Genomic DNA, 72,089 nt, shown 5'->3' with positions numbered 1-72,089 from the left:
AAACAGAGTTTAGATAAATATATCTCTGCTGTGCAATCATTAAAAATCGTTTAATGATATGGACAGTGATCACAATAGATTAAGGGTGAAAAATAAGGTTATCAACATTCTGTACATTATGATCCCATTTGCTTTTAAGTATTTATTCATTTTTTTACTTACGGGAAAAAGGGAACATTCATCCTATAAGGTTAAATATGCTATAATTTCTGGATGATTCCAAGTAATCTTTATCTTCTTTATATTTTTTCCATAATATACAAAATGTTCTCAATCACTATACATTACATTTCAAATAAGGGGAAAAAATGATTTTTCATTACTTTCAAGTTTAAACAAACCAATTACCCCAATCCCTAAAGAACTAGTTGTGTTCATAATGGTTAAGTCAGTCCTTTGAGGGGCTGGGACTTCTTGTTATAAATAAAAGAAGTGAAATGCCTCTGCCTCCCTTGTAGCTGAAGTCAGTGAACTTCTAACCAGGCTCCTTGTCTTTCAAGGCATTTGGCTACTCAGACATCTCTGTGTGGGGGACAATCTGTCCCACCCAGAACCTCATTCTTCATCTTCTTCCAAAGCCAGGCTGGCAGGAAGAAGACACACACCTGTGTCCAGGGGTTCTATACAAGCACTGACGTCCACTTCCAACCTTCTTTTAAAGGGAGGGGGCACCACCCCCACCTACCCACCATGATTGAAAGGTAGCATGAAGAACCTTAGGGCCGAGGGATGAGGTGGTGGAAGTTCTAGAAAAGCACTTAGTTCTCCTGCTTCCCTGACCCTGCACACTTCCACCTTCTCTAAGGAAACAGGGGCACATTTGAGTGAAAAAATGGCCTAGTGACTCTTTTCTGTGATAGTGAATCCAGGTCTCCCTCCCTACATTCTTTCTCAGCTTACCCACTAAGTCAGTTCTCCAGAACTTAAATCTCAACACACACAGATGTATTCACCTTCATCAACAAATTCTCAGCGGGCACCTTCTCTGACCCTGGCAAAGTTGTAGGGATAAAGGAATGACTGCAATTTCCTGCCCTGAGGAATTAGAATCAAAGGAAAGTTGTGTAACAACATGGGATTGTGAGCTTGTCATAGGTGAAAAAATATATGTGGACTGCTAGGTTTTTATTTCAAACCATGCTGTGCTATAAATAAATAGAATGGGCAGAATAATCTTCATCAGTTTTATTATGCAAAATTTAAAAAACCTTTTTATTGTATTCTCCCCAAATCTCATTTTTTGTAAAAGAGTGGGATTTAATGATGTAGCTATTTAAAAATACAAATCCACCATCACTTTTTTCTTTCATAAAAATAATGATATCATTTTCTTCAGTACCTTCTAACACTAGGGAATGTAAGATCAATTGATTTTCCCCAAAATCTTTTGTGTAGTTTTTATGCAAGGGGAAAACTTAATGCTAACAGAAACAAATTTGACCATGCTTTTTAAATTATAGGATAATTGCTAATTCTGTGGTCATTCACTCCCATACCATCAACTGCAACACAGGAAACTATGAGAAATATAACCACTGGTAAAATTAAACCTGCTATTATAGCACCAATTTCTAGGATATGTTGATTTTTCCTATTTTGCAACATGTACACAGACATATAAAATTTTCTCATTTTGTTCTCACATGTTGACCTTGTAAATCCAAAGGGTGTCATGTCATGATGATTTTTATGAATTTAAGACATCTTTCTTGAAACTGTTTCTTTTTTACTTATTTCATTTTATCTTGTTTTTTTATTTTTTTAGTTCTAAGGAGGGCACAGCTCACAGTGGCCTATGTGGGGATTGAACTGGCAACCTTGGTATTATCAGCACTACGTTCTAACCAACTGAGCTAAATGGCCACCTGAATTTAAGACATTTTTTTATCTTGATAATAGCCTTCTTTTTTAGTTGATTTTTGATGTGAGGGTGATAATATACTCAGTGTATTAACACATCCCCTTGAAAACACTAATCAAAAGAGAGGGAGAGAGAGAGAGAAAAAAACAAAAGAAAGAAACAGACATAAAGCAAATCCATTCTTTATCTTAATTCACCATCATTTAGCCAATAATTATCTTTGTCACCTCGCATTTGGATCAGTCTCTGTATTTGCAATGAATTCCCATCAGATTTTATATCTTTACTAATATCCACTGTCTACTTCCAGAAGTTTTTCTAGGTGCTATTTATTTCTGTCATCCATTACCCTCAGCCCTTCTCAGTTCTTAGGGCCGTGTAATCAAGGTTTCACTCTACCTTAACTTAAAACCATCCAAATGGTTCCCAAATTTTCCTCATTGGTTAAAACCTTCTCTAACCAGAATCCTCTTTCCATCCCCATTAGCTGCATAATTAATCTTTAATCTTTTTCCTTTTCTATATCCATAGTAAATTTTTAGTTTAATCAATTTCATCCAGTTTTCCATATGTGTTACATGTCCTCTGGATCAGTATTGTCAGTCTAAAATTATCAATTCCATTAGCAGGGGTCCTAGTTAATTTGAATTACACAGCTGCATGTCTGATTTGACATAACCCCATCCAGAGATTGGAAGTATAGGGGAAGGCAAACATAGTAATAATAATTACTGAGCACTTAGTGCTTTACATGTACTATCTAAACATAGTTCCTGGCAGATGGTAATGGTTAATGTTAATAATGATGATGATAGTGGTAATAATAGTAATGATGATAATGGTGATGGTGGTGGTGTTGGTGTTGATGATAGTGGCAATGGTGATGGTGATGATGGTGATGGTAATGGTGGTGATGGTATAGTGATTGTGGTAATGGCGATGGTGGTGATGATGCTGATGGTGGCGATGCTGATGGTGGTGATGGTGATGGTGGTGGTGGTGATGGTGATGGTGGTGATGGTGGTGATGGTGGTGGCAGTTGTGCTGATCAGTATGACAACTGTGATGGAGGAACATTTTTTCAATTTATTGCCATCACATTTTCTAACCAACAGTGGAGCTGATTAACTGAAATTTATCCTTTTTCCAGCTTCCATGTCGCCCTTTTAGTGAAGGCACTAATTAATTCAAAGTGCATTTCTTTATGGGTGGGCAAGAAAAGGGAAAAAGAAGGAGAACTGGAAGATTAAATTATGGCATCTGACAAGTATTTCTTTTATTTGTAAAATTTTTAGTGCAGTATTGCAGGGCTTATTTATTGATTTAAATCTTACAAATGGAAGGGAAAATACAGAGACAATATATTTTGTTCGTTAAAATGTGGGTGATCTATTTCTCCAGAGAAAAATCTAAGTAGAGCAATTAGATGAGACATTTAGCTAACAGCAAAAATTTCTCAGTAGCAGAACAAAGAAAATAATTTTTTTCTAGACCACACTTCTTTTATACTACTTTTGAGCAAAAATTTTAGTGTCAGTAGGAGTTTTCAAACAGTTTTGCAGATAGCGTGGAAATCGTGGTCTTTACAGTTTTCTTGACCCCCTTCACATTCACCAGCCATCTCAAATAGGTAGACACTTACTTGAAACACTTCTGAATGTTATGGTAAAATATGCAGTGAAATATAATTTGCATGGCCTTCGCCACTTTCTACAGGTGTTGTACATATAACAAGCTTCAAAGGATGAGAGATTCTAACAGTTACAAACACAGAATTCCCACACCCAAAAGATCTCCATAAATGCCAAATAAAAACATACAGAAAGGTGTGTTTGCTCGCGCTCATTTTCTTTTAAGTGCATTGGCTATTTTCTGTTAGCTCTCAGCTGGTTTATTTATTTAGTGTTTACTTCTAGTACGCTATTGCCTTAAAGAGAGACTGCAATCTGCCTGCCCGTGCATGGGAAAAACATTATTTTTATTTGCTAGTCCATCTCTATATCTCTTTAATGCCACATATTATTCTATCACATAATTGCATATATTTTAACTAATTGCATATATTTGGCCATTAAGGTTATTTTCCATCTTTCTGTTACACATAACACCATGATGAACACACTTGTGCATATATACTTGCCCATTTGTGCAACTATATTCTTTTTTAATTATTTATTTTTCTTAGTTATAGTTGACATTCAATATTATTTCATATTAATTTCAGGTGTAGGGCAGCATGGTTAGACATTTATATAATTCATACAGCGATTCCCCCCTTGAGTCTAGTACCCACTTGGCATTACACAAAGTTTTTGCAACATTATTGACTGCATTCCCTATGCTGTACTTTACATCCCCGTGACTCTTCTGTAACTACCAATTTGTAAGAGATTAATTCTTTCAAGCAGAGGTTCTCAAGGAGCATTGCTCCACTGAAATCCTGATGTTGTGTGTCCACGTGAATGTGTGCATATCACCATCCCACCCCCTCCCCGGGAAGAGGAGCCATCACTCTCTCTACATGTGTGATGGAGTCCACAACCACGGAAGAACTGTTAAAACCCATTGCTCAGCAGTACCCTCCTCGTGCTTTGCTTCCACTCAGCAACTTTCAAACACCTAGAAAGATACTTTAAAAGGGCAACACCTCTGTTTAATAGCAACATAAGGTACCATAAGTATAAAAATTATATGGATGGTAAACAGTGTAATAAAGGGGTCACTGGTACAATCATCAGAAATTGACGGGGGGGGACAAACAAATTAAAATATATTACACTACTTAAATTTTTTTCAGTTGCTATTTTAAAAACTTCAGGGTGTATGTGGACTATTGTGTGATATCCTTCTGACAAAATTCTCTGCAGTTGACATGCAGGACAGAAATTTGAGTGCTGTAGAAAAATCACCACATGTGCTGATAACGTCTTTTTTGCAATTGTCATGGTCTGTGCATTTTGAAAGGCATAGTTTCTTTTCCCGCACTTAGTTCTTTTGTGCCTCGCTCATTTTTTCCAATGATTCTCATCCTTTGGTCGTTATAATTCTAAATTTCCTCAAAGGTGGGACACCATAGATGATAACTGAGTTCATCGCCTCTGGTAACCAGTATACTGAAAATGCTGAACTAGCAGTTCTGCAATGAAATGAAGTGCTGGAGGTGGAGATTGTGGCTTGTTTGTTTACCTAAGATGATGCCAGTCACTCACCTACAGGGACATAATTAATGTCTTGGATTCTTGCCCTACAAAAGTAAAAGATCTCACTGAGCTTATGTTACTTATGTGATGTAACTTTTTAAGGTATCTTTTAAAGGCACATCGTAATTTTTAAGGTGCATCGTAATTACCAATGTGCCTCTATAAAATGATAGAAAAAGGTTGGTTTTGAGAAAGAAGAAGGTAAGGAGGAGGGGGAAGGGGAGAAGATGAAGAGGGAAGAAGCGAGTGGCCAAAGGAAGAACTGCCTTGTAACACTGCCCTCAAAGAACACATAGATCAACATACACTAACATCTTGGAACTGCATTTCTATCTCTGTCTGTGGAGAGGAGAAGCTGAAAACGAGGGAAAGAAATCAGGGAAGAGGATATAAGAACTTTCTGCTGAGTTCTCGAAAGAGTCATCTTGGGAAAAGGACATAAGAAAACAACAGATGGTGTTCCCCAATGTGCTGGACTAAGTACAAAGACAACGCACAGGGCAAGCATTTCTCTAAGCAGTGCTTCTAGAAGAAACATCCCTCCCTCCAAATCCTGAAATTATATTCAAAATGTTGTGTGCATGTGTGTAGGTGCATTCCCCATCCCTGGGGCAGAGGAGATACAACTTTCTCCACATGCTCAAGGGAGTCCATGACCTCAAAACATTTGTTGAAACATGTTGCTCAGAGTCAGGGTTTCCCAGACCTTCTCTTTCCAGAAGTGTCCAAGTTGCCCTGTATCTCCTAAGCCCCGATTATAACAGAAGGGGCAGAGCCAACACTTAGGGTGTTGGAACAGCTTTCCCCTTCATGTAAAACCTAAGTAGCTGAAACTCACAACTCCAGCCTCCATAGTCCACGTCCTCACCTGGTGAACAAGCCCAGAATTCAGACGAACTGCCCCAGTTCTATGCGGTAGTACTATGTCATTTTCCAACATCCTCTCTCTTTTGCTATATTATTTGCTCTTCACAACACCTCTGGAGAAAAACAGGACACCTTACCATTAGTTCCCATTTACAGAACAGGAAACTGAGGGTCTGAGAGCTACAGTGACTTGCTCTCAAGTTCACAAGTGGTGGTGGCTGGCCAGGCTGAGAATGTAGGCCTCCAACCTCTGCTGCAGCACACTGCCCCCAGTTTCTATTATATGTGGGAATTCAACGAAGGGCAAGACATGTCTGCCCACAAGGAAGCTGAAATCTAAATACAGTTTGTTTGTTTTTTTTCTCCCAGTGGCAAAAAGCCCAACTCTGCACACATCCCTGTACCATGCTCTGCCCTTTCTCAGCCTTAGAATCAAAATCATTTAAAGGGAGGCAGTGTTCTTCCCAGACAACAAAGAGAGTAGCCAGCATTACTGTGCTGCCACAGAACTCCACGCAGATCAGAAAAACAAACAACAATGATTCTCTCACACTTTTAAAGACGTATTTTGTTTGAACAAACAGGGCCAGAACCTTGCCAATAAGGGAAACAATCTTCCTTCAGTAAACATGTATTATACAAATTAATATTTTTAGAAATATGTTTATTTACTAGTATCAATGATAGAAAGTGTTATTAGGTCTCATTTTTCACCCATCATTGTATGCACACTGGTTTCTACATAACTCTACAATGCACACCCAGTGTGGGCATCATGTACTCCTTTGATTCATGGCTTTGATTTTGACATATGATTTCTTTTTGCCAATAAAATGAGGCTAAAATCATATTGTGTCAAGGCTTCATGAAGCCTGATGTATTTCCACTAGCTTCTTGTACTTCTGCAATCACCTGGAGAAGATCATGCCAGACTAGTCCACTGGGACCAGGAAGAGGAGGCTGGATATTTAGGACAGAGCTGCACCAACAAAAGTATCCCAGCTGAACCTGGCCTACCTTAGCCAGTCACCTTCTCTGCTGTCTCTAAGACCGAACTATCAGTTGTGCTTCTTATAAAATGAAGTTCCTTTCATGACAAACCATGTATTTTTTTCTTGTGCCAATGCAGGAGATAAGGCAATTTTACTTAAACTTTCTTGTTGAATTTGAATAAAGGAGTTTCAAGACTCCTAGGTTCTCTTTCATGAGATCTCTTTATAGTGGGAATGACCAGATATACCTAGGCAGGGTACAGCTCTAATTTTTAACTGGACTGTTAACCAGTATCTCATCTTCCATACCCACCCATTGTTCTTGCTTATATGAAAGTTTGTAACTAAGAAGACAGAACCATAAAGAGAATAAATTACTTAGTTGATAAAAAGCCTGTGATGAAAATCTAGACTCCATCACAATGCCTTGAAAATTCTAAGGAAAAATTATTTGTAACCTAGAGTTCCATACCCAGCTAAACTATCATTCAAGTAAATGGGTAGACAAAGACAGTTTCAGATATATAAGAACTACCTGAGAAAATGCTTCAGCAAAATAATAGAGTAAATAAAGAAATACGAAGCCATAAAGTCCAAGAAACAGTGGATCCAGTCCAGGAGGGCAGTGAAGGATGTCAGCTATGCAGCAGACCTTGAAAGCTACCAGAAAGCATTGGACCATGAAATGGAAATCTTAGGGAGAAAGTCTCCAGGATAAATTAAAACTCATTATGGTGGAGTTTATGAGAAAAGTAAAAATATGAATAGAAAAACTTTTAATGAAGCAACTATAGATACTAGAAAAAAAAATCTGTACAAAAAACTTAATCATAATACAAAACTTGGTTCTACAGTGGGTTTTATTTTCATAATCATCATATAATAAACCTCAATTGATAGTTTAACTAAAAACAGCAATTAACAGTATTTGAAGGATCAGAGGAAATGAGGAAGCATAGAGGAATTGTCAAATACTCATCTACTATAACAGGAAAGAAATTAATAATGTTTAAAATGGATAAATTAAGAAATAGTAGTATAAGCATATTATTTATAAATATGACCACAAGTACCATTGGAAGTTAAGTTACTTCTTGGGTGGGGAGGAATGTTGTTTTTATTTTATAAGCTTTTCAGAATTGTTTGATTTTTTTTAACCAAATACAATGTTATTCTGATCAAAATAGGGCAAGAGGCATTATTCCAGAAGCATAAGGAGTGAGAGAGAGTCATGCAAGGTGAGGCTGGCGAGGTTAGGAGCCAGACAATTTGAGTCTTTTAGACCCAGTTAAGGATCTTGATCTTCAATGGAAAGTCACTGAAGACATTTTCAGCTATGTGTATGTGTCATGAAACAATTTTGAAAAGCACTTTGGCTGCAAAATATAAACTGGTGTGGAGGGATACAAGATTGTATGAGCGGAAACTAGTTAGATGGCTATTGTTAAAACTAAGATGAGATTTAGAGGTAGCTTAGAAAGAAACAGAAGAATTGATAAATTTGAGTGAAATTTAGAAAGTAAGATGGACAGTTTATAGCAATAGATAGTATATGAAAAGCTGGATATAATGAAAGACAACTGGATCCATACAATGGGTAGAAAGTTATGTACAGTTCACTTTAGGGAACTTTAGCATCGTCACGCAAATGTAACTTCAAATCACATTCAATGGGATGGTAATATTAGTTACCAGGCCCTCTTACCTTAAGGATTTGGTGAAAACACATAGTTATGACAAATGGGTTTGCTCCAACCAAGTTTCCATGACAGAATTAAGCGCTACAGAAAATTATCTGAGAGACTGCTTTTTTTCAATTCTCCTAAGGGTACATAGCTAGTACCATTGTAGATGCATAGAATATTCAAGATTAAATCTCTCACAAAACCCCACTTGAGGTGGCTGATAAGAATAGTTTCTGATCTGATTCAATCCATATTTTTTCTTTTTTTAATGCACAATTCTATTGTTCTCTTTCCATAGCACCATGTTTCATTTGCTGTTAGCCCATATCAGTATGACCTATCTACTATATACATCCACTATACATATTTGTATACTTGCAATTACTCAAAATTCCTTAAGTACAGCTTTTTAATCAATTGTATTGCTAGGATGGTGAGATCATCATCTCACCAAATAGTATCAACCAAATATTTCCCCATCTCACCAAATAGTTCCCCAATTAGTATCAGTTCTCCTTACAGTCCGATGATAGGATTATGCTTCCCTGACTTCTTGAAGTTAGGTGTGGCCACGTAACTTCCTTTGGTCATTAAAATATGAGTAAAAAAAGTGATGAGTGTCATTTTCAAGCAGAGTCTTTAGGAGCTAGAGAATTCTTCACCATGGTCTCTTTTCCTGCCTCAACAAACACAAACTCACATGTTGAAGTAGAACCAGGGTCCCAGAGTAACTGCAAGGAGCAGAAGGCTCTTACCATCTCACACTGAACATGTACCATGGGTGCATAAATACTTTTGTTGTGTTAAGCCGCTGAGATTTTTGTATTGCTTGTTACTGCAGCATAACTTAACCCATCCTGCCTGATACAGATGCTTCTTCCAAAATGCTCTGTACAATTCCTACCCCTAATTGCTTATATTCTAGGAGTGATTTATCTCTGTAGGTTTTAGTGGTCCTACTTTTTGCCTCCATCTAATCTGAACATTTTATGTCTCCTGGGTGAGCTGATTCTGTCTTCTACCCTCCATGGTATGAGGAGTCCTATCTCTTTTCCAGAACTGTACCAAAAGCAGGGCAGTGGGAATGATTTATCCCACATACAGAAAATAAGGGAATGAAATGTGTGTAGAAATTTTTAAAATAATAAAACGAACTAAAAAACAGTGTGATTTTATTATTACCATGCAGCTGCAGTGCAAGGCATTTTTAAAGTTAAGTGCCTATTGCAGAGCATGCTCGAGAACTTCACCAGTGATAAATATCCAAACCAGCTGGGATCCATCCACAAGTTCATTCATTCATTTACTCAGGATATCCCAAGTGCAAGACATGGAGCTATACACAGCAGACGAAGTCGTCAATAGCACCAGCACTTCCTGCACTCACGGAGTTTACATTCGGGATGTATGGGAGGGGTGAAGCATCCAACTGAGTGTGCAAATTGTCATGAAAGTAACTGTCTCCTTAAGAAAGTGACATCTGAGTGAGGCCTGAATAAAGAAGAGGTAGTGATGTGAATTTCTTGGAGAACCTTCCAAGTACAGCGAATGTCAAAGCAAAAGCCTTGAAGCAAGACCAAGTCTACTGTGCCATGAGCATTGTAAATGAGGTAGGTGAATGGAGAGAGAGAAGGTGAAGAGAGAGGTCGGCAGCAGGCATTTGCAGGCCGTGGTGAAGAGTCTAGATTTTAATCTGGTTGCAAAGGCAAAAGCTTTAAGCAAACAAGTATTATACTATGACTTTAGAGAGACCACTCAGGTTGCTATGTGGAGTATAGAGTCAAGAAGGGGAGCAAGAAACCAGGTAGGGGAATGTTGCATGAGTCCAGATGAGGTATGATCATGCCTTGGATACGGGTCTTAGCAGCAGATATGATGAAAAGGGTCAAATTCAAGAAATGTTTTGGAGCTAGAGAAGACAAGACTTACTGATGGATTGGACACTGATGATGAGTGAAAGAGAGGACACATAAAAGACTCCTGGTTAAATTTTGGATTAAACAATTGAGTAGGTGAGAGGCATCAGTTCCTAAGAAATTTTCTTCTTAGCTTATGCTCTGCTAAACGAGAAGAAAAAAAAGCAAATTAATACCTCTTCCCAATTTCCTCCTGTACTGGCAAAAGGAAAATACAGAGAGAGAGAGAGAGAGAGAGAGAGAGAGAGAGAGAGAGAGAGAGAGAGAGAGAAACATGATGGAAATACAGTTTTCAGTTAATTAACATTATCATATTATTCAGCCTACCTGACATCATAGATCAATCGTCTGGGAATTACCATACTGGTACAGTATCTAGGATGGAACTTGGACAAGTAATTTGATTGGCCCACAGTGATATAACAATTCTATTTCAGAGTAGAGCTCAGGGTCTGGGTGTAGGTGCCCAGAGCCTGAGGTCTGGCTGCCCACTAGTCCCTAAGCCCTTGGTGGGAGCCATACTGTGCAGAGACCACACTATGAGCTGATAAAACACTCACATAGTGGGTCCTTGGGTCAGAGGATTGTGTAACGCAGTCCACAATGGCAGTGGAGGTAAGATTAGAAACCAGAAACTATATGTCAGTGTGGTCTGACCCCTTTCTGGGTTCACATTAAAATCCCATCTGCTTTCCAGAAAGTCGTGTTGTAAACCATGGTTCCTGTTCATGAGCTCTCTGGGGCAGATCTTCTAGGATACAGTTCTTTCTTGTACAAGAAATGATTTTAAAAGTAAACAACACAAGATACTACTATTAAAAGAAAGTCTGTGGCTCTAACATCCTTCTCAGAAACATTCTATTGTTGCACAAAAGGGGCCTCATTAGAAAGAGCTTTATTCACAGATCTACAGAGAAGGTGGAGATAATGGTGGTCTGGCCATGCCTAGCAGACGAAACTAACAGTGTCATTGCCCAAAGGCAGAAATGAATTCCAAATCAGATTTCTGCTATGAAATAGATTTTTGCCTATTGCCAGCTCATAAAAGAATCCTCACGTGTCTATCACTGTGTAATGATTTCAGGTTCTCAAAGGGCATGGTGTTTATTGAGCACAATCTGCAATTCAACAAATTGCAATGTCAATTTTTCCTTTTTTGTGCATGTTTCAAGAACTATGCCAGGAGCTAAAGGATGATGGGGTCATAAGTTGGTCCCCCTAGCTTTAGCACACTGCCCATGGGTATGTTGAAGGCGTCTCTGCCACTTGGCTCGTGTCATGATATCTCTGATTCAGTCATTGTAATAGGATAAAGGAAAATCTCAGATTGTGGAGTCACACCAATGCAATGTAAGATAGAGCCACAAAATCATGGCAATTCACAGCAGTCGTCGCATGTGGAGTATGCACACATGGACGCTATAGCATAGTGGTTAAGGGCTTGGACTCTGAAGAGAGACTGCACAAGTTCAAGTCCCACTTCTCTCTCTCACTGGCCATATATTGTGTTTCCCTAAAAATAAGACCTCGCCGGACTATCAGTTCTACTGTGTCTTTTGGAGCAAAAATTAACATAAAACTCAGTCTTATTTTAATATACGACCGGGTCTTATGTAATATAACATAATGTAATGTAATATACTATAATATGATATGATATGATATATGATACAATACGATATGATATAATATAATACAATGTAATATAATACTGGGTCTTATATAATATGATAATATAATATAAAGAACATAATATAATATAATATAACAAAGTATAATACTGGGTTAATATAATATAATATAATAATACCGGGTCTTACATTAATTTTTGCTCCAAAAGACACATTAGAGCTGAGGATCTGGTGAGGTCTTATTTTTAGGGAAACACGGTATGCGAAATCCTTGCAAGTCTGTTAAATGGGCCAACAACAGACTATGTTTCATAGGAATGTTGGAATGATTAAGTGAATATGCATAAGTGGCATAAAAGTACCAGACAAATAGTAGGTACTATATAAACATTTGCTATTATAATTACAATACTGCACTCCTTTGTCTGACATCACTCTTAGCAGGTGCTGCCTTCATGACTTCATGTGCCATCAGAATCAGCTTAAGAGAGAAGGATATGAGAAACTGATATGCACTGAGCCTTTGCTACATCCCAGGCACTGTTCTAGAGAACGACTCTACCAATTGTGTGACCTTCGGCAAGTTACCTCAGCCCGCTGAGCCCTCATTTTCTTATCTGTAAAACAGATACGCCGTCTAATGTTCGTGGTGCCTGCAAGGACCTAGCAAGTTTGGAAAAGTATGTTCAAGTTGCTGGCACAGTGCGGGTTCTCAAAAGTAATTTCACTCCTATAATTACTTGTTCGCTTTTCCCTCCCAAGAAACTGGTAGCCTCCCTTGAAAGACCTCAAGGCCAACAATCATTTTACTACTTAAACATGATTTATTATCATTCTTTCATTGAGAAAAAAGTAACACTTTAAATCATTACAGGTATAGTGAAATAAAAAAAAATTAATGATGTAAAGATCTAAAAAGAGTGTTAAGTTTCCCATAGGCATATGTTTTTATACTTAGTCTATATTCACTGTTCAGTCTGATATATCTGATGATTTCCTTTGATTTCCTGTAATTATTTTTAAGGAAAGACTCAGAGTTCATTGAGACAGAGAAAGGTGAGATGATAATCAACAGTTCAGAGGTGGCAGGGAGTGATGGCCTCCTCAGTAATCTGTAGGGTTCATCGTGACTATTCGTGATGAAATGAATCTATAGCTTCCTCAGGCAAATATGTTGTGTAGGGATATGGACCCTATGGTTCTGAAGGTGGGGTGAAGCAACAGGGCAGCCCCGCAAGAAACTAGGCTATCGGGTTTGATTGTGTCTGGTATAATAACTTGCCCTCTGTTTTGGTTCCAAGGCAATGAGAAGGATGTACAATTATACAATATATAAAATTAAGGACCCCAAGCCTACCAACACTACTGGTTGCAGCCCAGCACTGGACCAGGGACTGGCCATGGCATACAAGGATAGCTGGTGTCTCTGATGATTGTATACATTCACGTTGGATTGGACAACGAAGGTGCCAGAGCCCAAGCTGACTAACATGAGGTGGAACAGCATCAGTACCGCAGGTGCCCGACGGGACAAATGGTCTTTGGAGGCCAGGAGGTTGGAGCTAGCCGGGACGAGGCACACACCTGGACATCACCTAGTACTCCTTCCTAGAAGACATCACGTTTAAATGTGATACACCCTTCTGATGACCTGCCCAGGTTGTTGGAACTCCCTGCCCCAGTGGGACTGCTGAAAACTAAAGTCAGAGCCAAGCCAACCAGCAATTCATTCCTCCAACAAATATTTACTGAGTACCCTCCATATGAATACAGTATGTCAAATTTCCATGACCTGATGACACAGAAGTTCTGGCAAGGGAGACAGATAATAAAAGAATACATTATTTAGTACAGTGGAAGATTAAAAGTGCTAAGGGAAACAAAAAGCAATGCAGGGTAACGGAGGCTGAGAATATAGAGGGAGGGCTACAGTTTTAAATACAGTGGTCAGGGTAGGCCTCATTGAGAAGATGATTTCTGAGGAAAGATTTAAGGAGTGAGGGAGTAATCCATGGGGTTACCTGAGTCAAGAGTGCGCCAGGTGGCCAGAACTGCCAGCAGAAAGGCCCTAATGGGGACCACGTCTAAAGAGACCCATATGGGAGGGAGCGAGCCAGAGGAGACGCCATCACACAGGTAACAAGGGGCTGACCAGACTATGGAAGCCTGCAAAAACTTTAATATTTATTCAGTAAAATGTGGAGCCATGCAGGATTATGAGCAGAGGAGTGATATGATTTGATGAATGTTTTCAGAAGTTCAGGAGGCTGTTGTACTAATCCAAGTTCAGCACAGACCAAAACAGTAGCAATAGAGGTGCTGGGAAGTGGTCAAATGCCGGAAAATTTCAGACTCAGGATTTCCTCGTGGATTAACTGTGGGATGTGACAGAGAAGACTTGGGAATGGCTCCAATGTTTTTGTCCTGGAAAACTGGAAGGTTGAAGTTGCTATCAACTGACATTTGCAAGGAAGATCAGTTCAATTTTTGGACATGATGGAATTGAAGTGTCTGTGAGATATACTAGAGGAAGTACAGACACGTGTGTGTGATGAGCCTGGAGGTCAGGAGGTTAGAGCTACACGGAGGTACAACAGCTGTGGGGCAGCATGAGCTCTTTAAGGGAGAGGGTGCTGACAAAGAAGAGAGGCAAGGATGGGGCACTTCACCATTTAAAGGTAGCTAAGAGGAGATTGATCCATGAGGCATTTTCTTACAAAGCAGGAGGGAGAAATTTCTCAGCTGGCAGGCGGGAGGGTGTTTGCCAGACTGTCTTTACAATCTGAAATGTGTGATTTGGGGTAATGTGATGTGATCCCTGTGTGTAGCTCATGGTGGTTTGATGGAGGCTCTGGGGTTGGGGAAAGCAGCCTGGAGTGTGTGTGTGTGTGTGTGTGTGTGTGTGTGTGTGTGTGTGTGTGTGTGTGTGTTAGCATGTTTGCATTCTGTGGCTGGATGGACCCACATGCCCCAAGAGACAGAAGCTCATGACCAGGGAAGCCCTCTGGGTAGGGCTGCTGGGGGCGTCTTCTTCTACCTAATCACAACTGGACAGTGGGGAAAGTTCAGTTTTTCACAGTTGAGAGCCTTTTTAAGAATAACTTCCTAATCACATGCTAATATGAATCCTCAGGTTTGAACGGTCTACAAAGGCCTTTTCTTCTGAATTCATTATATCCAACTCTTTTCTTCAGGGAAGAGGGTTTTCTAAGATTCTTATTGACTATTACTGTTTTATCATCTTTTGAAAACACTCCTTCCTCTTTGTTAATTTATGTCCTTTTTATCATTTCTGCTCTAAATGATGTATTTACTTACTTCCCATTACTTGGCTATAAAATCGAGACTCACATCTCATCGCACTGAGAGGAATTCATTCACCATACTGACTCAGACCCAGCATCAGACAGAGCCCAAAGATTCTCCATGAGATGTACCGTGAATAGAGATATTCAAAATTACTTAGTCCCACAGACACAGAGGATATTTTTCTATAACTTGAGATATCTTTCAGGGTTTTCCTGGGGATGAACTATGCAAAACAATATAACAATGTGTATTTAAAATCATCATATAGCAACTATGATGTAATAGACCAGACCCCAGAGCTTGACAAACACTAACTCATTTTATTCTCTCAGCAACCTGCAAGGTAGGGACTATCACCATCATCATCCCTATTTTATAGATGAAGGAAACGAGTTGCGGAGAGGTCAGTTTCCTTGCAATAACACACAGAGTAAGTGGCGGAGTCAGGATTCCAACCCACACAAGCGGGCTCCAGAGCCGCTGTGCTTAATCACTGTCCTTTGCTATGTTCTCTGCCTCTCCTCCTAGTTTTCCAGCAGGCGAGCTGCTTTTATTTTCTTTGGTAACATCATAATTTCATATCTGGCACTTTTAAAGGACTACCCTTTAAATTTACGAAACAGCATCTGAAAAATGGGTGACCAAACCCACTTTGATGATGAGGTGGTGGTGAGCCCGGGAGGCCGCTGACCGTAAAACAATCAAATGAAGGGCCACACGGATGGAATCCCGCAGCAGGGCTTCCCTGGGTAAAGCCAGGGATATCCTTGTCACTATTGGTATTTTAAGTACATGCAATGTCAAAGTGTTTTCACACACTAACGAACACACCTAATAAAGATTAAAAGTGTTTAACCTATTTCTGCTCAATTTGATTTTAATGAAAGACTCATTGTAAAGCTGCGTTTGGATGTATTAAAGATCAGTGTTGATCAGAGGGTTCCATCCCTAGTATTTTCTACTGTCTGAACTGAGCTTGCTCCCTTTAACGCTCTGTCTAGTGTTTCTGCAGCTACCTGGAGCAGGTCCTGTAGAGGGCACAACATCTCTCTTGGCTGAGCTTAAGTGCCTGGTCTCTCTGCAGGAGTCCCACGCACATAAAAATTGGAGAAGTTTGCTTGTTGGTGGCGGATGCTGACTCAGCAGCGGGGGGAGGGGAGGGGGCGGGGCCTGAGCGCCTACATTTCTGACTTGCTCCCAGGAGCCGCTGCTGCTGCTGCTACTGCTGCTGCTGGTTGGCCCAGCTCAATTTGAGTTGCAAGAGCCAAGAGCGGTGAACTCAACCTTGGCTGCTCCCCTGAAAACCTTTGAAAAATGCTATTGGCTAGGCTGTCTTCGGATTTCTGGGAATCGGATTTCATGGGTCTTGGGTGTGGCCTGGACAGTAGGAGTTTTCAAAGCTCCTCCGATGACTCCACTGTCCAGCTGTGATTAAGACTCACTAGTTTAGAGCGGTCGTCCTCAAAATTGGGGTGCTGGACTAGCAGTGCCTGCACTGCTGGGGAACGGGACAGAAATGCAAATTCTTAGGCCCCACTTCAGATCTGCCTCAGAACCTGAGAGGTAGGCCCAGGGGGTGTGTGGCGAAAAGCCCCCCTGTGACAATGATGACCACCAACACCTGAGGATTTAGAGGCTCATGGAATATACTTCCCGTTTCTCTACGTTCCCCACATCTTCTCTCTCTTCCTCTCCTCTCTGCCCCTCTGTTTCTTTCCCCCCAACCCCTCCCCAGTGTGTGTTCGCACAGTTTGGAACAGCAGGTCTGTGCCAACATACGCTGATACAAAGCTGAGAGTCTAAGGAAGAGGGGACAGAAAGCAATGCAATCGGTGCCAAGGGTAGTAATATTTGGGTCATCTCGGTAACTGACAGCTGGTCACGCTCAGTCAATTTAAGCATTGTGTATCCCAAGCCAGAGTAAACCTGACCCAAGAAAATTTTCTAAATCCTTTGTCTACACATATTCATATTTCTAATTAAAATGAACAGCGTCCTACTGTATAATAACTGGAAAGAAACCCAACAGGAATTGTTATAGTAGATGCTTCTGCCAGTCACCAGCCAGTGCTGTCTGTGAGTCCCAGAGAAGTCTATTCAATCGGAATGCCCCCAGCCCAGGCCGAAACAGTGCCACTGCCACTAAACCACTGGTGAGCTTCTGGGGGGGACGGGGTGATAATCTCAAAGACTGGGCACATGAGTCTTCACCTACGTCTTTTTAAGCTCTTGATCTCAGAAGCTATCAGTCCCGGGACACGAATCTCGCTGCCCTTCCCATCTGAGGAAGAAACAAACGTCCATGAGGGGCAGCTCAAGGGGGCAGAGCAGCTGCTCCCAGGAGTTTCCGCCATGAGGAGGGTGAGCACAGCTACAGACACAAGGGCGGTCTGATGGGAACAGCTGGTCCCCTGGCAAACCCTTCACTCCGAGGACGAGGCTCCTGGCCCTGGGCCCCGGGGAGGGAGGAACTTGCCTATGTGTGTTCTGCCTATGGGCTTTAATACTAGCCAATGTTTTAAAAAATATTGTGGCAAAATACACTCAACGTAAAATTGTCCATCTTAACCATTTTTAAGGGTCCAGTTCAGTAGTGTTAAGAGAATTCATATTTTTGTGCAGCCAATCTCCAGAACTTTTTCATCTTGCAAAACTGAAACTCTGTACCCACCCATTAAACAACAACTCTCCCAGCCCCTGGCCACCACCATTCTGCTTTCTGTCTCTATGAACTTGTCTACTCGAGGGACCTGACAGAAATGGAATCACACAGTATTTGTTTTATGGTGACTGTCTTATTTTACTTAGCATGGCATTAAGGTTCATCAGCTTTAAGTATGTCAGAATTGCCTTCCTTTTTAAGGTGGAATGATATCCCCTTGTATGTGTACACCACATTTTATCTGTTCATCTATCAGTGGATACTCAGGTTGCTTCCTTCTTGGCTATTGTGAATACTGTCTGAATACGGGTGTGCAAATATCCTTTCCAGACCTTGCTTTCAATTCTTTTGGATAAATACCAGAAGTGGAATTGCTCAATCATATGGTGGCTTTATATTTAATTTTTTGAGGAACCACATACTGGTCTCTATAAACGTTTTAACATTTTACATTCTTACCAACAGTGCATAAGGATTTCAATTTCTCTATATCCTTTCCAACAGTTGTTATTTGGCGGTGGGGGTGAGGGTTGATAATAACTATCCTAATGGGTATGAAGTAATATTTCATTGCTTTCATTTTCATTTCCCTAATGACTACTGATGTCCAGCCTCTTTGCATGTGCTTATTGGCCATCTTCTCTGGAATGTTTATTCAGGTGTTTTGCCCATGGTTTTAATTGGGTGTTTTATTGTTGTTGAGCTGTAGGTGTTCTTTATATATTCTGGATATTAACCCCATATCAGATATATGATTTTCAAATATTTTCTCCCATTCTGTAGGGTTTTTTTTTTTTTTACCTGTTTATTGTATCCTTTGATACTCAGAACTTTTAATTTTTGATGTAGTCCAATTTATCTATTTTTGCTTTTATTACCTGTATGTTTGGTGTTACATCAAGAAATCATTGCCAAAGCCAATGAAGCTTTCCCCCTGTGTTTTCATCTAAGAATTGTATAGTTTTAGGACTAACATTTAGGTCTTTGTTTCATTTTGAGTTAATTTTTATAGATGATATAATGTAGGGTTCCAACTTCATTCTTTTGCATGTGACTAGTTAGATTTTCGAACACCATTTGTTGAAAAGACTCTCCTTTCCTGCTTTGAACAGTCTTGACACACTTACTAGAAATCCTTTGACCACATATGCAAAGGTTTATTTCTGGACTTTCTGTCTATTGCGTTGGTCTACGTGTCTGTCTTTATGCCAATGCCATACTGTTTTGTTTACTGTAGCTTTATAATGAGTTTTGAAGTCAAGAAGTGTGACGCCTCCACCTTTGTTCTTCTTTTTCAAGATTATTTTGGCTATTTCAGGTAATGTTAGGCAAACGTTTAAACTGAAATTCAGATTACTGACATCTTAAAACCTTCAAATGACTTCCCATGCTATGTAAAATCCAAACTCCCTACCATGATGCTCCCCAGGATGGTCCTTTATCTCCAAGTGCTTTTTACTCACACATCCGTCCATTCATTTATTCTACACATATTTATTGTGGTCCTACTATGTGTTGAGCTCTGTAATAGGCACTGTGGAACCAGCAGTTAACAATCATGCTAACTTCTCCCCCTTGTTTTCAGCTGAGAGACCTTCCTCCCCTCCCTATCTAAGTTGTCCTTCTCCTCACCCCTCATTCTCCATCCCTATACTCTGCTTTTACTGCTTTCATAGACTTCCCTGAATTCTTCATTGTGTTTACCTGTATATTATATGTCTTCCCTACCAGACTTTAAGCTCCAAAAATTCAGAGACCTAGAAGACACTGGAGGGGCACTCAATACACTCAATGAAAGAATAAGCTAAGTTTATTTGACAGTTTTCTGAAAAGATAGTAAACCTGAGTAGCAAAGGTTCTCTTATAGAAAACAAAGTGGATAGTCAGCTTTCTGAGCACTGGGCATTGCTGTCTATTGGGACATCACCAAATCACCATTTGAAGGTTACTTTAAACTTGTACTAAACACAGAATAAAATATGCTAACCATAATTTCACTGTTTAAACTGAACAGGACTTATGGGGTCCATGAACTTTCTTTCTTTTTTTTTTTCTTTCTCATCTTTTGATCAGAACATTTCCAAAGGAAATACGGAGCTAAGAAGTGTACCTCCTTGTGTGACCTGAGAGCAAGAATCCGGTGTCTTAGAAAAGGAGAAAAACTATTGACTAATTCAAGGCTGTTGACTTAAAATACAGTTATTAGATTTCATTACTCTTCTGGACAAAAATGCTTTAAAATGTGAGTCAATCAGGTTAAACCAAAAAGTAGAGGGGATGTTTCCCAAATAAACCCATTTTTGATGGTCATTCAATTAGATGTAGCCACTTATGTTCCAATTCCCCAAATTACAAATGTGCCTCTGCCACATTTATGTTACAAGTAAACTGAAATTCATGAGGCCTTTTTACCACTTTCTTTCCTTGGGTTTGCAATCCAAAAGTATTTGCTCATACGTGGTAGATGAGTGTAACATGGACACATATTTGCAAGTTTTCCTCACAGTCAACTAACCACAAGGTAAATGGATTTGTTCATGCTATAAACCCAAAATGCCATATTCTAACTTTACACCATTAAACCTGCCAAAATTACATTTTATATCCTTCCTGAAAGTACAATCCTAAATTACTACTTCTTAAACAACGTAAGAATGTCAGACTTTGCTGTCCTATGTAAGACAAGTCATGTGAATTCTATTACTTCATCATACTTTGTTTTCATTCAGACAATTTCAATCTCCTGCAACACATTCAAGCTAAACTGTTTATTTAGTACATTCTCCTGGCCTATCACTCAGGAAAGAATCAGATACTCTAGTGATTATTTTGTGAAGGCTCATTTATTGCTTTTGGATACAGGCCACCAATGAAGTGACAATAACCACACTGACGAAAAAAATTAAAAAAGCTAAACCAGCAATACAGTCTTATGACAACAGATCACATCTTGATTTGAAAAAGCAGAGGTGGTATTCTGGCTTTCTCGACTTTGTATACACATATCATTTCCCTTGACATTCTGCCACTATCTACCACCAATAAATCTTCATCGAACAAAGATAGTCTAAATTTTCCCCCAAGGATCTTCAGGCACGACTAACTGAATATAGCTATCAATACATGAGAAATTTCATTTCAAAAATAAATATTTCCATTAGGCTTCCTTCGGGGATATATGAGATCAGGATATGTTATAGAATTTTGCTTCACCGATATAATTTTTTAATTTGCACCGTAATTATTTCTCCTCAAAACATATTAGAGTCCTTGATAGAATGTTTCTTACAAGATTGCTTAGACTTACTGAAAATGAAAAGCAACCTCCAAATGTCCAACACCAAGGGATTGGTTGAACACAACATGACATACACACCAGGATGGAATATGATGCAGCCATTAAAATGATGCTATAAAAATATATTTATGGAGAGTGACATCATAGGAATGGCGGCAGCGGGGAGCACTTTTGAGTTCTCCTCCAGATCTTATCACAAATGGGACATCTATAACCCATCAAAGGACTCTCTGCTCATCACGCAGAACAGCTAAGAGACTCGTGCAAGGATTACTTGATGGTGGGCAAATTGGGCGAGAAGGGGAAGAGGGAAGGGAACAGAGTGGAGACGTGGCCTGTATCTGCGGCTGTGGGGATGCAGCCCGCATCTGCGGTGGTGGAAACATGGCCTGCATCTGCAGTGATGGAAGTGCCAGCGGCATCCTCAGCTGCAGAGATGCAGGGGATCCCAGGACAGAACAGAGAACACAAAAGCCAGGAGGTGGGGTCTTTCCCTGCGTCCCACAGCGGATCTCTCCCACCGAGGGGGCAGCCAGTTGGGCCCTAGGTCAGACAAAGGACACAAACTCCATACCTGGGCCCCTCCCCCGCTCTTTCAATCCTATCCCCACCCTTCCAGAGATTTAAACTGGCCCCTGAACCGAGGAGTAGTGTCAGATTGCAGAGGAGCCTTAGTGCTCAGGCTCTGAACAGACCGGCGTGCAGCTCTGACGCAAGGAAGAGGCTGGGAAGAGTGTGATTTTTGCTGGGCTAGGAGAGAAGAGACTCCTCCACCCCAAGCCACCAGCTTTTCTAGCCTGCGGGAGGAGTGTGACACGGCTGGGCTGGGGCAGGGCAATTACAACTGCAGAGACACTCCCAGGGATCAGCAGTAGGCGGCAGACACAGCTCTGGGCTTTCAGCAGCTCAGAAATCTCCCGCCCACTACACACACACATACACACACACACACACACACACACACACACACACACACACACAGAAGAAGTGCCCTAAGACTCAGGAGAACTGGGCACAGGGCTAGTGGTGGTGCTACTCTCAGTGCGCATATGTGCAGGCAAGGGCAGAAACTGCACTGACTTTGTAGAAACTATCACCCAGACCCCTCAGCCCCACTCATCTAAATCTGCAGTCCCAACGTCACTCTGGGCACCAGGTGACCGGGTCTGCCTGCACAATATACAAAGGAGTCTTTGGTACAGCAGAGGACAACCTGGAGATTACTTGGCGGGCTTAAGCCAAGACTGGCGCTGCTTTTGTTTTTTGTTTTTGTTTTTTGTTTTGTTTTGTCTTTATATCTTTGATATCTTTGCTTGTGTTGAGTGTGGGTTGTCGGTTGTTTTTACATGTGACTGTATTTGATTTTTTCTTTGTTGTTGTTGTGCTTGGTGATTTGCTTTGTTCTGAAATTGTCCTACCAGGGCCCAGCTTAAGAGGCACAAGATTCAACACACCCAGAGGCCAACAGCAGACCAAACCAGAGTACTACCGGGTTTGACCTACAAGTGACACACCCAGAGGGAATTCTCTACAGGCACAAGAGACCATAGAGGCCAAACCACATTTAAGTGGTCAACCCTCACGCAACAGAACACCCTGCGGTGGGCAGAGCCAAGTCTCACAACTAGTCAGACTAGGAGTTAACCCCACCTACTCACAAGCGAAAAGCAATTAAAGATCTTCTTTAACAGGACAATGTACACAACACAAGAGTCACCTTTGGAGCACACGCAGAGGAGAAGAACGAAGTAGTGCAAGTCAAATATAAATGACACATACTACATAAGATAACCCAGCAAGAACTGAGATCTCTAGGGGATCTACCTAATACATCGAAGCAAACACAGAGAGTCAGCCAGAATGGGGAAACAAAGAAACATGTCCCAAATAAAAGAACAGAAGAAACCTCCAGAAATAGAACCAAATGAAACAGAGGAAACCAACCTATCAGAGACAGAGTTCAGAACACTGATGATAAGAATGTTTAAGGAGCTTAGAGACGACATAAAGAAGGATACAGGAATCGTAATGAACAGCCAGTTAAAACTAAAGAACACAATTACTGAAATAAAGAACTCACTAGAAGGAATTAACAGCAGGTTAGATGAAGCAGAGGATCGAATCAGTGACTTAGAAGACAAGTTAGCAGAGATCACCCAAACAGAAGAACAGAAAGAAAAAAGAATAAAAAACAATGAAGATGGTTTAAGAGACCTGTGGGATAACATCAAGTGCAACAACATGCGCATCATAGGAATACCAGAAGGTGAAGAGAGGAAGCAAGGGATTGAGAACATATTTGAAGTAATAATGTCCAAAAACTTCCCTAACCTGATGAAGGAAACCAACATACAAGCCCAGGTAGTGCAAAGAGTTCCAACCAGGATAAACCCAAACAGGTCCACACCAAGACACATTATCGTTAAAATGGCAAAGGTTAAAGACAAAGAGAGAATCCTAAAAGCAGCAAGAGAAAGACAGAGGGTTACATACAAGGGAACTCCCATAAGACTATCAAATGACTTTTCTACAGAAACATTGAAGGCCAGGAGGAAGTGGCAGGAGATACTCAAAGTGATGGAAAACAAAGGCCTACAACCTAGATTGCTTTATCCAGCAAGGCTATCATTTAAAGTTGATGGTGAGATAAAGAGCTTCCCAGAAAAGAATAAGCTAAAGGAATTTATTACCACCAAGCCAGCATTGCAAGAAATACTAAAAGGACTTCTGTAAATAGAAGAAAGATGAAAACAATCTAACCACAAATTTAAAAATGGCAATAATGTATCTATCAATAATCACTTTAAATGTAAACGGATTAAATGCTCCAATCAAAAGACATAGGGTGGCTGAGTGGATAAGCAAGACCCTTGTATATGCTGTATACAAAAGACTCACCTCAGATCAAAAGACACACACAGGCTGAAAGTGAAGGGTTGGAGTAAGATATTTCATACAAATGGAAATGAGAAAAAAGCTGGAGTTGCAATACTTATTTCTGACAAAATAGACTTTAAAATGAAGAGCGTATTGAAAGACAAAGATGGGCACTATATAATAATAAAGGGATCGATCTGACAAGAGGACATAACCCTAGTAAACATCTATGCACCCAACATAGGAGCACCTAAATACATAAAACAGATATTGACTGACATAAAGACAGAGATCAACAGTAACACAAGCACAGTAGGGGATTTCAACACACCTCTGACAACAAAGGACAGGTCTTCCAGACAGAAAATCAATATGGAAACAACGGCCTTAAATGACACATTGGACCACTTGGATTTAATCGATATTTTCAGAGCATTTCACCCTAATGCTACAGAATACATGTTCTTCTCAAGCACATATGGAACATTTTCCAAGATAGACCATGTATTAGGCCACAAAGCAAGTCTTGATAAATTTAAGAAAACTGAAATCATACCAATTGTCTTCTCTGACCACAGTGCTATGAAATTAGAAATGAACTACAGGAAAAAAAAAAAAAAAACTGGAAGACACACCAATTCATGGAGGCTGAATAACATGTTACTGAATAATGAATGGGTCAACCAGGAGATCAAGGAAGAAATCAAAAGATATCTCGAGACAAATGAAAATGAAAACGTGAAGACCCAAAATCTATGGGATGCCGCGAAAGCAGTCCTAAGAGGGAAATTCATAGCATTGCAGGCCTACCTAAAGAAACAAGAAACATCACTAATCAATAGTTTATCTTCACACTTAAGGGATCTGGAAAAAGAACAACAAAATAAGCCCAAAGGGAGTATAAGGAAGGAGATAATAAAGATCAGAGCGGAAATAAATGAAATAGAAACCAGAAAAACAATACAAAAGATCAATGAATCCAAGAGTTGGTTCTTAGAGAAGATAAACAAAATCGACAAACCTTTAGCCAGACTCATTAAAAAAAAGAGAGGATCCAAATTAATAAAATCGGAAATGAAAGAGGAGAAGTGACAACAGACACCGCAGAAATTCAAAAAATTTTAAGAAATTACTATGAGCAACTATATGCCAACAAATTTGACAATCTGGAAGAAATGGACAATTTTCTAGAGGCATACAACCCTCCAAGGCTAACTCAAGAAGAAACAGAAAACCTGAATAGATTGATTACCACCAGGGAAATTGAATCAGTAATCAACAGTCTCCCAACAAACTAAAGCCCTGGACCAGATGGCTTTACAGGTGAATTTTACAAAACGTTCAAAAAAGAATTATCACCTATTCTCCACAAGCTCTTCCAAAAAATCCAGAAGGAGGGAAGACCCCCAAATACTTTTTACGAAGCCACTATCACCCTGATCCCAAAATCAGACAAAGATACCACCAAAAAAGAAAACTACAGGCTGATATCTCTAATGAACATAGATGCAAAAATCCTCAACAAAATATTAGCGAACAGAATTCAGCAATACATTAAAAAGATCATACACCATGATCAAGTGGGATTCATCCCTGGTATGCAAGGGTGGTTCAACATCTGCTAATCAATTAATGTGATACACCACGTTAACAAAATGAAAAATAAAAATCACATGATCATATCGATAGATGCAGAAAAAGCATTTGATAAAATCCAGGAGCCATTTATGATAAAAACCCTTAAGAAAGTGAGAATAGAGGGATCATATCTCAACATAATAAAGGCCATACATGATAAACCCACAGCTAACATCGTACTCAATGGGGAAAAGCTAAAACCATTCCCATTAAGATCAGGAAAAAGGCAAGGTTGCCCACTTTCTCCACTTCTAGTCAACATAGTGCTGGAAGTTCTAGCCACAGCAATCAGACAAGATAAAGAAACAAAAGGCATCCAAATCGGTAAGGAGGAAGTAAAATTGTCATTATATGCAGATAACATGATACTATATATAGAGAACCCTAAAGACTCCACCAAGAAACTATAAGAACTGATAGATGAATTTAGTAAAGTAGCAGGATACAAAATTAATATTCAGAAATCAGTTGCATTTGTATATACCAATAATAAAACATCAGAAGGAGAAATTTAAAAAAAACAATCCCATTTACAATTGCTTCAAAGACTATAAAATACCTGGGAATAAATTTGACCACAGAAGTAAAAGAGTACTCAGAAAATTATAAGACATTGAAGAAAGAAATGAAAGAAGATACAAATAGATAGAAACACATGCCATGTTCATGGATAGGAAGAATTAATATAGTTAAAATGTCCATACTGCCTAAGGCAATATACATATTCAACACAATTCCTATCAAACTACCAATGACGTTTTTCACAGAAATAGAATATATAATCCTAAAATTTAGATGGGACCATAAAAGACCCCGGATAGCCTCAGCAATCTTGAGAAATAAGAACAAAGTGGGAGGTATAACAATACCTGACATCAAATTATACTACAAGGCGACAGTAATCAAAACAGCATGGTACTGGCATAAAAACAGACACATAGATCAATGGAACAGAATAGAGAGTCCAGAAATAAATCCATGCATATATGGCCATTTAATCTACGACAATGGAAGCAAGAATGTACGGTGGGGTAAAGACAGTCTATTCAATAAGTGGTGCTGGGAGACCTGGACAGACACATGCAAAAAAATGAAGCTGGACCACCTCCTTACACCATATACAAAAATAAATTCAAAATGGCTTAAAGACTTAAATATAAGATCTGAAACCATAAAATTCCTAGAAGAAAACATAGAAAGAAACTTCACAGACATTACCCAGAGTAAGATTTTTACTGATATATCTCCTCGTGCAAGGGAAGAAAGAGAAAAAATAAACATGTGGGATTACATCAAACTAAAAAGTTTTTTCACAGCAAAGGAAACCATCAATAAAACAAAAAGGGACCCTACTGAATGGGAAAAGATATTTGCCAATGATATATCTGATAAGGGGTTAATATCACAAATTTATAAAAAAGTCACTCAACTCAACCCCAAAAAACAAACAACCGAATTAAAAAATGGGCAGAGGACATGAAGATACATTTTTCTAAAAAGGACATACAGATGGCAAACAGACATATGAAAAAATGCTCAAACTCACTAAGCATTAGAGAAATACAAATAAAAACCACAATGAGATACCACCTCACCCCAGTCAAAATGGCTATCATCAATAAATCAACAAACAACAAGTGCTGGCACGGATATGGAGAAAAGGGAACCCTTGTGCACTGTTGGTGGGATTGCAGATTGGTGCAGCCACTATGGGAAGCAGTATGGAGGTATCTCAAAAATCTGAAAATGGAACTACCTTATGATCCAGCAATCCCACTACTAGGTATCTATCTGGAGAAATCCAAAACTCTAATTCAAAAAACTTTATGCACTCCTATGTTTATTGCAGCACTATACACAATAGCCAAGACATGGAAACAAGCAAAATGCCCATCGGTAGACGACTGGATTAAGAAACTGTGGTGCATTTATACAATGGAGTATTACACAGCCATAAAGAAGAAAGAAATCTTACCATTTGCAACAACATGGATGGACCTAGAGAACATTATGTTAAGTGAAATAAGTCAGACAGAGAAAGATAAATACCATATGATCTCACTTATATGTGAACTCTAAAGAAAAGAATAAGTGAATGAACTAATCAGAAACAGTCTCAGAGACATAGAGGGAAAACTGAGGGTTGTTAGCTGGGAGGGAGGTGGGGATAAGGGGGAAGGTGAGGGGATTAGAAAACAGTCAATAACCACAAGATGGCCACAGGGTTCTGAAAATTAATTTGGGGAATGTAATCAATAATGTTGTAAAGATTTTGTAGGGTAACCGATGGACACTTGTCTCATTAGGCAAGGGATGGTGTAGATGCCTGATCACTGCACTGTACACCTGAAGCTGCAGCTGAACAATAATGAATGTCAACTACAAGTTTGTGTGTGTATGTATGTATGTATGTATGTATGTATGTATACATACATACATACATATACATAGACAGATAGATACACATATAGATAGATAGATAGATAGATAGATAGATAGATAGATAGATAGATAGATAGATGATAGATAGATACACATATATACATATATATATACATGTGTATATGTATGTATATATGTGTATATGTATGTACTTACAAGAAGCGGAGTACAGCATTAGGAATAGAGACTGGAAATGTAATGGCTGTGTGCGATGTCAGAGGGTTAGTGGATGGGGGGAGGGCAGTTCACACAATGTGAGGGATATAAAAGATAAACAGCTAAGTACTACTTTGTCTTGTGCACGTGAAACTAATAAAAATATGTATATATATATATATTTATGAATGTGGAAAGATGTTCATTTTATACTGTCTATTGAAGGAAACCTACTAAGCAGTATTTATATTATAACATATCTAAGAGAAACAACATGTTCACAAAGTATGAAATTATGTATGTATATAATATTTGAAACATATTTTATAATGTATGCAATACAGTTTTATGTATATATGTATATATAACATATTATTTCTAAAGGAATGCCTTTTCTGACTTTAGACTACGTGATGCCCTCTTGTCAAATACTCTGCTGGCATACTGTATTTCTTTTCACAGCACATCTCAGAATTGTAAATGAATGTTTAATTGCTGTATAGTTATAGATTGTTTTCCACCTGAACATAATCTCCTTGAGGGCAGCAATATGTCCATCTTATATGCTGCTGTATCTAGCTGCATCTAGTTTTTGGTAAGCAGCTCAAAATTGTTTATTGAATGAAAGAACAAATGAGTGACAGAATTATACACACAGGGAAAAAGTCTGGAAATATACATATCAAAATGTTAACAACAGTTTTTCTGGGGACAGCGAGATTACAGTGATTTTTCCTTTCTTAATCTTCAAATTGTTCTACAATGGTTATATACTTTTTGAATCAACATGACAATAAACTTTTTAATGGAAATTGTTTTAGTCAGCTTTTGCTGTGATAATGCTACAATCCATTTCAAAACATCAAAGTCTTAAAACAGTTAAGATTTATTACTCACCCAGCCTCTGAGGGTTGGCTGTGGTAGCTCTGTTCCAGACTCCAGGTCAGGTCTGCTCCCCAAGTCTTCTCCTGCAGGGAAACAGGCAGAAGGATTTGTTTCTACCTGGCATATGCTTTTCCCACGGCAGGAGGGGGAGGCCCAGGAGGGGCCTCTGCTCAGAACTGGCACTCTGTCACTTACACTCACCTTCGATTGGGCCAAATAAGTCACATCACCAGGCCCAAAGACAATGGAATAAGGGTGTATAACTGCCTCCTGAGAGGAAAGGCAAGTCACATGGCAATGGGGAAAGTCAGACTCACAAACAACATCAAGTTACGAAAGAACAGCCTTCCAAAAACACACACATCAGTAGAAACAATCAGCACAGCCTCAGAGTGTCAGGTTAACATTACAGCAAACAAATGTAAATTGAGGTACTTACTACATCTGCTGTTGTATGGACTAGACTGTCCTGTTAATAATCCCCAATGACTTACACCAGATTTGTGTCTCCCTGCAAACCAGTGATTCTCAGCTGAAGGCAACTTTACCTCCCAGAGATCACTGGCAATACCTAGAGACACACTTGGATGCCACGACCTGTGGGGCATGGATGTTACTGACATCTGTAAGTAGAGGCCAGGGGCACTGCTGAGCATCGTACAAGGCACAGGACAGTCCCCCCCAGCAAATTGTCAAGGCTCAATGTCAGTAGCGTTGTTGGCAAACCCTGCTGAAAAAAGTACCCTCAGCATTTACCCAGAGTATCTTCAGCATTTACTCTGGGTTTGGCCATGTTGTTTGCTTTAGTCAATGGGACATTACCAACTATGATATAAGCAGCAATGTGAAAAGTGAATGTTTGCTGGGGCTTGCTATCTCTTGCTGCATGTGGAATCCCAGACACCACATAAGGAAGCATTAGACTTCTGTGGACGGCTAGAGACACAGGACTTAAGTGCTCCAATTGCCCCAGTCAACTGCCAGTCATATGAATGAAGCCACCCAGAGCCAATGATCTCCTAGCAAACCTACTGGTACCAGCGACCTGTCATCACGTGAGTGAACCCAGGCAAACTCGTAAAAGGACTTCCCAGCTGAGCATAGCCCAAAATGACAGTCTATAGTATCATTAGCTAATAAATGATTGTCTTAAGCAATGATCGTTTGGGGAAAGTTTATTATGAAGCAAAGATACATTGCACTTGCTGGGATATAGGCTAATTTGTTGTGACCAAAAGACTCAGACCTACAGTAGTTTAAATAAATTTGTACATTTAAGTCCAGGACTCCTCAACATGTTTTCCATATCTGGGTCCAAGGTGGCTCCTCCAGCTCCTATCATCACAGCGACATCCCAGCCAGCAGAAAGGGAGAAAACACAATGGATGCTGGTATGCAATCCTGATAGGTCTTCACTCAGATATATCACGTGTCACATCTGCTCACTTTCCATTGCCAGAACATAATCGCATGGCCAGATCTAGCTGCAAAGGGGGTAAGACATACCGACTTCAGTTGGGGCAAAAATCTTTGTGCTCAGAAAGAATTCTAGTGAAGTAGAAGAACAGAAGAACGGATGTTGGAAAATAGTTGCCTGCCATAGTTATTTTAAACTTTGAAAACACTGTTAACTCGTTTATATGCATATATCAGATTAAATAGTTAGGTAGCCAGAGAAATCCAGAAAATTGCTTCAGTGCTCCATTTCACTTTGCTGGTATAGTCCTGACTACATCACTGTAAAAAACATCACTTACTCTTGAATCTATAACACCATGTTTATTATTTCGTAGGGAGGGAAAGATAATTTCTGTCAATGTGAAAGATAATACAAGTTTTCGTAATGCAAATATTTCTTCCTATAAAGTCAAAATACTTTCCCAAGAAGACATTCCCAATATGTGGAGCCCTTCAAAGAAAAAGTTAGCATCTGGGATGTTTTGGCATGATTTTCCCATTTTTATCCTACAGTTTAATAAATTTCCCATTGTAATTTTTAGTCTACATTAAGTTCTCAAATGTCTGGGCACCAGATGGTAGGATGTTATAGATCCTGGAAAGGATTTAATTCTAACCGAGTAAAATGTTCAACATATGTAAAACTGGATGAACTATATATAGAGAGTACACAGAAAAGGAAATACGAATGACTTAAAAACCTAGAAACATCTGCATATCCTTCCTCCATAAGAGAAATGGAAATTAAAACTACACTGAGATACCAGTTTTCACTTCCAGATTTCCATGTCTGATAACACACTGTTGGTGAGAATGGAGAGGGAATGACATTGTTTAACTCATAAGGAGAAAAATTTAGCAGAAACTACTGAATTCTAAAAATCCATGTACACCTTGATTTACCAGTTCTATTTCGAGGCATTTGTCCTACCAAGATATTTGCATTAAAAAATCATATATGTTTTATTTCCTGAAGCACTGTTTGTCAAAGGGGGTAAAAAGAAACAACCTAACTACTCATTAGCTGGGGATTTGTTAAATAGAGTATACCCACACAATGGGATATTACATAGCTGTGCACGAAAAATATATAGTGAATGATTTCTGAGAAACTCTGCAAAATTAAAAAAAATACAAGGTACAGAGGTATGGAATATTACACAAAATGCTGCCATTTGATTTTAAAGGAAGGGAATGTTTGTGCCTACATAAAGTCTTTAGAAGGATAAACAAGGGCTAGCACCTCTCAAGGGAGAAGGAAACCAGGCTGACTCAGGATACAATAGGAGGGAGAAATTTCCAACAAACATTTTTGGTATTTGAACCATGTGAAGATATTTCCTCTTCAAAGAAAATCTCACAGGGTTTTGTTTGTTTGTTTGTTTGTTTGTTTGTTTTAATGAAAAGTACAGCACAACAATTATCTTTCTTGTTGGAGACACTGTATTGGTATTAATGCAGCCTAAGATTACATTTCTTTATTTTTAATCACTACCTCATATTGAAATCTTAGTGAAATAAAGCTGTCTATTTTTTAGATATACTTCTTTCACCTCTATCCCTTTGTCTTATATTTAGGAAATTGATTTTTCTATCCAAATATAAATCTGTTTTAAAAAATGTTTTAAAATTACTTCTCAGGTGAGGTAACTTAAAAAGAAGAGATACCATTTGTATACCTTCATATTTTTAATAATTAAACTCCAGGAGAGCACCTACAAGTTTCTTTCACTTCCAACAATTACTCAGCAGTTATTGAGGCACTGAGCTAAATGCAGGGCACAAAGCTAAACTCTGCGGGTGACACACACACACACGCATATTAATATTTGTATTTATATAAAATATATACACATATATAGCATTGTAATATTGTACACGTATATGTGCTGCTGTGGCATATAACCATATGGTTAAAGTATTAGATGTACTAGATCTACTACTTATATTTTAAAACATTTTGCGTAAAATCTCAATTTGTTTTTTCTTAGAAAATCTCCAAGCATAAAAGGCAGTTTTCACAAACGAGCAACTTATTATTAGGAGTTCCCAGCTCTGTCATTGGAGTCTTTAAAAAGAGACAAAAATGTAGTTCCTTCCAATAAAGCCTGTGCCATTTGAAGTACCTACAATTTGTCTAGCGCTGACGATTATAAAACTGCCTTGTTGAAATCAGTTTTTTAAAGAGCACACACTTATTGAAGACAATTTGTAAAAGATAGAGACACGCAAAGAAGAAAGTAAAAGTCATCACCTACAACAGCACCACTTAGAGATACCCACTGCTGACATTCTAGTTCACCACCAGCCAATGATTCTTTCAGACCAAATTAACTCCACGTCAAACTATCAACTTTGACTTTTGACCACATTCTAGCACTGATTGGAGTTCACTCTTCTTCACCAAGACAGTTCACTCTCATTCACCCTTGGGGCCTTCTGTACCCCAGGCTTGACCTCCAGTTCAGCCTGGAAGGTCAAGAAAGGATGGAGATCAGCCTAGAGGATGTGGAGTAGGGGAGGGCATGCTCCACGTGGGAGGCAGACTTAATGATAAGTAATGATAAAGCAGTGATCAAATGAAATACAATATGAGAACCTTAGAAGCAGCCTAACTTACTTAACTTCCATTAACTAAGAAGTATAATATAACCGTGCATATTTGACAATGTATGGATCCATTGTAATTCATTCTCAATTTCTCCTTCACCACCCAGGTCAATCCATCACTAAACCCTGTCAATCATATCTCCAAATTCTGCCTTGAATTTGATACTTTCTCTCCCCTGCCACAATGCTCTTCCACCAGAATCATCTGGTCTCTGTGCTTTCACTTCTGCCTGCTCACAATCAGCTTCCCTCATGGCTGCTAGGTGGTCTTCTTAAAAAGTAAGACCACGTCATATCAGTTTCCTGATGAGTTTCAAAACTCATCAAAGTTCCCATTGGCCCCAATGCTACTTAGCTGTGATCCACAGTGTCTCATGTGGTCTGGCCCTGCCAACCTTCGACCTCATCACCACCACTCCCACCCTCTCCCCTGGAACTTCAGCCTCCTTGGCCTTCCAGATCCCCCCACAATCCAGTCTCACACATCTTGGGTCTCGCAGGAGCTCATCTCTCTGCCCGGAGGCTCCTCCCCTCTCTCTGCCACTATTCCTTCTCATTCTTCAGGTCTGTGCTTAAATGACACAGAGCGTAAATATGGAAACTCATGTATGTATTGTTTTAAATATTAAAGTTCTTTCTGGAAAGGTTCTGGATGGCTTTTATTTTTATTTTTTATTAAATTCAGGTATATGTTCTAAATTTGCTAGAATAAAAGTACACTGCCTTTATAACCAGAAAAACTCTTGAGTCATTTTCCTGGTCTCTGGGTATTGTTATAGTTGATAGTCAACTGTGAAATGAGGTCGTGCAGGCACAACACCACACGGGAGATAAACTGAGTGTTCCTGTGCTCTACCTTCCTTCAGAAGCAGCATTTCCCTGTTTCCAGATACTCATTCCTTGCACTTTTGCATCCAAAATATTTTTCCCCTTTGTTCAGAATGCATGCCCCCCTGCTCCTGTTCCAAGCCTCGTCGTGGCTTGACACAATTCCAGCTCATCTTTCTAGACTCAGCTCAAAACTTCATCTCAAGTTGGAGCTTGACGATCCCAGCAGAATAAGTTTCTTATTCCAAGGGCTTTGGGTTGTTATCTCTGTAAGGGCACTGAGGTCTTTGCTTTGGGATTCATCCCAAAACAATGACTGGCCAAAGGACCCAGAGCTCTGCTAAGCAGAATTCAGTCTTCTTCCCCATGGCACCCTCAGGACCCAGGCCAGTGCCAAGAAGAAGGGAAATACTCACTGAGTGTTTGTTGAATGAATAAATGAACGCAATTATACAGGTGAGGAAATCAAGACTCAAAGAGATTAAATAACTTGGTAAAGCTACATACCCGTTCACTCATATTTTCTTTTTAATTTCAGAAATACTTCAATACAAGTCAAATCTGATAAAATAGGAATAAGAAAGAATTTTTAAAAATTAAAACCATCTAAAGGACTCGGCTTATAAATGGTGAGCCAGGATCTGCCCCAAGCTTTCTGACTACAAGCTCAGTGCTTTTCTGCTGTGCTAGGCTCTTACCAAAAGTGGGTGTTTGTCATCTGCGTTGACTGGCAGAGGTTTGTTTCTTATTTACTGTGTAGGTGACTTCAATCTCAATGGTTGAAGGAGAATACACTTGGGGCAGCATGTTTTCCCACTAATATTTTGCTACAGACAGAGTCGTGAAAGCTATGGCTTCTGTCCAACGAACCCCTCCAGTCACCACAATTGCACAATGAGGCAATTGCAACGTGTAAACAAAATGGCTTAAAACACAGAACGTAGGTACAGAACGGACAACCACACAGAGCAATGAGATACTTCAGCAAGTATGTCGTCCTGACAGCGTTCTGAGCAAGCAGACCAGTGCATTTATCTGGAGGCCACTTGGCTCCCAGCAAGCAGCTCACCGAGAGGACTTGGCAGCACTCCCTGGGGCCATGCTTATTCCTGGTGGCAACGGGCAGGGTGCCCGGCATCACCCTCTGTATGCAAGACAGCAGGGCAAGGTGCCCGAGGCTTAGAGACAAAAACATCTGTCGGAGTCACCGAGTTGTTGGTTGCCTGAGTTCACCCACAGAGAACGCCGAGGGAGCCAACTGCCAGGCCGTTTCCAGGATATGTTCTGTCCCTGCGAGGGACACTGCGAGCTCCAGAACACAAGCCCGAAGGTCAGCCAACATGGAAGCAAAGCAAGCAGACAAGGTTGGGGGCAGAAGGCGGGCTCCTCCTGACTCAGGCTAAAACACAAAAATAGGCAAGGTTGGAGCTGTTTCTAGCTGGCTCGTGGAAAGTAAAGAAAAAGTTCATCGTAATTGTGTCTTTTCAGCAAGACACCAAGTTAACTGCCTGATGAATTTTTTTTTCATGGAAAATACTGGTTGCAAGAGCAGGGATTTCTTATTTTGTTGGTTTTTATGGACATTTCACGGACGCAGGAGTCTGTCAAGGTCACCTTCTCCAGCCCCCATCCCATGGAGCTGAGTTGTCACTGCTTCCCTTTATAACAGAGCCATTGAGATGTGCAGGCCTCAGTCAGAAGAGGTGTCAGCTCAGGCAAATTACCTGTCCTTGCTGGAAGAAACCTAAAGGTCAGGATCACATTCCCCACAGGTGAACCACCTTTTCAGGGCAGTGTCTGATTTTTTTTAATCAGAATTTATTTCTATTTCACTTAATGCCCATTCCTAGGTTATGACCTGTGGAAATAATGTGATCATTTGGAGGTAAAAGCAATATGACCAATTTATTTACAAAATCTCCTGTTTGCTATTCAGCCAACGAACAGCTATGTATTGGGTTTTCCCAGGATGGTTTAGTTTATATTAGAAAATCTAAATTTTTCATTTGTTCAGTCAAAATGCTTAAATGCCCACTGTTCAGTGGGCATTCTCTTAGTTCGTTTGGACTGCTATAACAGAATTCCATAGACCGGAGGGCTTATAAAACAAAACAAAAAATATTTCTCCCAGTTCTGGAGACTGGGAAGTCCAAGTTCAAGGATCCAGCAGATTGAGTGTCTGGTGAGAACCCACTTCCTGGTTCACAGATGGCCGTCTTCTGGCTGTCTCCTCGCTGTGCCCTCACACGGCAGAAGGGACACGGGAGCTCGCTGGGTCTCTTTCATCAGTCCGCTATCACGTTCATGATGGCTCCACCTGCAAAATCTAATCACCTCCCAAAGGCCCCACCCCTAAGACCATCACACTGGGGGTTAGGTTTCGAAGCATGATTTTGAGACGACACAAACATTTCATTCATACCGGGCGCCGCACTAGGTACGAGGGCTACAATGCTGAGTAAGAGCCAGCACCTCCCCTCAGAAAATGTATACGTTTGGCCGAAGATCTTTCATCCATCAAATCCATGATTTCTAAATGTAGGAAAGGGGCAGAAGCTGGTTTGACAGAAGAGGTGACAGGGCAGACCCCGTGACCGTGCTGGCTTTCAAGAAGGCCCAAGGCATGGCTTAGAAAACTCAGTAAAAACACTGATCTGAGTAACACAGGTCTTTAGCTGTTTTTCTATTTGGAATCACTCATCTTAAATCATGCTATAAATTTTTGAAGATTAAAAGTGTTAGCCGTCACAATATATTACAGGGTTTTACTTATTGGGTAATTAAAAGTGGCAAAGCTCCTCAAAAGAAAAGTACCATATGTAAATAGCACCACCTAAGAAGCCAAGTCTGGATCAAAAGCCTGAGGCAGGTTGTGGCTTGTCAAGCTGGTTGCTACTAATGTAATGCTCGAACTATGCTGTGTAATTGTGATGGAGCCTAAAATGGGATTCAACTTGGCCACTATAACTTCTACTCTAATTGTTCCCCAGCCCAGTCTCCTCGATATGATCTCTATATTGTGCCACTTGGCAAATCTTTTTTCTTTGTTCTTTCATCTGTAGAATTCAGAACCTATTTTCTTTATGGGCTTTTGACTGTAGGATTCTCACTAGCATTATAAAGATGGAAGAAGTATCCAGAAAAATCTACAGGGAGTCTATGGAGACATTCCACTCAGATCTACTGAGGTTCTCAGGAAGCTAGCTGTTGGGTTAAGAAAACATATAGACCAAGCATACAATGACATCAGGCTTCCTTCCCTGACGCCAGCTGGATGTTTGATGTGGTGACATTCTGAGGACATGCGATGCCAGTTACAGTTGCATGATTCACATTGTTAACCTTTGTAAATGCTGAACATAAATGAATGACCCTAAATTCTACCCAGCTGTACAAGAAACACTATTTGTAAATAGTCTCGCCCTGTTGTAGTACTTTTGACTTGAAGAAAGATGTTCAGCAATTTAGGCAGGTCCTCAGTTCAAGAAGTCACTACAGTCACAACTTGCAAGTGGCTTTCGCTTATCATAATCATCGTTTATCCTGAAGTATCATTATTGTCACAAACCTAGTTAAATTTCCTCAGAGCAATAGCTTCAAGCTCTGGAGGCCAAGTTCCCTTCACGTTCCCACTCCATTACCCAGACGGAAAAAGTCCTTAGAAAGTCCACACGACTTAACATTTGAATTCTTACACACTCTTTGATCACGTAACTACAGAGAAGGTTTGGAACGACAGGCCAGCAGCATCCTGAAATCACCTGTTGTCCTTTCAGAATAAAATGTGAGAAATGCTACTATTGTTCCAAAAATTAAATTTCTAGCAACCTATGTTCCTAAAAGTCATGTGATAGCCCTTGTTTTGAAAATCATTTTCTGATATAGATAAGTAAAGATAGTCTTGATAATATCTATTTTAAATTTTAACTTTAGTAACTAGAAAAATTAACAGGCATGTACCATTCAAAATGTAAGAGTGTTCAATGAGTCATGTCAGCAGAGATGGTGGCATAGGTCAAAAGTTTATAACAATACTTCCAGGGGTCATTTATAGTTTCTTTTCATGAACACTTCTCGTCATAATTCCGTATCAATCAAGGTAGCAATTTACCCAAATTAGGTCTTTAATGCATTTCTTCCACATATCTATCATTGTCAAAAGACCAGTCAGCTTGATACTTAATTTGCCCACTGTGAGATGCCTCTCACATAGGTATCTAACTTGGGGTACATAGTGAATTCCAGATGTGATCACAACTGCATATCTAAGTAGACCCCTGATGTTCACTGAGAGCTTTCTCTGTGTCAGCCATCAAGTTTAGTGCTTTACCGATCACATCTTTTAACCTCACACAAGCCCAAATACTTTATATATTATTGTATTGTATTATATTTTATTTCAGCTTATTATTGTTATTCGTGTTTCGCAAATGATGGAAATGAGTCACAGAGATTTTGATAAGCCCTCCACAGTCCGACAGTAAGTACATGGCAGCACTGGGGTTTAGACCCAGTTTTAAGTGGCTGTGAGATAACCAAACATTCAACTCCTACCCTATACGACCTTTGGTAGCACTGTAACCACCCTCACATTTCTTCTGGTGCAAAGAATACCATGTTACTCTCTTTAATTTGTCTCACATTGGCCCAGAGTTTGGGATGTGGTAGAAAAGGGGCCAATTGCTCACTTGACAAATGACACTTTTAAATTGGGAAAGCTGAGTTGGTGTTGCTGCCATAGCAACTGACCAGGAAAATTTCCTGATAGTTAAGAAACTGCTGGGGCGAGAAAGAGGTCTCCACGGGTTAGCAAGCTTGCTTAAAATGAAGCAAGGTGTTTTTTTCAGTCCTAAAGTTGAAGCTGCAATCTAATCACAGACACTAATCTCAATATGCTCAATATTTTAATGTATTCTGAATCTGATTACATCATCTATGGAGATAAACTGTCTAGGCTACATGAAACTAAATAATCAACGTGACTAAATTTTTAACTGGCTATCTTTATTTTTTGGATAAGAAATAACGATAAATAATACTTGAGTAAGAAAAGAATGTTGAAGTTAACATTTGGCTCAAAAGATAGTGAATTCATTGAAGGGAATAAGATCTTGGGAGAGAGAGAGAGTTTTACCAAGAGTCTTCCAGTTACAGTAACAAAAATACAAACTGAACTCGCTTAAGTGAAAAAGAGGCTTTACTGGCTCATGTAACTGGAAAGTCTAGGAGTTAAGTCTGACTCATCAGAATCAGGATACTCACACATTATCCTCTGGAATCTGTTCCTCTTCCCTTGCAGGTCTGCTTGCTTTCTGTTGGTCTCCTCAGACAGTTTTGCTGTAGTCGTTCAGATGACCCCTAGTAACTTCAGGCTTACATCCTATCAGCTTAATAACCATAGGAGGCAAACAAGTTTACCTTTCCTGAACACTTCTGCAAAAATCTCAGGACAGGCTTCCACTGGCTCCCTGGGAGGCACATGTCTAGCCCACATTCACCAATCACTGTGGGAGCGGAAGCAGCTTTCCAACTCTGGGCCTGGTCAGATAGACTCTTTTGGAATAGTGGAGGAAAGTAGAAGAAGGAATGGAAAACTGGGCCACTACTGTATTATCTAACGAAGGAAGAAACCATATTTTGAAGGCAAAAACAACAGAGTCCAAAGTCAGGAAGAAAACTATATTGAGGTATTAATTCAGTCTCTGGCAGGTAACCGATTTTATTCCTTTGATAAACTGTAAGTTACATGTCTCTGATAAGTCTCTGAGCATCTCATATAGAGAATAATCACTGAAAAATTAGGCAGAGGAAGGAAGTATGGTCCCTCCTTTACCCAGCAAACATCTCCACCAGGTCCCTGCAATTCTACCACTAGTGTCTAATTCCTTTGGGTTTTGAGAACACTTCAGATTTTAAGACTCTTGTATTAAAATGCAAGTGCCTGCCCCCATGCAGAAGCTGGACCCCTGTCAAGAGCTACATCCACTAGCGAGCAATACTCAAAGTTCTGTTCAGCTGGAACTTCATAAAAAACATGAAAGAACACAGAATTGTATCATAAATTAAGTACAGTTTTTTGTCTGATAAATTCAAATAGAAATTTATGTTAAACAACCTACGATGAGAAATTCATCTAATTATGATGCAACTTTCTTTTTAACCAGCAACATCTCCCCATGAAGAGACGTGGCCAAGAATGGGTTCTCTGCACTGGTTCTGGTTCTTTGTGGACCTATTTTGGGGGTCATCTGCTAGCCCTTGTGTCGTGTGGGGCGACCTGCCGGGGTCTCTGGTCCCACTCCTCACATAAGAACGCAGGACATGGTGAGGCCAAAAAGGAACACCCACGGAGCCATAGATAGGGGAGTCATACCACTATAGTCTCACTGGCGGCTGGGTTGGAGACACAGGAGGCAGGAGCCACACTATCCGCAACCTGCCATCCACTTGTCTCTGTCAACCAACCTCACTTGCTAACTGCAATCCGCTCTTGCTAGCTCAGCCACCGTTTTCTTGCTAGCCCCCATTTTCTGCTAGTGTAGCCACGGCAGTTATATTAGTGGCCAATGGCTCACTGGTTACAGCTGACGGCCAACCAGCCAGAGCTGACGGCCATCTACCACCTGAGCCAGCACCCCTCCATATGAGGCCGAGAGCCTGGAAACTGCTCTTTGGGGCTCTGTCCCCACATCTTGTTTGCACTATACCTGCATCTACAACACACACTGAAAATCATTAGATGGTATCAGGATTTACCTACAAATTCCAGAGAATTCCTAGCCTTTGTGCAATTACTCAAAGGTTGATTTTTTTTAAAGCCCAGAATCTTTATTTCCTTGGCTCTAACTATGTCTATTTTTATTTGCTACTTCCTTGGTTCTAACCACACTATTTCCTTGGTTCTAACCACGTCTGTTTTTATTTGTACTTTATAGATTCCAATTACATACTGAGATAAACTATGTAGAGTGCTCAGCATGGCACACTGTAATTACTCCATACATGTTATTGGGTACTATTATCAATGCAAATGCTGTAAACACACTTCTCCTATGAGTCCACAGAATGACTGCTCTAAAATGTGTAATCGTGAAAGGAGAGTTTTAAGACCTCCCCTCGCTTTTGACAAGAAAAGATCAATTTCTGCTCTGTGTAGTTCCAAAAAGACCTCCAATGTCTCCATTACTCTATGTGTGTTCTTCATGTCATCATAATATCCCTCCCCAGCAGCTGTCATCACAGTTTTAAAAGCAACCTTTTATGCTGCCTCACCAGGTCCCTCTGTGGACCATGGATCACGACGATACATATGTATTTGCATAGCTGAATAGTGAACAGGGTTTCAGACATACAGACAGACGAGGAATGTGATGGTCAGGCGCACAAGTCATAATTTAGCTGTGCTTTCATTATCCCATCTGTGAGCTGAGAATTACAAACCGTTTGCACTATCCATGTTTACACAACTCAAAATACTGATATAACAGCAATTAAGCTCCAGTGAGGAAAACGCCTTCAGAAGGAAGTGCTAGAGTAAGATGTGGCCCTAACTTATTAACATGGTACTGGTTTTGCCACAATATTTATACACCACTGTTTGAATATAAAAAGGGCTGTGTCTGCATAGTTTACTGTTCCTCAAACACTGCTGCTTTGAGTTAAAAAAAAATCTATTCATATTTCCATTTCTTCCTTATTTGCTGTCATTCTCTCAGAAGACATCCCAACTCTCTGGCTACTTACGTGTGACATTGCTATCTTTATGAATTCAGTGCCCCCAGATGGACTTCCATCTTGGTGGGTTATTAGCTACTTAAGCACTTGACCCTGTCAACCTTGTCCGCCATTTCTGTCATGCTCCTTAGTCTCTCTGGGACCCACTTTACACAGTTTTCCACGTAAGCTTTGCATTCTGCCCTTTGTATCTGATTAGACTGCACGACAGAGACACATCATGTGCTCTCACCTTAGGCTTGGTCTGTGGTGTCCAAAATGCGGGAATCCACTGACCGTGGAGTTCTTGCATGGCTGGGCCTGCTCTATCTTTGCTCCTTCACACAGAAGAGGTCCCAGAGCACGCTGGGAAATTAGACAGAGTCGGTCCTGAGCCCACTCGGGCACCTCCTGGCTGCAAAAGCCTATCGCTGTTCTTCAGGACAGCCCGTGATTTTACAATTCTCTCTTCTTAAATGTAAAAACGGACACTATGTTCCCATATTCTAGTCCTGTGGGGCCTTTTTCTGACCAGTCCATGCTAATGCGTGACTAAAAAGGGATGCATTATCCTACTCAGTAAAGATAATTGCACCTGAACAAAAACCTTCTGGAGATAATGTTGTAACCCAAAAGAAAGCCTCTGAAGGTGCAATTTTCCAGCTCTGAGAAGACTGCTGGAGGACAGGTGCTTGAGGCTAATAAAGCTTTCAGCACTCCTGAAATTATAGGATATAAGCAGCTCTATTCTTCCTAAAGACAGGGCTGGTCCTTACAAGGTTCACATATTCTTGTAAGAAGTGTCACCAGATGCAAAGTGTGGGGATCTGGGGGTGTTAATGATACTCAGATAGGCTGAAGGGGATATCATCTGTAAGCTGCCAATTTGCTTCCCTGCTTTTGCCTGGGAGGAAAGACAGGGAATGAACATTTATTGAAACTCAGCTATGGGCTTGCCAATGAACTAGGCCTTCACATGTACCATCCCCTTAATCGTAGAAGCTACCATTTATAAACTGTTTGCTTTGTGCCATATCCTGCACTAAGAGTTTGAAATACCTTACTTATTTGAATCCTCCTACTAATTCTATAAATAACCCTGTAGTATCCTGAAATACTATGTAAGTATTATTACCTCCCATTTTACCAGCAAGGAAGAAGGGCTAAGGACGCCAACTTGCCCAGTACCATGCAACTAGCCAATGGCAGAGGAAAAGTCAAACTCTGATCTAACTCCAAAACCTGTGCTCTAAACACATGCCTCTAAGATAGCTTTCAGGATCCTGTTTGTCAGAGAAGGAAACTGAGACTCAGAGAAGCTAAGTGATTTGATGTCTTAAAGCCACTCAGTGACGGACCGAGTTTCTTCAAACCCAGGTCAACCTGAGTAGAAAGACCACAAGCACCCTACCCACTGACCCTTGTCAGGAGATGAAGAGATGCTGTCCTCTCAAAGACCTTTGCTTAGTCATCTGGGTAATTCCACGATAAATAACGTGGCTGAGAATACAAAAAAAAAAAAAAAAAAAAAAAAAAAAGTACAAGAAAGCACAATGGCCAGTCCTTAAAATAAAAACTGACCTACATGTCGGGGTCTAATCCCTGTAAATAATAGTATGCTGCTCCCCAAATGTCCTTCTCTCAACATAATTATCACTACACTTAGTGTTCAGTGAGGAAAGACTTGGTTGTTGAAGGCAGGTTCTGAATATACTTGCTACAGATAAGCCTATGTTTGTTATTCTGACAAAATAAAGTAGGGATGTGGAGGGTAGAAATGAGAGTCGGGCCAATGTTGAAAGGAAGTCAGAACCATGTGCAGAGGTGTTAACAGAAAACGATTCTGGAGGAAGAGACTGGCGAGAGTGGCAGGGAGGTGAACAACTGAGGGAAGAACTAAACTTGAAAGGGAGTTGGCGAAGAGAGGGAGAAACAGGTAAGAGAAGTCAACAGGCTTCTAGACCATCTGTGGCAGGAAAAAACGTTCACTTCTTTCTCTAGAACTTCCCCGGGGTCCCTGCTCGCTCTCAGCAATCACTGAGGGCTGATCGTTTCTCTCATTCCCCACTGTAACCTAGGCTGGGAGCACATAGGGCCTGGAGGACCCTCTGAACTCAACACAGACATTTATGGGAATGATGATTGAGTTAAGGGTGGTGGCTGGGGGAGGGAGGACTGAATCGGGGGCCAGGAGACTTAGTTCAAGTCTCGGCTCTAACACTGAAAGTTTAACTTGTCAGTGCCTCAGTTTCCCTAACTGTAACATGGGCACATTGTGCCAGTATCATAAGATTGGAAAAGTAAATGCAATAATGTACATGAAACCATTTTGCACAATGCCTGGCACCCGGGACATTTATGTCTTTTCACTTTGTGTAGAGTCTTTTAATGTCAGAAGATAGCAATTCTCCCTACGGAGGCTATAAATTATGACTAATTGCTTCACCTCTTCCCATAGGGTTTAGGTGAAAACTGTAGTCCTCTCAGAATCCAAAGCAAACTATTTTTAATATTTTTAATATCTTCATGATACTAAATCTTAAAGAATCTTGGCCTTGACTTGGAGAAATATCCAAAAATCATTCAGCACCAAATTTGGTAGATAAACTAGATTTTAAAATTTTTAATTAAAAAATGTAAATGGAAGAAAGGAAGGAGGGTGGAAGACAGAAGAATGGCCTGCGGTAATGATTTCCTTGGGTAAGTCAAAGTGACAAAATGTTAGTCCAAAAGGGAGTTTCTAAAAATGGCTTCAGCCGTGACAGCAATTTGGAATAAGAACTTACTTTGAAAGGGAAAAAAGGACATCATTTCTTTGGATATGAATGTCCTTTTGTACTAGAATTTTTTTTTAAAAAAAAGGTAGTCACACCTTGTAAGCCTCTGAAAATAGGAACAACTGAGGAAAGGGGGTGGGGTGATGTATAACCCCCCATTCTCCCTTTCAGACCGTGTTGGGGTATGGAGTCACCTGTGTCATGCAGGAGACCCTGCTTGCTGCGCCATTTGTCATGCAGGGTGCCAGGCGGGGTCTCTGCTCCCGCTCCCCACATAAGAACGCAGGATATGGTGAGGCTAAAAAGGAACACCCACGGAGCCATACGTAGGGGAGTCATATCACTATATTCTCGCTGGCGGCATCCACCTCTCTGCAATCCGCTCTTGCCAACCCAGCCACCACCTTCTTGCTAGCCCCCATTCTTCTGCTAGCGTAGCCACGGCAGTTATATTAGTGGCCAATGGCTCACTGGTTACAGCTGACGGCCAACTAGCCACAGCTGATGGCCATCCAATCACAGTTGATGGCCATTTACTACCTGAGCCAGCACCTTTCCATGTGAGGCCAGGAGCCTGGAAACTGCTTTCTGGGGCTCTGTCCCCACAACCTGCTTACATTCATCTGCCTTGGGGGCTTTCTATCTACCTCTATCAGGTAAAATAGATGGCAGCGTATTTACCCCTACTGTTTTCCTGGTTTTACAAGGTATCCTGGGAAATAGCACAGAAACACCCATCTGAAAAATGAAGTTAAGAGAAACGGATTAAAATGCTGATTATATGTGTGACATTGGGCACTACTTATGCTCCCTGAGCCTTCATTTCCTCATCTCTTCACCTAGAAAATATTATTATTAACCTTCAGGTCCTTTCTGACTAACACGTGGTGTGGTTCCTGCCACCTTCCTTTCTTCTCAGAGAAACAACGTGACTCCCACTTCTGTGGGTGCAGAATGGATTTACGAGGCAGTAGTGAAGCTGAAGATGTGGGGCCCTTCCCAAGCCCTAGGAGAGGCGGTGTGGTCACATGATCATCTCTTTTTATAAAATTTGCCAAGTAGATAATTTTGTATTCCTTTTCTTAAAGAGGCTCAAGCTCCACACAATCTGGATCTGACCATGTACAGAGGATGTGCTTCTTGCCAAACCCACCAATAAAATGTAGAGCTCATGGAGAGTAGACAAAAACCATCCAGTGATCAAACAAGAAAAGTCCAGAAGCCAGTTAAAAATGCAATCACGTTTAACTGCCTCCACTTCTAATCTCCCCTTTGGCTTGTTCTGCTTTTCTAGAGCAAGAAGCTGAGAGCTTGAACAGCGAAATGGCTGACCCAAATTCACAACCTGACTGGAAGCCACAAAGTGCACTCCTGATAATAGGGTACCGATCTCTGCCCCCGTGCCGGGAGCATCAGACTCCCTGAAAACATGTGGTGATCTACTTTACTGACAAGAAAGCACAAACCGTATGGAGCCACCAGGGACATGGGGCACCGCCAGTTGCCATCCCTAGAAGGCCAGTTTTCACATCCACTTCATGTTTTTCCACATCATTTAAAATAGAGTAGCTGGTGGCTGTTTTTCAGGCACGGCAGAGATTATTTTTACTCTCAATTATAGTGACCAAAATGGCAACTGCAGTACTGCGCTGGGAATAGAGAATGGGCTGGTATCTATTTAACTGGTTTTCAAGACAGAGGCAGTCTTCATAAAAATGAGGTGGTTTTTTACACCCCCCCCTTATGGTTTCTCCCAGTCGTTTTCCACTCCCCACTCCCCGGGGCTTGCTTTCCTAGATGACGTCTTCAAATCCCATGCCTCTGGCTTGCCTTTGGGGCACAACTAGCTGACTGCGATCTCCTGCCGGAGCCTCACATGCCATCTCAAGGCTCTTGGCATTTACACTGAGGTCCCTGGACTGTCTGAAGTGACCATACTCCTTCAGGCTGCACCTGGTCTCTTCCCTGGCTCCTATCCTCAGGGACAGCCTCAGCCACGGGACATTCCATTCCCAGAGGGCGTCAGCCGCCCCACCATTCCTAACCACCAATTCTGCGTCCAGCTGCAGGGGAGACAGGAGGAGCATCCCTGGGGGGTAAACTACACACGAACGTATTTATCCAACTTGTTGGGAATGTAGCTGCTAAGTGATATTTCACAAGCCACTTATGCAACCGTCAGCCTACTTCCCGAAACTTAGACTGCTGGTGGTGCGGGTGGAGGACCTCTATCAGGGACATATTTCTAAACCAACAGTAATTATACAAATATTAAACCCTACATTCCTTTATCCTTGCAAATTGTTTCTTTCCCCTATCTTGTCCCCTGCCACGCTTCTAGCCCCCTGCTCTGCCTCTCCCTATATCTGTTGTCATCTTTTAGAGACACTAGTTGTCAAACACATTTAACACTTATTTAAAAAATATATTTATTAAATGCATCCCTTGTGCCAACGCTTGTGTTTTACTCTGGGGGAGCCAAAATGAAGACAAAAAGGTTTCTGTTCTCGCTGAGTCTAGTGGGAACCATGGACGCATAAAACAGAGCACACAGGGGCGTCGTAGTAGGTGTTTGGATGGAGTGTGAGGTTCACCAGTGGGATGTCCATGCCTGAGTCTGGGCGAGTGCCTTTCAGGGCTGTGTGGGAGGAATGTGCAGTGCAGTTCTGCCCCAGATTTGACCACGGGAGCTGTGAAATATCAAGTGAAATATTTCACTTGAAGAAAATGTCCTACTGCTTTAGCATAAATAATTAATATCTGATATATTACTTTTCTATTCTGCCATAATAAATTCCCACAAGCCTAGCAGCTTAAAACAACGCTCACTTATTATCTCACAGTTCGGTAGGTCAGAAGTCCAGGCAGGGCTGGCTACGTTCTCTGCGTGGGGTCTCACAAGGCCAAAGTCAGAATGGCGACTGGCCTGGGCTCTTACCTGGAAACTCAGGGGGAGAGGCTACGTCCAGGCTCATTTGGGTTGTTGGCAGAATTTAGTTTCTTCTCGTGGTCCCCCTGTGATCCTCTCTGTCTGTCTTCAAGCCTGTAGTGATGGGTCGAGTCTTTCCCATACTTTGAGTCTCTCTACCTTCCTCTTCTGCTTCCAAGGTTCACATGATTATATCTGGTCCACCTGGGTCATCCAGGCTCACTGCCTTACTTCACGGTCATCTGATTACTAACCTTAATTACATCTACAAAGTGTTTTCTGCCACAAAGCAACATAAACACAAAACTACACCCGGGGGCAGAGATCCTGGGGAGCCAACATTGTGCCTACCTCAGTCTACCCTGGGCCCCAGGATTCACGTCCATCCCACATACAAAATATATTTACTCCATCATAAGGTCTCCAAAATTTTATCCCATTACAGCATCACAATCCCCCTAAATCTCGTCAATCCCGAAGTCTCAAATCTCATCATCTAAATCATCTAAATCAGAGACAGGTGAGACTCTGGGTTTACACTCCGTTCACCACCACTTCTGGGGCACAGCTCTTCTCTATCTGCGAACAGATAAAACTAGAGAAATAAACTAACTGCTGCCAGCATGGAAAGACAGGACAGGTATAGCATAACAGTTATAGACATTGCCATTCAAACAAGGGAAAAGGAAAAGGTAAAAAGAAGTCACCAGTCCAAAGCAGTTTTAAAATCCAGCTAGACAAACTCCATTAGATTTAAATGCCTGGAAATAATTCTCTGCAGCTCTCAGTTCTGCCTTCTGAGTCATCAGATCAATTGAAACAGCACTAATTATATTCTGGGAGCTGGACTGTGGCTCTACATACATTGACAATTAATCCTCCAACTACCCTATGAAGTACATTGCTATTAATTATCCCCATCTTACGGACGAGGACTCTGAAGCATGTATGGTGCAGAGCTTGTCCAAGTCATACAGTCGGACAGTGGGAACTCTGCACTCAAACCCAGGCAGTCTGGCTTCAGGACTACTGTACTACACTCTACTGTCTTGCAAAATCGGTAATAATTTTAAACCACTGGGTTCTGCTCAGGAAGGAAGCAATTTGGAAAGTATTCCAGGCTGTCCCCATTCCACCACACTATTTCCTCTGATGTGTGTGTGCTTATATATCAATGGGCAGTGCCCAGCTGCAGTACAGGGGTTCAGAGAGCACCTGGCATCTCTGTGATCAGACACAGAAGTGAAAGTATTAAGGGAAATCCCAAGTCTTGGGCCACTTACACGCAGAACTCTTCTCCAGAAACAAGATATAACGTCAGTATAGATGAGTCTTCCTCCCACTTCAAAATAATCTGTCCCTTCCTTTTAAGGAAAAAACATCATAACTCTTCATGAACACAGAGACAATTATCCTTTAGTCGTTGCTGCTGATGGAGGAGCACCCTGGTTTAATTCTCCACCTTGGGGAAGTGGGTGCACCATGCTTAGAAGTGCTAGCTCATGGGTTGGACTATCTGGGTTTGAATGTGGGGCCGATCTCTTCACAGCTGTTTAGTCCTGGATTACTTAAATTTCTCTGAGGCTCATTTGTGATATGGAGAGCATAGTAATACTTCTCTATAGAGATTTTGTGATAATTAAATGTGTAATACTCTATGTGCCTAGATCTGCTAAGTCCTCAGTGAATCTTAGTTTCTATCATTTTACCATTTAAAATAACTTTCCTTATTTTTATTTTGCACCATTTGTAATTCCCTCCAGGCTAAATTGTATATAACATAGGTACAATTCTATGGATCAAAAAAAGGATTATTTTTATTTTATTATTTGAAATAAGTGTGGTTTAGAAACTTTCATCTCAGAAATATTTTCTACAAATTAATTTATTCCACATTCTGATAATGATCTGAACTGAAACAGCAGGAATTCTTAAATTTGACATTTTTCATTGCTTATTCACACAAACCCAGTTTCATTAGGCTTTTCAGGAATAATTCATTGATGCATAGTATCTCACAAACCTCTTTCTCTTGCTTAGGTAGAATGTCAGTTATTCCCAATATTTTGTCTGCAGTATTTTTGTTCCAACCCTAATAAAAACTTGGCCATTAATCCTAACACAATGGAGTCAAAATTCATGGAAGTTTGACCACAAGAAAGAAATATGTGATAGGGATAATCAAAAGTTCTGAATTCTACACCATACACCCATTAGGATGGTTACTATCAACAACAACAATAATTACAATAACAGAAAATTAAGAAGTGTCAGTGAGCATATGAAGAAATTGGAACCCTTGTGCACTATCAACGGAACTGTAAAATGCTACAATTGCTATGGGAAACAATGTGGAGTTTCCTCAAAAAATTAAAAATAGAACTATCATATGATCCAGAAATCTCATTTCTGGATAAGTATCCCAAATAATTGAAAACAGGGCCTCAAAGAGATATTTGCACACCTATCTTCATAGCAGTACTATTCACAGTAGCCAAGAGGTGGAAGTAACACACATATCCATCAGTGGATGAATGGATAAACAAAATATGAAAGGAAATCCTATTACATGCTACAACAAGGATGAATCTTGAGGACATTATGCTAAATGAAAAAAAACTAGTCACAAAAAAGAAAATACTGGATGATCCCACTTATATGAAGTATCTAAAGTAGTCAAGTTCATAGAAAGTAGAATGGTGGTTACGAGGGTTTGGGGGAGGAACAAAGGAGAAGTGTTATTTAAGGGGTATAGAGTTTCTAGTCTGCAAGCTGAAAAAGTTCTGGAGATCTGCGCCACAACAATGTAAATATACTTAATACTACTAAACTGTGCACTTAAAAATTGTTAAAATGGTTAAGTTTATGTTATTTGTTTTTTTACTGTAATTTTACATAAACATAGAATGTACAACACCAAGAGTAAATCCTAATGTATGGACTTTGGATGGTGAGGATGTAGCAATGTAGGTTCATAGATCACAACAAATGTGTCACTCGGGTGTAGGATGTTGATAGTTAGGAAAGGCTGTGGATGTGGCAGGGGATATATGGAAACTCTACTTTCGGATCAATTTTTCTGTGAACCTAAAACTGCTATAAAATAATGTAATTTTTTTAAAGTTCTGCATTCTTACTAGCTATGTAAACATGCAGTGATACCCGTAGAAAGACTTAGGTTGCTGTATCACAGGTGAGGATGTCAGGGAATGGCCTCAAAGACATCATCAGTGTGTTGTAACACAAGCTGTAACCTATGGTCAATTCATGCTCCTTTGGAACCCACTGCTTTGGAACAGGCAGGACTGCCTGTTTCTTCCTCTGCAACATAAGGAACCGCATTGAATAACCTCTAAGGCCAACTTTACCCAACATGACTTTATGAGGCTATGAGTATAGACCTCGTGCATGATTCTCATTGAGTAAACACATTATAAAATAGATGACTTAAGTTGGGATTTGTATTTGTGATTCATGATTATGTAATACTTCCCAGAGTCACCATTTAGAGATACAACAAAAATGCTGCTTCTGTGAATTACCACTCAGTTATAATTTGAAATTTTATACGTAATACCTAAAAGCAATTCCTCTGTCCATCTTTAAAAATACTTAAAGCCACAAAATAAGGCTCAACAATTTATTTAAAAGATTGAAATTATACAAAGTATGTTTTCCAATCATAATGTAAAGAAACTAGATGGCAGCAGGAAAACGGGAATCCACAAATATGTGGAATTAGACAAAACACTCAAACAACCAATGGGTCAAAGAGGAAATTGGAAGGGAAATTAGAAAATATCTCGAGATAAATAAAAATAAAACTTATGGAATGCAGTAAAAGCAGTGCAAAGAGGGAAGTTTATACCATAAACACTAAAAGAGGAGAAAGATCTTTAATTGAAACACTAATTTTGCACCTCAACAAACTAGAAAAAGAAGAAAAAACTAAACATAGAGCCATCAGAAAGAAGGAAATAACAAAGATTGGAGCAGAGATAATAAAATAGAGAATAGAAAAACAATAGAATGACATAAATAAAACAATATAAATGAAGAGTTTGTTTTTTGAAAGGATCAACAAAATTGACAAATCCTTAGTTACACTAACAAAGAGAAAAAGATAAAAGATTCAAATACCTACAATTAGAAATTATAGAGGGGACATTATAAACAATGTCACAGAAATAAAAAGTATTATAAAAGAATATTATAAACAATTGCATGCCAACAAAATGGACAGCATAGAAGAAAGGTCTTACAAACATGCAACCTAGCAAGACTGAATCATAAAGAAATAGAAAATCTGAACAGACCAATAGCTAGTAAAGAGATTGAATCAGTAATCAAAAACCTCCTAACAAAGAAAATCCTGACAAGATGGATTACTAGAGAATTCTACCAACATTTAAAGAAGAATTAACACTAATATTCCTCAAATTCTTCCCAAAAAATGAAGAGGAGAAAACACTTCCAAATTCATTCTATGAAGCATTACCCTGATACCAAAGCCAGGCAAAGGCACTACAGGAAAACTACAAACTAATATCCCTGTTGACTACTGGGGCAAAATCCTCAACAATATACTATCAAACAAAATTCAGCAGCACAGTATAAGGATTACACACCATGACCAAGTGGGATTTATTCCTGGAATGCAAGGATGGTTCGACATCCAAAAATCAATTCATGTAATAAACCACATTAACAGAATGAAGGACAAAAACAACATGATCATCTTCATTGATGCAGAAAAGGCATTTAACAAGATCCACTTTTTCCATTTGGCAAATGGTAAAGGCATTCAACAAACAAGAAATAGAAGGAAATCACCTCAAAATAATAAAGTCCATTTATGAAAAGCTAACAGTGTACTCAATGGTGAAAGACTGAAAACTTTTCATATAAGATCAGGAACAGGATAAGGATGTTATCTCTCACTTCTATTGAACATCATATTGGAAGTTCTAACCAGAGAAATTAGACAAGAAAAAGAAATAAAAGGCACTCAAAGTGGAAGCGAAAAAGCAAAATCATCTCTGTTCACAAATGACATGACCTAATACATAGAAACCCACACAAAAATGTTAGAACTCATTAACAAATTCAGCAAAGTTGCAGGGTACAAAATCAACACACAAAAGTCAGTTGCATTTCTATACACTAGTGATGAACAATGAGAAAGGGAAATGATGAAAATAATTCCAATTACACTATCACAAAAAGGATAAAATATTAGAAATAAACCCAACCAAGAGATGAAAGATCTATACACTGAAAACTACAAAATATTGCTGACAGAAACTAAAGAAAACACAAATAAATGGAAAGATAGCCCATGTTCATATACTGAAATACTTAATGTTATTAAGATGTCAATACTACCTAAAGTGATTTACAGATTCAGTACAGTTCCTATCAAAATCCCATGGCATTTTTTGTAGAAATAGGGAAATTCATCCTAAAATTCAAATGGAATCTCAAGGAACCCCGAATAGCCAAAATAGTTTTGAAAAACAAGAAAAAATTTGGAGGACTCACACTTCTTAATTTCAAAACTTATTACAAAGCTACAGTAAATTAGTAAACAAAACAATGTGGTACTGACATAAAGACAGACAAATTGAATAGAATAGAGAGCCCAGAAATAATCCCTTGTATACAAGTATATTATGAAATTATCTTCGACAATTTCCAAGATCATTCAATGGGGGAAAAGGACAATCTCTTCAACAAATGACATTGAGAAAACTGGATATCCACGTGCAAAAAAATGAAGTTGGTCCCTATCTTACACTACATACAAAAATAAACTCAAAATGGATTAAGACCTAAACATGAGACCCAAAACTATAAAACTCCCTTAAGAAAACATAAAGGAAAAATCCTCATTACGTTAGATTTGGCAATGATTTTGTGGATGTGACCTCAGAAGTCAGGAAACAAAAGCAGAGAATAGACAAATGGACTACATCAAACTTAAAATATTTTGTTCATCAGGGGACATAATCCACAGAGTGAAAAGGCAGCCTATGGAATTGGAGAAAAATATGTGCAAATCATATATGAGTATCTAACAAAGGGTTAATATCCAGAATATATAAAGAACTCCTACAACTCAACAAAAAAATACAAATAACCCAATTTAAAAATGGGCAACAGCCTTGGATGGACATTTCTCCAAAGAAGATATACAAACAACCAATAAGCACATTAAAAGATGCTCATCATCACTCATCATCAGAGAAATGCAAATCAAAGTTGCAATGAGAAATCACCACACACCCATTAGGATGGCTACTATCAAAATAATGATATAATAATAATAACAAGTGTTGCTGAGAATGTGGAGAAATCAAAATCCTTGTGTATTGTTGATGGGGTTGTAAAATAGCGCAGCCCCTATGGAAAACATCATGGTGGTTCCTCAAAAAATGTTTTAAAACTACCATATGGTCCAGCAATTCTACGCCTGGGTAAATATCCAAAATAATTGAAAGCAGGGTCTCGAGGGGCTATTTGTACAGTCATGTTCATGGCAGCATTATTCACAAGAGCCAAGAGGTGGAAGCAAGCCAATGTCTATCAGTGAATGAATGAATAAATAAATGTGGTATATACATACAATGAAATACTATACAGCCTTGAAAAAGAAGGAAATCCTATCACATGCTACAACAAAAATGCTCTTTGAGGAAATTACGCTAAGTGAAATAATCCAGTCACAAAAAGACAAATACGGGATGATTCCACTTATATGAGGTATCCAAAACAGTCAAATTCGTGATTATAGAAAGTAGGAATGGTGATTACCAGGGGTTGGGGGTAGGGCTAAGGGGAATTGTTGTTTAATGGGTACAGAGTTTCTGTTCTGAAAAATGCAAAAGTTCTGGAGAGCTGTGTCACAACAATGTGAACGTACTTAACACTACTAAACTGTGCACTTAAAGATGGTTAAGATGGTAAAGTTTATGATGTGCATTTTTTATCACAATAAAAAACCTTACAATTCAGGTTTTTTACTACAACTGGATAGTGCCACTAGTTTATCACCCCTGCCCCAGGTACACAGACATTCATCATGATTGGGCGAGACGTGGGAGATAACAGGTTAAGGCTACATCCAAGAATGGCCTCACAAGCAGAAGAGCTCAGTGGGGCCCAGCGATCACGTCTCACACCTTCACCTCCAGTCCCACCAAGTACAAGTTCCATCAAGCCAGAGCATTCCATCAATGGGCAAATCCTCTCCTACAACCAGGCAGGGTTGGATTCTGTTCCTGTCTTTTTGGGACTCAGAGTCATTTTCCTACAAAATTCTGTTCTCTCTGCTACTTGTTTTAATGCCTTGTCATTTGGAGCACTCATTCTGCTGTGAACACCTCAAACTCTGCCAAAAACACATCTCTGCACCCCCTGGATTTTGAATTAATCTTAGATCTCTCTGGAGAATACCCCATCTGTTGGGAATTCTCAACAGAGAAGTTGTAATTCTCCCAACAGTGAGCCTATAAAAAACATTGGTTCTGTGAGTAGTGAGTGAATGAATGAATGAATGAATGAATGACAGCCTAGCAGCGTGGCTTCACAGTACTTTTATGGTCCCTGATAAGCTGGATCTCCCATCCGTCTCAGAAGCTAGTTTAAGTCTTAATCACCCCTCAACTTCTCTCTCTCTCTCTCTTTCCATTTTTCTTCCCCTTTAATATATAGACACATCCAAGTCTCATTTGAAAAAATACTTTCCGTCTTTATTTTCACTTTCTGATGTCTTTTCATGTTTTTTCTTTAAAAGTATGTCAGCACTAGATGTCTCTACTTTCACATTTCCTATTGTGTCATTTTGTAAATTTTTATTATGACAAAACTGATACATACAGAAAAGTATGTAGAGTAATAACACCCATATATACATATTATACAATATTATTAATTCTTACATTTTATGCTTGATTCAAATCTTATTTTTAAGAAACAAAGTGTTATAGCTATGATTGTAGTTCCCATGCATACCTCCATAATTTCTTTTTTCTCTTCTTCCCCCCAAAAAATCACTGTTTTGATTTTCATATTTATCAGTCTGATGAAAGTTTAATTTACATGTATTACAAATACGGGTATTCATTTGTAATTTGTAGTATATTTATGGATTTTTAAACTTATCATAAATTGTGTCATTCCTCTGTCTGAATATAATTCATTCATTCATTATTCAAAATATATTTAGTGCAGTTCTCCTATATGCCACAAACAGGTCTAGGGTCTTAGAATACATTAGGAAACACAACCAAGATGCTTGCTGTTCTGAACTTCATTGTTCTTAAAGGAAACAGGTAATAAACAATAAGCAATAAAATAAATAAATTATACAAACATATGAGAAGGCATAAATACTGTAGAAAAGAAAATGTGGAAACAGGTAAGGGGGTGTTGGTAGAGTTGGTGGAAGAGTTAAAATTTTAGATAGGGTAGTTAGGGCAGGCCTCACTGAGGTGGTCACATTGCATGAAAGATTTGAAGAAGGTGAGGAATGTGGGAGAAAAGAGCTTAAGAGGGAACAGCCAGTGCAAAGGCCCTGAGTCAGAAGCATGTCTCTTTTGTTGAAGGATCAGCAAGGCAACCACTTTGAATGGAAAGAAAATCCAAGGGAAAATGACCAGATTCTAATGGCGGCCAGATTGCATACAGCTTTGCAGGCTGTGGAAAGAACTTTAACTCAAAACTGAGGGAGCTACTGCAATTTTGAGCAGAATACCACAATTTAGGTATACATATTCCTGTTGATGAATATCAGAGTTGTTGCCAATCTCTTATTATAAACATTGCCCTGAAAACATTTTTGTATGCATCTTTTTGGGCCATGTGCAAGTTCCTCTGGAGAATATACCCAAAACCTGGGTCATGAGTATTTTCAACTTTACTAGAGGTTACCAAACTACTCTGACAAGGGGTTTACCAATTTGCTTTCCTAGTAATTTCTGTATGATAGTTGTATTTTCTCTACTCCCCCAAAATATTCGGTATTTATGGATATTTTGTTAATGGTATGATACGATATTGCTTTGTTGTTTTAGTTTTTATTTAAATGTTTACTGGTGAAGTTGAACATCTCTATATGTTTATTGACCATATGTATTTCCTTTTTCGTTAATTCCTGTGTATATCCTTTCCTCCTTTTGTATAGAGTTTTAAAAATATTTTCTTAGTGACTTGAGGGATTACTTTATGTGAGCACCTATCTTTTATCAATTATATGCATGCATTAGTTTTCTTTTGCTGCTGTCACAAGTTACCACACATTTAGTGACTTAACACAACACAAATCTATTGTCTTCCATTTCTGCAGGTTAGCAGTTTCACACAGGTCTCGGGGCCTAAAATGAAAGTGTTGGCCGCACTGCTTTCCTTTATGGAGACTGAAAGAGATAATTCATGTTCTTGCTTCTAGAAGCCTCCCATGTGCCTTGGTTACTGTGGCTCATTCATCTTCAAAACCAGCATCATTACATCTCTCTGACCATTCTTTCCTAGTCACATCTCCCTGTGACCACAGCCAGGGAAGGGTCTCCGCTTTTAAGGACTCATAGGATTAGATTTGGCCCACAGGGGTAATCCAGGTTTCTCTCCCATCTCCAAGTTCCTAACCTTAATCACTCCTGCAATCTCTCATTTCCTTGTAAGGTAACATATTCACAGGGTCTGTGGATTAGGATGGTGACATCTTTGGGGGACACTATTCTGCCTACCACAATACATAACAGATATTTTTTCACAATTGGTCACTTGTTTTTTAATGTTTTTATAATGCCTTTTGTCATACAGAAGTTTATAACATTAACATAATCAATATATCCATCTTCTCCTTAATGGCTTGTGTGTGTGTTGCAGTCAACAAATATTTCCCTACCTCAAGGTAATTAATATTTTGAAGTTTTGCTTTGCATATTTAGGTCTTATTGTGCGATGGGAGAATCCAAATTTATATTATTCTAGCATCATTTATTGAATAGTTTATTCCCTCCCCCACTTGCCACTAATTTGTTATTCCCCCTCCCCTACTGCTAAGTATCAAGTTTCTGCATGTTGGGACCTGTTTCCGGGTTCTCTGTTCTCCTCCATTGGTCTATTTATATATTCCTAGATTAATACTATGATCCCTAATTATTATAGTTTCATAGTAAGTCTGCATATCAAGCCTCCCACCTTGTTTTCATTCAATGTGGTCTTGGCTTTGTTCAAACTTTTCTTCTTCTAGTAAATTTTAGGCTAAGCTTGTCTAGCTCTATGAAAATCCCTGTTGGAATTTTCACTTAAATTCCATATAATGTCTAGATATTCTGAGGGCATAATGACATCTCTAAAATATTGAATCTTTACATCCATAACATGGCATACTTCTCCACTTCTTCAAAATGTGTACGTCTTCGATAACATTTATAATTTACTACATAAGTCCATAAAAAGGTTTATGTATGTTAGTAATATTATCTGAGGTATCTTATACATTTAATTTGAATTATAAATTGGATATTTTTACTATGCTTTTAATTTTATTATAAATAAAACATATAAAATATAAACCCCCATAAGTCCATTCTCCAGATTCAACAGTTACCCATAATTCACCACATTTGCGTTATCGCTCATTGTTTTTTCCTCAAGGTCCATCCACCTTCTTTCTCATGTTTGAATAATATTCCTGTGTGTGTGTGTGTGAGTGTGTGTGTGTGTGTGTGTGACACTTTCTTTATCCATTCATCTGTTGACAGATACTGGTTGTTTCCATGTCTTGTCTATTATGAGTAACACTGCAATGAACCTGGGAGTGCAGATATCTCTTCCATATTCTGTTTTCAATTTCTTTTGGATATAATCCCAGCAGTTGGATTGCTGGATCATATGGGAGTTTTAATTTTAATTTTTTGAGGAACCACCGTATGTTTTCCATAGTGGCTGCACAAACATACATTCCCACCAACAGTGCACAAGGTTCACTTATCTCCACAACCCTGCCAACACTTATATCTTGTCTTTTTGATGATAGCCATTTTAATAGGTATAAGATGATATCTCATTATGGTTTTGATTTGCATTTCCTGGATGATTAGCAATGTTGAGCATGTTTTCATGTACTAATTGGCCATTTGTATACCTTCTTTGGAGAAATGTCTATTCTGTTCCTCTGCCCATTTTTTAATTAAATTATTTGTTTTGTTTTGTTTTGCCTTTGAGTTGTGTTTAACTTTTTTTATACTGTTTGGCTATTAACCCCTTATCAGATATATGATTTGCAAATATTTTCTCCCGTTCCATAGGTTGCCTTTTCATTTTGTTGATGGTTTCCTTCAGTGTGCAGAAGTTTTTAGTTTGATGTGGTCCCATTTGTTTGTTTTTGTTGTCTTTGACATATCTTTTAATGAGCAGAAATTAATTTGTTGCCTATTCATTGAAGTAAAAATTGCATACAATAAATTGTACACCTTTAAAGGGTACAGTTTGATGACCTTTGACATAGGCATACACCTGTGAAACAATCACTACATTTAAGACAATGGATATTTCCATCACCCCCCAAAGTTTCCTTGTGACCTTTTGTGATCTATTCCTTCCTCCCTCTCCCCAGACAACTACTGATCTGGTTTATGTCACTACATATTAGTTTGCATTTTCTAGAATTTATATAAAAGGAATCATACTGTATATGCTCTTTTTTTTGGGGGGGGTCTGGCCTCTTTTACTCAATATAATGATTTTGAGATCAATACTCCTCATCAATAGTTCATTCCAATTGATGGACTGTTACGTGTATCAATACGATGGCAATGCTACCTCCTCCTCCTTTTCCCCCAGATCCTTCTATCTTCAAGGAAATGAGTAACAGCTTGTCGGAGACTTCTTATGGAAGAAATATTTCTTTAGATACTATCATTAAGTTGGAAGTGGTAACAGATATATTTGAAAAGAGCACGCGGTGGTATATCTCCTCCATAGTTTAGGCTTCTGCCAAGTGTTAAGGTAACAGACAAAGCCTGGCTCTAGTTATTAGATGGAGCAGCACCATGTAGAGATGTTAAAAAGTGATTCTATCAGATGACAGTGTGGTCTCTTTTTCTCCCATGTAATTGTTCGTGATTTGTTCCTAATACTACAGTGAGTGAACAAGAAAAAAAACAACAACATAAATATTAAACTTCATTTCAATGTTGGGTGAACTTTGTTTTCAGATGCCAGTAAAACTTATTTGTTTGAATAAACTCCTCCCCCTCCTCTTCTCCCTTCCTTCGCAGTTTCCTCTTGGGTTCCTCTAACCTGGCTCTCTCTTCAAATGCTGGCTGATGTCATATAATTCTATCGTTCTGTAGGTAAGAAGTTATCAAAGGTTTTGGAAAAGAATAATAGATGATTACAGACATCTACACAAAATGGATTTTTTTAAAACCTAAGAAACTCTTTGCTATATTGGTGTGTGTATTTCATATATATATGAAAAATAGATAAACACAGGAAAATTGCTCTTCCCGGAGCACTAATCATTCTCCTTCTCTGTAGAATCAGCACAACAAACTATCTTGTCCTGACATAGATTCTTTCTCCATAGCAACTGTAATCCACGTTTGAGATATGACATGATGAAATGCAAGGACTGTGGTACCATGTCACATTGGCAACGGGCAGAAATCAAACACATGGCTACTCTGAAGAGCAGATGCTTTTTCCCGGCAATGCGTGTTTATGAAGCAAGGTGAACGCCCTAGTTTGGAAAGCTGACTGGTACACAGTACTGCTACCAAATAATACTCACACACATAACTCCCTTGGAACACAGAGCACCCAGTTCCCTCCTTTTCTACCCTTTCAAATCATGGAAGTAAAGTGAATTTCAGAGAAGTCCAAAGGATTAAAACCCAGACCGAGATGTACCCAGTTGCCTTGGAAGAATACCAATAGTCCTAATAATAACAACAACAATAATAATAACTAACATGGACTGAGATTTTATGTGCCAGGTATCGTACTGAGCACTGTACATATACGAATTCATTTGATCCTCATAACCTGTCTACAAGGTCGGTACCATTACGATTCTCTCCATTTTGCATATGACAGAACAGGAGCAGAGAAAATAAATAAGTTTATCATGGACATAGCTTAGAGATCCCCAAATGAACTGTTCTGCCTCTTTTCTCTTCAAGAACTATCTTCCATTCCTCCCAACAACCAGAGAAAGAGTTGACAGATAAAGTACCGGACATCCAGTTAAATTTGAAGTTCAGATAAACAGCACATAACTTTTGAGGACCACTATGTCCCATATAATACTTGGAACATACTTACACTTAAAATTATCCTCTATTTTGATTTACTAAATCTGGCTTTGTGTTCTCTCCACCTCAGCAACATTTCTTATCAAGAAAATTATAACTACTTCACTCATTCTTTGAAAATTGAAATCAATCTATTGTCTTTCCCAGGTGTAGTTACAACGTAAGCCTCCTTTCAAGTTGTAGGAAGGGACCTGATGAAATAGTCCGGAGATTCAGTGAACAAGTGAGGGCGAGGTGGAAGAAAGCTTGTTTCTCTAGCCCTGAGAACCCACTAGAGCCTCCACGATCTGAGCTCTCCCTAGAGATATCCTGACGGACATTCAGGATGAACAGCAGGAGAGTCCTTGCCCAGACTATCCCTGTCAGGCCAAGAGCATCGATTCCAGAGTTCCTCAGCCCTGATGCCACTGACGTTTTGCCAGATAATTCTGTGTAGGTGAGCAGCTGTCCTACGCATTGTAGGTTGTTTAGCAGCATACTCGGCCCACTAACGCCAGTACCACCCACCTCTCCAACTGTGGAAATTAAAAATGCCTCCTGACATGGTTAAACGTCCCTTGAGAGGCAAAAGTGGTTGAGAACCACTGATCCAGAACAATCCCAAAGACAGGGGCCTCCGGAAAGGTAAACCCAGGAAATCTTAGAATGAAATAGATACTCCTCCATCCTACCTGAAACAAATCAGGTGTTGGTATTGTCTAAGAAGTGGGTTACAGAGGTGCCCTTGGCTGCATTTGCCTCGTGAGCCTTCTGTGGACCAGTCTAGGGACCACAGTTTTCAAAGAATGTCCACATCCATATAAATAGATAAGGGAGGGTTGTAGGAACTGCCTTTTATACTTAACTGATATACAAAACCTGGTACCAGCTTGATTGATTCTAATTTTAGTCCTGTCTTGTTTTCCGGAAATCTCCGCTGAACAATGGAATGTAAAGTAGTTTATTTATGCCTAAATCAGTTTGGGTATGGAGGGCATTACAAAGAAATGTATAAAGCTATCCTGTGCAACATAACTATTTTCTCTATACTTCATTTATACAGTAATTTTTTAAAAAAGTCACACCATCTATGCTTACAGTTGCAGAGTGCAAATGACGTTTGGATGCAACAAGATAATGCCTATAAATGTGTAAACTAGTAGTATCTGTGTCGCCCAGACACTTCAGAGTGAGTCCCACTAAAAGGCACGGCGTTCATCCTGAGGACAAGAAGGGCCACTGCTGATCAGATGTGTGCTGTCAAGATGACCTTGTCTGTTATGTAGGGGGAAGACTGAAGGCCAACCCAGAAGCATCACAGTGACCAGGCGACAGACACGGTGGCCTGGACTCGGACGATGCCAGCGGGGAGAGAGGAGATAAAGGCAAGGACAAGTGTGGAGGTAGATGCAACCGAATTTGGAGACTGAGCAGGAGTGACGGGGAGAAGGAAATCGGATACTGCCCAGGTATCCATCAGTTGGTATAGTCATTGATCCAAGGAACAATAAAAGTATGAGGGTGAGGAGATTGATGGATTCAATCCAGGGTATACTGGAATCCCCAAAATGCTTTCTTACACACGGGCTCCTCCTGCAGAAGACACTTTTAGATGACCCATTACATGCTGAGCTAAAGGTGGACTAATGGCCATGCAGCATCTGTTGGCAGGTGGTGATAAAGGTGCATGGGACTCCCTGACAGAAAGCTGTCTGTCTGAAAAATCAACACAAACTGTGAGCCTAGCGGCATGCTAACAGCCAAATCCCAGATAGGCGTGAGGTGGGGGGAGAATCAATTCCTCCACGAGGGACTTATCCTTCACTTCCAAAAGCCCGTACAGGGTCCAGGCACCAAGCTTGGTGAAGACGAAAGCCCCCTAAATGAGCTTGAGAGAAACAGATAATGAAGTTCTTGTCCCATAAGGGGGTCAGAAGGATGGGAGGAGAGGTGGGAAAGAATGCAGATGAAAATAACTTTTGCTCTGTGGACATGTCACAGTCATAAAGGGGATTTCCACAGAAATAGCACATGGATTGTAAGGCAAGGGTTGAACCATCAGCTAAGCCCCCACCGCCCCTTCTATCTAATGTTAAATTCCGGAGAGACTCAAGTTACTAGAGAAGTTCCACTAGAAGTGGCCTCCTTTGCGATATAACTGCCTCCTAATGGAATGAAAGGTTAGTCTAGACATTTATTTCTGATCCATGGACTCCAAAAATTACTAGAATAAAATCTGCAGAGGCATTATTCAGCCTACCACACTGCTGGTTATTTTTATTGAACTTTCCTGTCCGAAAAATAAATTGGAAATCCTATGTTAGTGCCCAGTGTATTTTTTGTTTTGTTTTAAGTTTTACTATCCATGAATTCCAAAAGTCAGGTTACTACTATTAAAACTGCCCAGCCAGCTTGGAGGTGAACATGACTTGGGTAAGTAAAAGGAGGCCAGAGTAGAGGAAACCTGTCTTGTGAAAACGGTACGAAAACATTATTGTTTTTATTCGTACATTCAATACTCAGTTAATTATCAAAGCACAATCAGAGGGTTTTACCAGGTACTTTGTAGGTGCTCAGCACGATGGAGACGCAAAGAAAGATCAAACACGATTCCTAAAAGTTTTACGGTATAACTAGAGCAATGAGGCAGCTAGGAATCAGAGAACCACCTGAACAGAGCAAGGTGATTTCTCTATGCTTGGTTTTGAATGCAGAGCCCAGTGTTTATCATTCCTTATCCCGACGCAGCCAGGCAGAAGAGCTATGTTGCACTGAAACAAGTCAAACATCCCTACCAGCATTTTGGTGATAGACACTCAAGAGCTAAACACCAGAGAAAACAGAACACATGCATTACGTCCACCTTGGAACTGCGATAACATTCTGGCTACCAGAACAGAGTTAAAACATAGAAGAGTGACTGACTAAAGGTTTTCACAAATATGGGTTTCAAAAGGGATGAACCATGTTTGTACATGGCTGTAACCCAAGGAGGGCATACAAAGGGAATTTTTCAAAAAATATACGCCAATGAATATAAAAGTGGCATTTTTTTAATTGATGATTTTTTAAATGATGAATCCATTGCATTGCTCTGAAAAGCCTCGTTGAGTTTTAATTTATTCCCAAGCTGTTATTGGACATAGAATCTGCAGAAACAGCCAGAAGTCCAAGTTTGTCTGATCAGTGCTGTACCCCCAGGAGGAGATTCTGTGGCTTGGCCACTGGAGAGGAAGTCATCCCAGCTCAGAGCTGTGTCAGGACGGACTCTACCCAGGTCACTCTGCAGGTGCCTGAACAACCCCACAGGTCCAGAAGTACGCACTGCCCCCATGGCCTGTATCTGTGCATGAAAAACCATCTTTCCACCACCACTTCCACTTCCGCTGCTTCAAAAAATGTTGGGAGAAAAATTAGGGGGACAACAAAATGACAATAACAGGTAATATTTACGGTGAACCTACTGCATAGCAAGCAGTGTTCTAAGTGTCTATATGTTAAATATAATATAATCTTCTAGCTATTTTTTGAGATAGATTGTATTATTATCATCTCCTCATTTTCCTGATGCAAAACTAAGGCACGGAAAACTTATGTGATTTGTCCAATTAGTAAGTTGCAGAGTTGGAATTTGAACCTGAATAGTGAGAGTCATACTAGAGTGCTTTGCTTTACAGAGAGGACCCCGTAGCCAGGAGTGTGACTTCAGCATGGGGAGGAGAGAGGTGGTTTAGAGAAGCAACCCAAGTTAGTGGAAAACAGCCTAGGAGTTGGAGCCATATAAGCTGGGCTGGAATCCATCCTAGCCATGAGCTTTTAAGGGCTTAATAGAACTAACTGGAAAGTTCATCCTATAGTATGTTGGGCTGCCCAGGAGTGTTGCTCCAGGCAGAGCAACACACACACACACACACACACACACACACACACCAGCCTCTGAATGGAGCTCCAAACTCTTGTCTTCAATGGAAGGACCCAGCTAACTTTCATGAAGAGGCCTCCTTTCTACGTCAATACCAATCAAAGAGCTAGAGTACTGATTTCAATCCTTAGAAATAAACTCAAAGCAAGCTACCAAAATTCTGAAACAAGAAAAGGCTTCTTCTGTGGTTCTGTGGTGATCGCAGAATAGGACAGTTTTCAGTTTCCTAGGACCTGCTTCAGAAGTACCAGGCTCTCATAAACTACTCAGAAACCCCCAAGGGTGTTTATCATGGCTCTTGAAATCTAATAATATGCAGAAGAAAAGCCTTTCCTAAAGTTTTCCAGAGATCTGTTCCATCAAGAGGAACAACAAAAAAATCTTTGTTCATCTGTCAAAATTTTGAGTTAATTCCTCATTCCATCACACCACCAATATGTTAAAGTTTTCTTTTATATAAGATGGCTGCTTAGTTAAATGGCTTTAAAAAAACACACAACTATATATCATGTATATTCCAGACCCAAGAAATAAAGACCACCTTTTCACTCAATGTTTTTAGGCAGATTTTGCTATTATACTCATCTTAGTTGGCATTCATATGTGACCTCACATTATATGCTTTTCAACCATAAAAAAGTACCATAAAAATCTGACACTATTATAGCTTAGAGTGATTATGACCAAAAAGCCAGTGGTATTTTCAACTCAACTACCACAGTGGACTCCAGGGGAACTGCATGGAACACCATCGTGAAAGATCCATCTATGGAGCTGTCACTGAAAGTCACAGATCACTGTTAGGTCTACTGAATGGACATTTGTTTCTATGTACAAAATAAGATGGGTTTTTGTTTTGGGTTTTGTTTTTTTGTGTGTTTTTTTAGCAAATGAATTGAGCAGGTCCCAGAACTAATTTCATTCTAGTTGATTCATAGTGAAAGTATTGATTCATTAGGGAGTTTCTAGGTCAGAAATGCATCTTCCCTTTTTATTAAAAGACTTCCAATCATGTGTGTGCGCACACACATTTGTGGGCGTGTGTATGCACTTTGAAAAAGTATTTAGGATACCTGAAGTCATTCTTTTTTTGACTTCAGATGGTTACATAGTTGAAGAAAAAGAACCAAAATCTCATGTAAACTACTACCAAAACAGGAAGGAAAAGACATGAATTTAAATGTTAGTATACTATCATTGCTTTTATTTTCATGGAGAGCCAAGAGACTAAAAGATATCATCTTATGCAGGGTGTAGGGTGTGAGTGTTTGTGTGTGTGAATCAAGAACATTGGATGGATTTCACTAATATGAAAATCAGTGGAGAGCAGGAGAGGAGATGACGATGCAGGTGAGAGCTGGTCCTGATCTTACCAGTCCTGTCTACAGGGAGGGCGTGTCAAACACTTACACTGTGGTTGTCTCAGTGGAAAGAATGGGGACACGCGTGGAAGGGTTAAAAAAGTCACGACTGCCCTGGGAAGCTATCTACCAGGTTGTATTTATGGGTACTGGCCCTGAAGGTTATGTGGCCTTTGCATTCGGACAGCAATGTTTGAAAACCAAATATGTGAAGTATCAGCACATAGGTGGCCATCTCCTAGGACTGGCGCTAAAGGACCCTACAGCAGTAGACACTCAGCTTCCTGAGAACTGTGGCCCTGACAGAAGAAAGGGGTAGGAAAAGCCGCGGCTCTTTCTACATATTTCCTTCCCCTCTCCTTTTCTTCATGAGCACACGCTAGCTCCTGACATGTTTTACTCCCAAAGCCTTCTTCAGGCTGCACGCAGCCCCAGGACGCACAGACAGGTAGCCAGCTCCGGACAAAGATCCCCCCTGCTTTAGAGGGCTCAGGTGAATCTGCTGAGCTATTCTAGGATAAGCAGCAACTAGGTGACCTTGCCCTTTCTTCCGTTTGGAGGAATACAGAGAATACTTAACAGCCCTATGAAAGAGCGTTACATTTTTCCCCATTTAATGGAGCACTTTATTCAGATTGAACCAGTGCCTACCAGATTCAGAAAACTGTGCTGGCTACGTTGAATAGTAAACGAATTGTGAGACTATACCCAGTGCACAAGATTTCTGCAACCTTACAGGGGCTGAAATTTTTACATTGAAACTCCAATCCAGCTATGAGTCAACTCCAAAGATATGCCAAAAAATGTCTACAAGTGGACACTTTGGTCAACATTGCTCAAGCAGTAGTTTGCCATAATCAGAAGTGTCTGGACACTGACGGTAACCACTCTGAGCACCTCTTATAATGGCGGAAGTCAAACATGATGTGTATTCTTCTTCTGTTATTGGTAGATATTGAGTATTACAATTTTAATGGTTTTTCCTTTCCTAAAATGTGTATACATTTTTTTGGTGCCCTCTGTATATTAGGAACCACCAATGTGTAGCTGACAAGTGGAGTCACACGGCATTGCTGATGTTAGATGGGAGGACGTTTGCTCTCCAGCTGTCCTTTGCGCAGTCCCTCATGCTGCCACCCTCTCTCAAACCTCCTGACCTTTGCAGATAATCCTCCCCCAATCCTGGCTAACTGCTAGACCTTATTTGCTCTGAAAAGCCTTTTCTATATGCCCTGCATTTCCCCATCATAGCATTTATCACACAGCACTGTCATTGCTGATCATATTATCTCCCTGATTCGACTACAACTCTGTAGAATAGAAGCTACACATATAGCATATGGTTAAGCGCAGTTTCATCCTGGCTCTACAACTTACTAACTGTGCAATATCGGATAAGGTTCTTAACCTAGAATGTCTAAGCTTCTGTTTTCCCCAGGAATAAGAATTGTACTTAACTTTAGGTAGTTGTGTCAATTGATAAAATGGATGGAAACACAAGCCTAAGCCTGGAAAGGATTCTGGAAATGCTGAAAATGGAGACTTACAATAATTGTACTCGAAGTTGTTACAATTTTATTCTAGGTTCTGTAAAGGCATGCATGCATTCATTCATTCATTATTGTGAAATTCATTCCTTATTGCATCTCAATGGGTCAGCATAAAGTTTACATATATTGTACATTCCAATGCTCATTGAATGAGTAAATGAAACAGTGAAAGTTCTATTCATGAGACTTGAGCAGACCAGAGAACACTGCCTACATCACAACTCCACTAATTTTGCATTTCTGAAGCTGTTCCATATTCAGGAATCTGTGTGTGTGTGTGTGTGTGTGTGTGTGTGTGCATTTGAACATACATGGACAACATATAAAACTGGTCAAGTTCCTACTCAAGGAAGAGTCCATGACTTAAACAGTTCAACAAAGCGATTAGTGCCCCTACAAAACACAGCCAAATCCTTATTTGACTTTGAACTTTGATCCATTTGTCAAAGCCTACAAGTCTGGCAAAGCCACCATGTAATGTAGACCATACTCCATAGTTTTTCTGCCTCACAGCACACCTTAAAATCACCTCCCTGTGTTTCCCCTCTGTCTTTGCTCCCATTTTCCCTGGTTTTTATCTCATTATATTATTTATGAGCCTGAACTGTAAATACATTGAAACAGGGAAAATTTTGTTGGTTTGGTACAATTCAACTTGCTTTTCAGTTCCATATATATTTACAACATCTTATAAATATTTAAAATTATCATAATAATGGCTCCACTGACTCATAGTAAATTTTGTATTTTGTGTAGGGATGATTGCCAAATTGATAATCTAGAGAATTGGAAAACCCCATCAAACTTTGTGACCTGTCGGTCCCAAAAGAATATCTTTCTGATTACTGGAAGTGCCTAAGCATTGGGTTTAGCTATCTTGGAAGTTAATCTTCACAGATAAACATCCTGAAATTTACCTCTTTGGAAAAAATAAGTAAAAGAAATATTTTCTTCTGAAGAATCTGCTCGTTGGACTGTATCTTAAATGCCAAATGGTTTTCAGGAGTCTTCACGCACTGCGTAAAATTTTAAAAAAAAAATCATGGAACCATGAAGTGCCTCCCTAACATGCTCAGGAATGGAGAGTTCCAGGCATGATGGAGGATGGGTGTGTGAGAGAACACCAGCACAGGATGCTGTGGAAGCCAGTGCCCTCAGGAGAGAGCCTGAATGCTGTAAGAGGTTGGGACTGGATGCCAAAGGACAGTGGTTCTCCAAGTGTGGCCCCTGCACCAGCAGCACCAGTACCTCCTGGGAGCTTATTAGAAATGCAAATTCTCCAATCCCAGCCCAGACCTACTGAATCAGAAGTTCAGGGGCTGGGGCATTGTAATCTGAATTTTAACAAGCCCCCCAGCTGACTCTCACGCACCCTGAGTTAGAGAACCTGTGCCATGAAGGATATTTCTAAGAAGAGGAATGATAGTGTTGGGTCTGGACGTGCTCCTGGCAATGTGAAAAATGGACCATAGGGGAAAAAACTGAAGGCACAGAGGCCTGAAAAGAGTAATAAAAGCATTGTTTCACTAGGGAGTTTTGTGTTTTATATGTATTTTAGCAAATCTAAGACATAATCAATTATTACTCACAGCATTATTTTTTATTTGCATCTAAGAAGACAAATTTTGCCAATTAAATCACAATGTTCCTTGTCACTTGGAATTTTTATTTTATACTTATTGAAAGGGCTCCTTTAGACTTATATTGACAGATTTTTATCATATATCACCCCTGCACAAATATAAAACATATATGTGTATATATATACATATATGTGTGTGTGTGTATTCATATACATGCAAAATAATTTGGTTATGGTACTCTTAGCAAACACTTTCACACTCAAGAGCTATCTGGAATGCTGACGATGCATCATTTCTTTCTTTTAAAAACTGCTCCGCTATTGTCTCTGGGGCGTCCAAGTGACTAAGGCCCATACTGAAATTGCCTATAATTTGCATTGCTAATAAGCTCCCAGGGGGTACTGGTGCTGCTGGCCCAGGGACCACACTTGGAGAACCACTGTCCTTTGGCATCCAGTCCCAACCTCTTACGGCATTCAGGCTCTTTCCTGAGGGCACTGGCTTCCACAGCATCCTGTGCTGGTGTTCTCTCACACACCATCCTCCATCATGCCTGGAACTCTCCATTCCTGAGCACGTTAGGGAGGCAATTCATGGTTTCTTTTTTTTTTTTTTTTGGATGCACTCACGCAGGCTGTGGTATCTACCTTATGATAGCTGCCTGGCCAACAGAAACTCAAAGATGCATCCTGATTTGGGAAATGTTAAAATGTAGAAGGTGGTGTGTATCTTAAAACGGATGAACTCCCACTGAGAGCTAATCCAGCCCTCAGTGAAGACAGTAACAGGAATAACAGGGAGGAGGAGGAGGCAGAGACCAACAACATGTCAGAGGTGGATTCTAAAGGCTCCACGACCAATTCGAGGTTGGGGGAGGAGGGAGGCAGATGACTCTGGAGTTTCAAATCTGAGTAACCAAGTAGATAGCACGCCCTTAACTAAGGCAAGATGCTCAAGAGAAGGCGTGGGTTTTAAGGGCGGAAGGGCAGAAGTGGATAAGCATAAAGTGAGTTTAATTTCAAGCTTCTGAGTTTGAGGATCCTGAGGGATATCCAGGCAGAGGTGACCGGGATGTGCGGATGAATACAGATCTGTAACTCCAGGGAAAGTGGTGGGGAATGTGGTTAAAGATAAATCATTTTCAATCAACAGCATTTAAATAGGAGTGGAAACCGGGAGGGTGAGTACTATTTTCCAAGGAGAGTACACAGAAAATTTGAAGAGTTGGTGGAAGAGAGCCGGTGACAGAACAAAAATAAAACTGAAGAAGTGAATAGCGATAAGGAGGAGCATTCGGAGACAGAAAAGAAAGTTTGATTATGTTTCCATATACTGTGAGCTCCTCTCTTGAACACCGAGTCCACAGCCAGTGCTGGCCCAGGGATGCTGGTGGAAGTAACATGGAAACGGTGGCCCCAAAGCCAAAAAAGGAGAACTTTTTTGTTTATTACTTTCAGGTGCACAAGACAAAGTAATACTTAGATGTTTATCATTTATATCCCTCACACTGTGTGAACCCCCCTCCACCCACCCACTATCCCTCTGACATCGCACAGAGCCATTACATTTCCACTGTCTCTATTCCTAATGCTGTACTCTGCTTCTTCTAAGTATGTACATATATATGTGTACATATATATATACATATATATATATACATAAACTTGTAGTTGACATTCATTACTGTTCAGCATCAGCTTCAGGTGCACAGTGCAGTGATCAGGCATCTACATCATCCCTGAGGTGGTCTCCCTAATGAGACAAGTGTCCATCGGATACCCTACAAAATCCTTACATTATTGATTACATTCCCCAAGTTAATTTTCAAAACCCCGTGGCCATCTTGTGGTTACCGAGTGTTTTCTAATCCCCTCACCTACCCCTTTATCCCCGCCCACCCTCCCATCTAGCAACCCTCAATTTTTCCTCTGTGTCTCCAAAACTGTTTCTGATTGGTTCATTCACTTATTCTTTTCTTTAGATTCCACATATAAGTGAGATCATATGGTATTTGTCTTTCTATGTCTGACTTATTTCACTTAATATAATGCTCCCTAGGTCCATCCATGCTGTTGCAAATGGTAAGATTTATTTCTTCTTTATGGCTGTGTAATACTCCATTGTATAAATGTACCACAGTTTCTTAACCCAGTCATCTACCGATGGGCATTTCAGTTGTTTCCATGTCTTGGCTATGGTGTATAGTGCTGCAATAAACATAGGAGTGCATAAAGTTTTTTGAATTAGAGTTTTGGATTTCTCCGGATAGATACCTAGGAGTAGAATTGCTGGATCATAAGGTAGTTCCATTTTCAGATTTTTGAGATACCTCCATACTCTTTTCCATAGTGGCTGCACCAATCTACAATCCCACCAACAGTGAACTTTTTAAGAAGAAGGAAGTGGTCGGTAATGCCAAATGTTACAATAGATCCTTTTAGATCAAAGGGCCACTGGATTTAGTAAATTCACCTCATTTTACAGCTGAAGCAAGGGAAGCCCAGACACATGAACAGACGTGTCCAAGGCCAAGAGCGGCGGATGGATCAGCCAGAGGCAGGACCCTGGTCTCTGGACTCTCGTCCTGGGGGTGTTTCTTCCACACTGAGCTTTTCCTCTCAGAAGAGGGTTATGC

This window comes from Rhinolophus sinicus, chromosome 16 (genome assembly GCF_057876585.1).
Source record: "Rhinolophus sinicus isolate RSI-liver-muscle chromosome 16, RSI-T2T, whole genome shotgun sequence".
NCBI lineage: Eukaryota > Metazoa > Chordata > Mammalia > Chiroptera > Rhinolophidae > Rhinolophus > Rhinolophus sinicus.
The sequence above is the reverse complement of the archived record's forward strand: the minus strand, read 5'-3'. Positions refer to the sequence as shown.